General features: G+C 38.1%; 1 protein-coding gene and 1 pseudogene across 3 annotated transcripts; one reads left to right on the forward strand and one right to left on the reverse strand.

Annotated features, from left to right (window-relative positions):
• Positions 1-4,092: 4,092 nt before the first annotated feature.
• LOC122292713 (nuclear pore complex protein NUP214) lies at positions 4,093-50,164 on the reverse strand. 3 transcript variants are annotated; one of them, XM_043101194.1, is made up of 16 exons: positions 49,574-50,164; positions 48,815-48,983; positions 47,516-47,662; positions 36,457-36,581; positions 29,495-29,607; positions 28,229-28,368; positions 23,422-23,587; positions 21,287-22,367; positions 19,166-19,318; positions 17,655-17,712; positions 14,474-14,601; positions 14,269-14,393; positions 13,771-14,113; positions 6,489-6,678; positions 4,519-6,384; positions 4,093-4,436 (listed from the first exon to the last, which is right to left on the reverse strand). In XM_043101194.1, exons 1-16 carry the CDS (start codon positions 49,997-49,999, stop codon positions 4,321-4,323), a joined length of 5,346 nt encoding a protein of 1,781 aa, XP_042957128.1. In that variant the 5' UTR covers positions 50,000-50,164; the 3' UTR covers positions 4,093-4,320. The 3 variants fall into 3 exon arrangements, with proteins under 3 accessions (XP_042957128.1, XP_042957126.1, XP_042957127.1); XM_043101192.1 differs by having other exon boundaries at positions 14,474-14,607; positions 49,574-50,163; XM_043101193.1 differs by having other exon boundaries at positions 4,519-6,381; positions 14,474-14,607; positions 49,574-50,162.
• Positions 50,165-52,701: 2,537 nt separating this feature from the next.
• Positions 52,702-54,994, forward strand: LOC122291190 (annotated as a pseudogene).
• Positions 54,995-72,089: the final 17,095 nt, after the last annotated feature.

Here is a 72,089-nt window from a genome sequence, read left to right on the forward strand (position 1 = left end):
ACAGACTACAACTTTTCCTAGATCAGAATGAATTAGCAAACCTAGGGTACTTGGACCAAAACTCACTTGGACTAATAAAAGGCATGGCCTAGGCAATATCTGTGAGAGGTTAGACAGAGATGTTGCAAACTCTAAATGGACACTTGTATTCCTAATGCCAAAATCCATTATTTACCCATTCACTCATCTGGCCATGCTCTTGTCCTCTTGAACACTTCAGGCATTGGTAATTCTAGAAGTTCATTTAAATTCGAAGAATTTTGGGCTAGAGAGCCCACTAGCCTAAATGGTTCAAGTTGGTTATGTACAAACTCAAATAAGGAACTTGAACAACCATTTATCTCAACTTCAAACTCAAGATCCAACTGATAGTTCTTGCATTATGGAAGAAAAAAAATTATAATTTGCCTAGAGGAAAAACTTAGGAGAGAGGAGATCCTCTGGCGCCAAGAATCTAGATTGCAATGGCTCACCACAACTGACCTGAATCCTAAATTCTTCCACATGTCCTCTACCATGAGGAGAAGGAGAAATGACATATCTTGTCTAAAGGATCACCCTAATCAATGGATCAATGACCCTTCCAGAATTTAAAATATGTTTCTTGATCATCTTCAAAACATCTACCACTCCTCTAGACTTACATTCCCAGAAGACATGGATAATTTTTCACCCAATAAGCTTACTAATCTGGATAATGAGCTTCTCTGTAACATCCCCAGTGATGAAGAAATTCTTTCAACCATTCAATAAACCCCTTCTTCCAAATCCGCTAGTCTTGATGGCTTTACTAGTTTCTTCTATAAGTATTACTAGAAATTGTCAAGACAAATCTTATTGCTACCATCAAAAAAATTTTCATCCATGAACACCTCTTGGAGGAGTTAAATTATACTCACATTGTGCTAATTCCAAAAATAGAGCCTCCAAACACAGTTAATCAATACAAGCTCATCAATCTGTCCAATGTGTGCTATAAAATCATTGTAAAGATTTTGGTGAACAGGCTAAAAGTTGTCCTTCATAATTTCATTTTCCCCTATCAAATAACCTTTATTCTTGGTAAGGCCATCCAAGAAAACACTATTGTTGCCCAAGAAATTTTTCACCTTTTAAAAAATAAAAGAGGAAAAAAAGGATTGATGGCTATCAAAATCGATATGGAAAAAGCCTTTGATTTTAAAGAATGGAACTTCTTGCTTATTGTCTTAGCCTGCTTAAGCTTTCACCAAACTTGGATAGACTGGATAAGTGAGTGCATATGCACTCTTTCTTTCTCTGTAATAATCAACGGGAAGCCTTGTGGCCATTTTAACCCCTTAGGAGGCTTAAGCCAAGGAGATCCACTATCTCCTTTCTTGTTCATAATTGTCAATGAATTCCTTTCTAGATTAATCTCTATGGAAGAGCACCTTGGAAATATTAGATGCATTATCATAAGCAAAAATGGTCATTCCCTCACCCACCTCTTATTTGCTGATGACCTAACCCTTTTTGGACCAGCTTCTATTCAAAATGCACAATCCTTTATTGGTTGCCTTGATGAATATTCCTCCTGGTCAAGTCAAAAGATTAATGTGGGTAAATCCACCATCCAATTTAACAAGAACTCTTCCAATTCCATTATTAGAGATGTTAAAGAAATTTTACAATTCATAATCCTTACCACTAGGGTCAAGTATCTAGATCTTCCCCTTAGTTTTGATGCCCATATTAGCATCCTTTTAAGAAATAGTGGAAAAAATTCAAGCTAAATTATTGGGATGGAAGTCCAAACTCCTTTCTCAATCAGGTAGAACAACCCTCATTAGATTAGTAGCAAGTTCCATCACTTCTTACACAATGTCCAGCATTTGGAACCCTAAGAACATTTCTAGGAACATTGATAAAGTATTCATGAAATTCTCGCGGTGGTTTGATCCTAATAAGATACACAACTTCACCCCAAAATCTTGGAGCTCAATTTGCAAACCAAAATCCATGGGAGGTCTTGGGCTTAGGTCAACCTCTCTCTTTAATAGAGCTCTGTTAAGTAAATTGGGATGGCATCTCCTCAATGAGGGCACAAGTGTCTGGAAAAAGTATGCTATCTGATAAATACTTGAAAATTTTGCTTCGTTAGAAGTCTTTGTCAAATAATCTGACTCTAGAATTGGAAAGGACTGTTAAAACAAAGAAGCTTTATTGCCTCTAGCTTTTGTTCTTAGATCAACAACGACGTTGATACCAAAATATGGGTGGATCCCTAGATACCCACATTGACTTCCTCTATTCCAATACCTCTCTATTCATCTACCATCCAAGATCCCCAACTGAGAGTCTCTAAATTAACTCTTGAAAAACCGAGAAGATGAAACACACTTCTCATTCAAACTCTATTTTCTCATGTCACTGCTAATGAAATTGAAAAAAAATCCCTTTAGCACAAATTCAATTCCACAATATTAGGGATAGTAATAAACGGTCTCACCATTCATGGGAAATTTTTTGGTCAAGTATGCTTATACAACAATCTCAACATAGTGTAATGCACAAAGATTTGTTCATCCCTCTCCTATTTGGAAAAAAAACTTTGGTCATAAAAAATGCAGGAACGTCTTAAATTGTTTCTCTGGAAGTTATTCAACAATATTTTGCTCACTAGATCCCTTCTAAAAAGTTGTATTCCTCTTAATGAGGATCAAGTTCTCTGCCCCATCTGTCAAATGGAAGAGAAAACTACTTTACATCTTTTCTTAAAATGTCCTTACTCTCAAATCATGTGGAGACGATCACCCTGGCAATTGGATATATCTTTCTTAGCAGGTTAAGATATTACCAATTGGATTCTATTAATTCTCAACCCTACTAATAATCTGAACATCATGGCCAAGGATCTTCACCACTTCCAACTATTTACTACGATAGCAATGGATAATATCTGGTATAACAAAAACCAAATTATTCACGAGTCTCTCAATATCAACATTGATCAATATGTCTCTAAAGTCATCAAATCCTATAGAGATCAATGTAACACTTGGGAATGGAGAAATTTAAATAGCACCCCCACTTGGTCCCCCCCTCCCCCAGACTATCCATCAATCTCTTTTGATGTAGCAGTGAGAGCATTGGGTAATACTACAACAACAATTGGTCGAGTCCATGATGGTTCTATAGAGTTTGTGATAACAAAATTTATGAGTACCAGCAACCTGAATCAAGGGGAAGCTATGGCAGCATTTATAGGTGTACAGGAAGCTTCTCTAAAACAATTCAAGAATATTATCATTGAAGGAGATTCTCAAGTAGTCATTATAGCAATAGTGCAACCCCAACAAATTATAGATTGGACAATAGATGTAATAGTCAGAGATACAAGAATACTACTTCAAAGCTTTGAAAGATGGGAGGCAGTTAAAATACATCAATCCCATAATTGATGCGCACATTCCATTGCACAGTGGGCAGCTTCGAACAACCTGTTTGGAAACATCTCCTTAATTAAAGTCCCACAATGTATGCTTGATTTTTATAGCAGAAAAGATCCACTTGTAAATTAGACTTTTGTATATAATCAAGTCATTCTATTAATGAAGTTTATCACTTGCTGAGAAACAAAAAAGGCACACATAATTTAAAATAAGAAAAAAAATAAAAAAATTTGAATCAAGATGCATGCCAAATTAAGACCATTCTCTCAACTACGCCCTATCCCACCTGTCTCAAAATCTTCCCATTCCCTTTCTCCCAAATCATCCCCGACGGAAAAATGCAGACATTCTCTGAAAATCAAACGGAATTCTATTTAATTTTACCTTATCGTGGAGGATGCCATCAGTATGTAAAAAAATATTTGGAATTGATGAGATCATTTGGACCATCATCTCTGACTTCCATATTTTATTTATCCCATACCCCCAATATTAAAATATCGTTCGACGAATTTGATGCATTTTCTCCCATTCAGACGGGCTACGTAGGAGACTTCTTTTAACCATCCATTTGGTCGTTCATGGTTTATCAAATGTGAATCTCAAAGTCAGTCTAAACTGGAACCTACGCACTACCATGCAAAGAAAAAGGAGACAGAAAACCACCACGGTTGCACAGTTCAGACCAACGATACTAATTTGATTTCTTTTTGGATCATTGATACTAACTTGATTTGTCACTAAATAAATTTGGGAAATTGAACCTATTGGATATGAGAGAATAGCCTAATTTGCCCAAAAAGTCTCGTTAACCATTTTAGGTGGTTTCATACAATGGCCTTCATTAGAATCTAACTTTTGTGATCAAATTAAATTTCCTGTGAGCCTTTATCCATACACGATAAAACTATTTTCTCATCTGTGTGAAGAGCTCAGGAGGCTTCCCAGTTCCTCCAGTGCTAGTACTAAACGCAGAGAAACCACCACCACCTTGTTGGCTGTTGAAAGCCCCAAACACGCTACCTGAACATGTTTCCATAGCATAATCAAAGAAGATTTCATTAAGAACTTTAATTGACAACATTGAAATAAAGATAAGTGCTACCTGCCGCAGGGAATCCACCACTAGAAACAGCTCCAAAACCACCTACTGAGGCAGCACCAGCAAACCCACCACCAGCCGAAGCTACACCTGAAAATCCCCCCACCCCAGGAGCCACACCAGCAAACCCGCCACTACCTGAAGCCAAACCAGCAAATCCACCACCAGGATTTGCACTTGAAAACCCACCAGTCGAACTAGAGCTGCCACCAAAACCATTGGGAGTCGCAAAACCTACGCCTGGTAGACCAGTACCAAGCTGCCTTGACTGACCAAAAGCACCAAGAACTGATCCCAGTGCTTGCTGCCCTGATCCAATCTGTGTCGGCTGGCCAAACCCAGTTTGAGATTGAGCCTGAGCAGTCGTTCCAGCACTGAAGCCACCAGAGAATGCACTTGAATTTGTTGGTTGGGATGGTTGTGAAGACTGAGGAGATTGGAAGTTAAAGGATGCAGGGCGGAACAACTCTCCACTAGGAACCGTCATGTTAAATTCTGAGCTCAATGGACTTGATGCCGCATTACCGAATGGACCACCAAATGGATTTAACTTAGGAGCAGTTGGAATAGGGGTGGAGCCAATCTCAAATCCGCCAAGGCTTCCCAAACTAAGTTCAGCTGTGTTACTAGTGTCAGGAGCCTCCTCGTCCATCTCATCCTCTTCTGTTACAGCAACATCCAAGCTTTCATTCTTTTCACTAGTTCCACTACCAGAAGTGGGGGGAGGCGTTGGGAACAGAATACGTGCAGCAGATGGCTGTTCTGGTTGAGCATTCAGTGTCACATTGGGTGCACGACTTCCCATGTTGCTGAAACTGGGCTGGCTTCCAGACGATGGACCGGTTGAAATTTCAATTGTATGGCCAGCTGTTATTGAAGTTTCAAGCCTCAATTTGACATCGTCACTCGGAGGCGCAGGCTGCAGAGGTGGTGCTTGTTTTCTAGCATCCATATCTGTTGTCAAATTCAGTTTGCCCATAGGAGGTTGGAGCTCTATTCTAGGAGACTCAGAGGTTGCAGAAATACGTGAGGGCACTGGCATTTTGGAAGGTTGCAAGGAGAAGGAACCAGAGGAAGGGGCACTTAGAGAAGGGAAAGTCAGTGTTGAGACCTTTTGATTAGCATCTGTACTTGCATCAAAAGTGGTGAAAGATCTACTTGGGGGAATTGAAGATGACAAGGTTTGCACAGTAGTTGGAGTAGATGATGAAGAGAGAGGAGCTGTCGTTGGATTGATCATTGGAAATAATGGAGCTGAAAGTGGTACCGAAACAACAGAAGCTAACTCATTGTCACCAGGCTGGCTATTTCCCACTGGAATATCAAGATGATCTTTTCCAGTTAGGCTGGGAACTGCAGAAATATTAAATATGGAAGAGAAAGAAGAGTCCGGCATTTTCCTTGATTCTAGGGGTGAACTTTTTGTACTTGAAGGTTCATCCTCAATAGTTCCAGTTCTAGAACTTGAAACCATAGTTTCTTTACTATTAGAATTAGACATCTCATTGGATTTCTTCAGCAATGACAGTGTTTGTGTGGGTAACATAGTGGATATGGACGGCTTCTGATTTTGGTTAGTATTAGACTGCAGCGTTGGCTTAGCATCATTTATTGGAACTGAACCAGGCTGATAACCTATACCATTGAAGGAATTTTCTGTGGCCATGTCGAAACCTTCCCGTGTATGACCTTTTGCAAGTATAGGTGAAAATTGGAAGGATGACTGAGATGACGATGCTGTAGCATTGTCCCTTTGCAGTGTAGGAGGCTTTTGCCCAAAAGTTTGCGATGATCCCGGAAGTTTATTAGACCATGAAAAATGGATTGGGTTCTTTGAGGCGTTTTTGGTTGATGTATCCTGCATGCCTGCTAAGTACACATTTATGTGGAAGAGATAATCAGCCACTAGTTATTATTAAACTTCCAACTTTAGGTCAAAAGAAATATGTGGTTTGCACTTAGTTTAGCATCACCGTTGTTTTCAGATGGATAAAAGAAGGTTGAGAGGGCAGTGTGATGAGCAATTGCAGAACTTTCTGGAAGGCAAGGGCTAAACTGCTGCTTATCCATAGAATAGGATGACCTAGTCACACTTGTCTTCTGGGACTCATCCAAAAGGATCCTTTCAACAGTAGTTCTCGAAGGCTCAAAAGCAGTCCAACTCTGCATGAAGATCATCAGAAAAAAAATGTTGAGTTGGTGTTCGGTGAAGAAAAGATTTCCTTGCAAATAACTGCTTGAGAAACTCGCTAAATAAGACTCATTTTACAAACTTCATAAAGATTAGACAATCAAGGTCAAAATAGTCTTGAGTCAGCCAAGCTGAGCTCTGACTGAACACTAATTACAAATGGTAAAACATTCAATGCAGAAAGTGGCTTATGAAATAAGGTCAAAATGCAGCTTGCACCCTCAAATTATTGGGTGCTCTATCTACACTTTGCACTAGGGGTGTACTTAGTTAGGTTTGGTCCAATTTTGGACTTAATGGTGAACCAAACCGATTCAATTCGGTTTTGGAATTATCACAGTCGAAACCAACCAGTTCATCAAGGGAACCGGTACTTTCAGTTTTCAAGTTTTTTCCGGTTCAGTTTGATTTTACAGTGATGATTCGGTTTTGGGCTTTTTGTTGGGATGGTTGTTTTTTCAAACCCAAATGAATAATGTTTTTAGCCCAAATATGAAATTTTGAGCCCTAAACATTATTTTCAGCCCAAATTACCGTGCATATAACTAAAAAAAGGTTAAAAACAATTAGCCAAAATACACTAATTAGTCAAATTAAAACATGCATATAATAATACCTAAAAAAAAAAAATGCACATAACATTCCTAACGGTTAAAAGCCTAAAACATAAGTTATAACCAAATAAATGCTACAATAAGATTAAAATTTCATGCTATAATTATTCATTTTTATAATAAGTATAATATATAGCATATAATATATATAATATAAAGTTTTCTCTCCGTACACTCCCTTCGTGCCTGCATGCATGCAACCTACTCTCACTCCGGCGCCCCTCGCCGGAGCTGATTTCCCTCTTCCATCTCTATAATCCTCCTCCTCCCTTCCTCACCTTTTTCCTTATCTCTTTTTTCTCCCACCCTCTCTCTTTCTCCCCTGTTTTTTCTGCAAGGGAGAACATTAGACATTTTTCTGTGGAGTCCAAAACTTTTGTTTTCTCGAAGGTGGGTGCAAATTGTTTTCGTATTCTATAGAAAAACAGACGCATGGCTCTTTATTTGCTTATCAATGGGGCGGCAGCTTCATGGGTGGTGAAAATGGTGGTGGAAGCTGCCGAGACCAGGTGGCGTGAGAATTTCTTTAAAAAAATGAGGATCGGCAATGGGTTTCTCACCCTTCATCTACTCAGAAATGCTAGGGGCTGCTATCTTCACCTGGAGGAATTCGTCAATGGCACAAGAAGAGGCTCCCTAATCATCCCTGAAGGCACCAAGAGTTGTGGATGGGAGGGGTTTGCCTACAACCTCAGAAAGGTGGCTGAACGTGAGGCTCCAAGTCAGGTTGGGGAGTTTGGATTCAGGCCATTGGCCACACCGGCCTCTTATGTGGCGGCCTTATCCGGTGCAACGGGAGAGTGCAGCGCTGTACAGGAGTTGCAGGAAGATAAATCTGGTTTTTGCCCAGCGGTTGTGGAGGGGATTTCTGACAGTGGTACAACATTAGGTGAAATAGAAGGAGTATTCTGGGATGTTAAATCCAAACTTTCTGGTGTACTTCAAGAGATTGCTACTCTGGTGAATAAAGTAGACATGGGACTCGGCATGGTGATGGGACGGAGTAAGGTGCGCACGTCTGTCTCGCTCCAGCCAATCTCAGAAAATTGTTTTCCCATTATGGGAGGGGAGGCCTCTGCATGTGCAGAGATAACAAAAAGCTGTGGGGCTCTGATAAGCACTCGGCCTCTCGGGCCTTTGTTTGCCTCTGGGCCGAACGGGCCTCAAAGCCCGTAGAGGGCAAAAAAAGTTTTAAACCCCCAGCAGGCCGGTTCCCATATCCGGGCCTCAAGGCCAGTTCCCCCACTCGGTTCCCAGTAGGCCCCTTCTACACAGGCCTCGACCCCACTCACTCGGGCTTTAAGCCCGACCCCTCAGTCCGCTCCCCAGACGGGTTCCCCCTCTCGGGTCGAGCCCGTGACCCGGAAGGAACCTTCAACACATGGATCTCGGTCCCGTGACCCGCTTTCAGGCTCCCTCAACCAAACCCCGCCGGCAATCACGCCGGCCACCCCGCCAGCATTGCAGAAACTATCGAACAGGTCCGACGACCCTACCGGTGTAGTCGAAGCACTGGCTAAACCCTCTAAGGTGGCAAGTACGCCTCCGACACAGTTGCCCATGGAGGAAAACGACGTCACCGTCGATCCTCTCGCCTCCGTAGGCCCGAATCTGGCACAAAAACTTCTGATCTGTCCTTTGGAAGCTACTGGGTTCACTTCCGAGGGCCATTTCTCCACCGGGGATGAAGATCACTCCTCCTCAGCAGTTCGGTTTGCTCCTTCCTTGATGGATTCCTCTGAGTTTACCTCCACGGTTCTTTGTACGCTTGAGGAAGAGGTTGAACTTGGTTTGGAAGAGGGGGAAGAAGGGGAGGCAGATTTAGGGTCAAGCATTTTAGTACCTTTCACTGATATGGGGATTGAAGGGGATGTTGTGGGGAATGAAGGGGATGATCCCAGCCCACTTTGCTCGTTGCCCCTAGCATTGCCGTGGTTTGACCCAAAAACAGATTGGGTGCTGAAAAAGGTAGAGGACATTCGGCATTGCGCGGGGTTTTCTTGCGTCGGATTCGAAGACCAGTTGACAGCATTGTTCACAGCCATTGCAGCAGAGCAGTCTCACCACCTCCGATCCGCCAGCAAAAGAGAAAGGGAATTAAAGAGACTTTCATGTTCTGTAAATTATGATCGAGAAGGTAGCGCTAGCCGGGAAAGAATTACTGATAGGGTGACCTTAGGTGATCCATGAAGCCCAAAATCCTTTCATGGAATGTTCGGGGTTTAAACAACCCGAACAAACGCCTTAGGGTGAAGAACCTAATCCGGGATTGGAAGGTGAACATCATTTGTTTACAGGAGACCAAATTGAAGTACGTAGACAGGAATATTGTTAGAAGTTTATGGAATTTCGCTTATGCGGGATGGACTAGCTTGCCTTCCAAGGGCGCTTCAGGGGGCATTATTGTGATGTAGGATAAGAGAGTTGTTGATTTGGTGGAAGAATCCATTGGGGAGTTTGTGGTTGCATGTTCCTTTAAATCTTTGGAGGATGGGTTCGCGTGGGGCTTTGCAGGTGTTTATGGCCCGAATAATGATAATAGCAAGAAGCTTCTTTGGGACCAGATCGCTGGCTTGTGTAGTTGGTGGGAGGGTCCTTGGTGCATTGGGGGCGATTTCAACACCACTCGGTTCTCGAGTGAAAGGTCGGGGGACTCTAACTCGGGAGCAGCCATGGCTGATTTCTCAACTTTAATCTTCGAACTGGACTTGCTTGATCTTCCCCTGGGGGGGGGGGGGGTGACTATACTTGGTCAAACGGGAGGGCATGGTCTCGCCTGGACAGATTTATTGTCTCTTCGTCTTGGGAGACACATTTCCACACCCTTTGTCAGAAGCGCTTACCCAAGCTTTGCTCAGATCACTTTCCACTTATGTTGGATTGTGGAGGTATTCACGAGGGGCGGAGATACTTCAAATTTGAGAATATGTGGCTGAAGGTGGAGGGATTTATGGACAAAATCAGATCTTGGTGGTCCTCTTATCAGATTTCGGGCACCCCCAGTTTTGTTTTAGCCGGAAAACTTAAAATCTTGAAAAATGACCTAAGAACATGGAATTTGGAAACTTTCGGGGAATCTAAATAACCAAAGACACTTTTTTTCAGGAACTGCAGCACTTGGAGGACAAAGAAGCATCTGTGGCTCTCCCAGCTGAGGAGAAGGAAAGGAAAACGGTGGTGATAGCCGAACTGGAAAAAATCATGCTTTTGGAGGAGATATCCTGGAGACAAAAATCACGAGCCCTTTGGTTGAAAGAAGGGGACAAGTGCACTAAATTCTTTCATAGTGTCGCCAATTCTCATAGACGAACCAACGCCATTGAGGTTTTACATTCCGACGGGAGGATTATCTCCAACAGGGCAACCATCAAGGAACACATCGTGCACTTTTACGACCAGTTGCTTAAAGAGCAACATTCCTGGCGGCCCAAGGTAGATGGGTTAACTTTTGACTCTATTGATGCATCAAGTGCAGCGTGGTTAGAAAGGCAGTTTGAAGAAGAGGAAGTGCTTAAAGCTTTAAAAGGGATGGAAAAAGACAAGGCCCCAGGCCCCGACGGTTTCACCATGGCTTTCTTTCAAGCTAGCTGGGACATCGTCAAAGAGGACATTATGAAGGTTTTTTTCGAATTTCACTCTTTCCTGAAATTTGAGAAAAGTCTCAACGCCTCCTTTATCGCCCTTATTCCAAAAAAGGCAAGCTCGGTAGAGGTGCAGGACTTTCGCCCCATTAGCTTGGTGAGTGGGGTTTACAAAATTATTTCCAAAGTGCTAGCCCAGCGGATGAGCACCGTTATGGGAAAGATCATATCGAAGTCTCAAAATGCCTTTGTGAAAGGGAGGCAAATTCTTGACTCCGTCTTAATTGCCAATGAATGTTTAGAAAGTCGGGTCAAATCTGGTATCCCGGGTATCCTGTGCAAGCTGGATATGGAGAAAGCTTTTGATCATGTAAACTGGGATTTTTTTATACACATACTTGGCAGGTACGGTTATGGGGAAAGGTGGTGTCAATGGATGAAACATTGTATCTCAACTGTCAGATTCTCCGTTTTGGTGAACGGCACTCCCGAAGGCTTCTTCAATAGCTCCCGGGGCCTGCGGCAAGGAGACCCTTTATCACCTCTCCTTTTCATCTTAGTAATGGATGTTTTAAGCAAAATGTTACATAGAATGGTGGAGGGTGGTCACATCTCGGGTTTCTCAGTGGGCGGCGGTAATCGCTCTATTTCTCATCTTCTCTTTGCCGACGACATATTGATCTTTTGCGAGCCAGACCCTGATCAGATCTGCTCTCTTAGGGCTCTATTGCTCTGTTTCGAAGCCGTCTCCGGACTCAAGGTCAATCTTGCAAAATCTGAAATGGTTCAAGTCGGTGAGGTCAACAATCTCAGTGAGTTGGCTGTTTTTCTGGTCTGCAAGGTTTCATCCTTGCCTATGAAATATCTAGGTCTCCCTTTGGGGGCCTCCCACAAATCCAAATCTATGTGGGATGGGGTGGTCGAGAAAATTGAACGTAAACTTGCGGGATGGAAACGACTTTATCTATCCAAAGGTGGCAGAGTCACTCTTATTAAGAGCATTCTATCTAATCTTCCCACATATTTCCTCTCTTTTTTCCCCTTGCCTGCAGGCGTGGCACATAGATTGGAGAAGACCTTCCGCGATTTCCTATGGGGTAGTTTGGAAGATGTGAAAAAATTCCATTTGATTAAATGGGAAAAAGTATGCACACCCATGGCAAATGGCCGATTGGGGCTCCGAAACTTAAGAATTCTCAAGAAGGCACTACTTGGTAAATGGCTATTGAGATACCATAGGGAACGAGACACCCTTTGGAGAGAAATTATCGACAGCAAATATGGGAGCTTGAGAGGTGGTTGGTGTTCCAACGCAGTAAGAGGGGCTTATGGCGTAGGTGTGTGGAAATTCATACGCAATGGCTGGGAAGCTTTTTTTGCTAATTGCAGATTGGTGGTGGGAAGGGGCAATCAAATTAGTTTTTGGCATGACACTTGGTGTGGCGAGTTTGCTTTGAAGATCACTTTTCCTTCCCTGTACAGGATTGCGTCTAATAAGGAGGCCACAGTTGCTGATAACTACGACAACTCTTCTACCTTCACGCATTGGTCAGTAAGATTCACCCGAGCGGCACAAGATTGGGAATTGGGAGACATTGCTGATTTCTACTGCGTGTTACAAGCATTGAAGCTACATGCTGATAGAGAAGATCATCTCCTTTGGTCGCCCACGGGAAATGCGCGTTTCTCAGCACGTTCCTTTTACAAGGTACTCTCGGCACACCCCTCCACTGCATTCCCTTGGAAGAGCATTTGGAGGACTAAGGCACCTTTAAAAGTGACCTTCTTCGTATGGCTAGCATCCCACGGGAGTATACTGACTATCGATAAATTGAGAAGACGTGGCCTCTACCTAATGGATTGGTGCTTTATGTGCAAACACAACTGTGAGACAGCGGACCATTTACTTCTTCATTGTGAAGCTGTCACGGCATTATGGGATGACATCTTTACAAGACTAGGCTTGGCATGGGTAATGCCTAGAAAGGTGGTTGATCTTTTGGCTTGTTGGAGAGGAATCCGGGGCAAGGGGCAGATCGCAGATATTTGGAAAATGGTGCCACTTTGCCTAATGTGGTGCACATGGACCGAGAGGAATAGTCGCTGTTTCGAGGATAAGGAGCGATCTCCGGAAGGCTTTAGGGCTTTCTTTTACCACACCTTAGTTTTATGGACATCCTCTATTGTACTGAATGGCACTTCTTTTTCTGAACTTTACGCTGCTCTTTGCAGCTCTTAGCCTGTAGCAAGGCTCTTTGTATACCCCCTGTGTACTTGGGCCTTGCCTTTTCATTTCTAATATATTTCTTCTTACTTATCAAAAAAAATATATATATAATATAAAAAATTGAAAAATATATATATTTATAATTTCGTTCGGTTCAGTCCGAGTTGGTCTACAAAACATGAAAACCAGGACCAAACTGATTTACTGGAAAATTTGGTCCAGTAAACCGAAACCGACCAAGTCGGTCATGAAACTGGATTTTTGGTTTGGTTCAGTTCGGCTTTGATTGATCAGGTTTTTGGTTGGTTTAATCTTTCACCCCTACTTTGCACCCTGAAATATTTAAACTGACACATTATGCATTTCAACTACCAAAAACTGATAATTAGCACTCTCATCCAATTCTAAGCATTAAGATAGATGGACATAGGCAAAATCGGGGACATGGCATAATCTTGACCTTTGGATCTCAACAAATGGTGCGCATTGCAAGATTTTTCTTTTTAATTTGAGACTGCAATGTATCAGTTTTGATAGTTCAAGGTGCAAGTGTAGAACACCCCATAGTTCGAGACTGGATACTATATTGTCCTCATGAAATAATTAGAGAAATCAAAATACAGCAATTTGTGGAAGTATTACCTGATGTAATGGGTCTCTTCTCCTCGTTGCCGTTTCTGGTTCGGAACACTTCATGGAACTCAATTGGTTTCTTTTGGACTGATCTTTAGCAGCAGCAGAACCTAAAGAGAAGAGTTTCTCCCTTGAAGGGGTATCACTAACTTTGGTTGCACCTGGAGAGCTGAAAGAGGTATCATAAGGGATCCCTACTGTTTCAAACAACTCTTTTTTTATATTCTGTTGTTTTACTTGTGACTCAATACTCAGAACAGCCATTTGTTTTGAGAGAGATTCAGAAAGTTGTTCAGCAGCTGCTGATAGTGAACTCGTTGTGCTATGTAAACTATGCAAGGACTGAATACGCCTGCAACAAGAATGCACCACTTGGGTAAAATTAGAAATGAAGACTACTTTGGTTTGGAGCCAACCATGCTATAGTTAAAAGTAAAATGAAGAATTTACATGGAAGTAGGACCAACTCACTAGCATTTTCTACCCAAAAGCTAACAATTATTATACCTTGAAGGCCTAAATCTAGTCTGGAAAGCTGTCTGAGCCACATGAGCTCCAGCATTTGCACCAAATTTATTGAGTTCCAGGCCATTGAAATGCCTTTCCAATTCAATTAATTGATTGGTCAAATCCTGGGATAGGAAGAAAGATACCAAAATTTATTGTATCTCAGCTCCGACAAGTTGATGTCTGATGAAAGTAAATGATATACCTGATTCATTTGTTGTATATGCCGCCGCTTCAGCTCAAGTTCAGAACTCAACTTCTGGTGATTCCAGAGGTCCCAATATCGGCTATCAGAAGCTTGTTTAACAATGCCTTCCATGTATATTTTCCTTGCTGAAACTGGAAGTCAGTTAGAAAATTAGTTGTAACTTAAATAACAACATTGACCAATGCGAAACATTGTCAGACAAGATGAGCTGAAAAGATGTAGGTTCACCAGGTGGGAATTGGGATGTGGCCATGCAAGAAAAATTCATTTATTCATGTATGGAATCAAAGAAATAGTAAATACACAATAAAATACACATCACCAATGAAGGATTTTGGCAACTTAAAAGATGTCCATCCTATTTTTCACATGTTGTGACAATGCCTAGAAGCATATTAAGTACATCAATGCCTAGAAGCATGTTAAGCACATCAGTTATTGTCATTGTGCTTCCAATGCTGGTAAACTCAACTAGGCCTCCCATGTAATAGTTGCTAGTACATTCCCTTCCACTATCAGCTACCACACTCGCACGCATGTGCGAATACACGTGCGCGAATACACACACATTAAATAACACGCCCTTCTTAAGATTTTACATAAAGATGCATCCCTTTCCATTTTAGAAATGACTACCTCCCATGGATTAGGCAACTAACAACGTTAATAAAGGATGTTGTTTCACTTTTTGAATTCCCTTTAAACAAACATATGAGCGTCTCATTGGAATTTCTCTCTTCCTCTATTGGGGAATTGTTGCGCATGAATGAAAAACCCACAACCACATCATATAATTTTCACAATAAAAGCATTAATTCAGTTGCTTAAGTTTATAATGTGAGAATCGATAAGAAACGTGACAAGAAGATCTAGGATTATCGCCGTCTACTTAATATCGAGTTTTGTAGAAAAGCATCTCTCTTTGGAAGAAAGCAATTAAGGAGAGTAACTAGTATCAAACACCACCCAGAAACCATCAAGAACTTCTCTAATCTGGAAAAATCACATTTGAGAGACACTTTCTACAGGGATAAACTAACCCACCCCAACAATAGTGCGCAAGGATCTCAGTGAAAACTAAACCATGCCCAAGAGGATACCTTAAAGTTGGGGTTACAATTGCTAGGAACTTTTTTTTCTTATCAGCACTAGGTAACCCCAACTAAACTGGGAATTGAGTAAAAGGAGTGTAATGCCTGAATGGTGGCAAAGTTAATTGATCGGCTCAAACTACCATGTTCATTATGACTTAGGGTGAAGCATGTAGATAGATCAATTGGCTACAAGGATGACTCCTTTTTTCATGAATAATCGGAAATTTTATTGAAAAATGCAAAAAGCATAACTTTGTATTCTGCTATAGAATCTCCTAATTGTTCCAAAGCAACTAGAAAGAGATTCTCTAATTATAAAGCATTCAGTCCAAATTTACGATACTTCTCCTGAGGTTTTTGCAGCTCCATCATCAAAGATTTCACCTTTTCAAACTCTTATTGAAACTCACTATAGGCTTGAGAAACAAAGAGAAGATGTGTACAAACAATATATCCGGCAACAAGAATCCAAGCATACAAGGCATATATAAGAGAAACATCTAAATAGAAATAAAAATAGAGAAAGATGCAAAACAATCATGAAAACTCGGCCCTTTAAAATCTTTAGGGGCTGAAAAAGAAAACAGAATATTGTAGAGGAAAGCTTGAAGTTCTATTGTCCACCGGCGGTCCTCAAAGCTTCTATCATCATTTCCCTCCATATATATCACTAGACAGATGTAGCCACCTTCAACCCTGCCGCAATTTGTGGACTGCCATATAACCCTCTTCAGTTTACAAAGAAATCTACAATCCTTCAAGGCATAACCCAACCCAACCCAACTTTAGCAAAGTCCTATGTGGTGCAAAACTTTGCCTTACACCATCCATTGTGAGTATGACACGTCATCGTCCGATTGCTTTTCAAAATGAGCACGACAGACAATTTTTTTTATAAGTACTAGAGCACGACAGAGGATTACAGCCCATAAGTCAAACAAAACACAATTTTTTTCCTCTTCTTCATTGTGTCCGATCTGTGTTCTCAAGACAACAGTCGAAATCAATCGTCAAATCTACCACCTTATGGTGTAGTTAGGATAGTGAGATGAGATAGTTTTAGATGAAAGTTGAATAAAAAATTGTTAGAATATAATTTTTTAATTTTATTATTGTTTTGGGATTTGAAAAAGTTGAATTGTAATGATGAGATGAGATGAGATGAAACCATTTATGTATCCAAACTAAGCCTATATCACATTTGTCGACAGCTCTGCCTATCCCTCTAGTCTCTCCTGTTCTTTATTCTCTCTCAATCTTTCATTATTTTCTTCAAATTTCATCAACTTCATTTCTGATGTTTTGGCATTTGGGCGAAATAGACTAATTTTATTGATGGGTTTTGCAGCACAAAGCCTGTTCAAACAAGCATTTGGTTAGTGTGCTTTCATTGCTGGGCTTTGCAGCACTAGTCTCCCTACTTTCTCGAGAATGTTGCTATTTTATGATAAAGGAAGAAGTTCTCTAAGGGAATGAGTTTCATTCTTTGATGGGATTATTTCTGTGAAAGTAGTTTTTAAGTTTCCGATCTGTACGACTGTGGCTTTGCTAAGTTTAACAATTTTTTATTCTTAAATTCAAGGTTCTAGATTTTACACTCATGGATATTGTTGGCTGATAATTAAAGGAAAAATTATGGAAGGACGATTGCAGTGGAAATGAAATAGAGGTGATTATAGTAGCTGCTAGTGCATATTTAGCCAAGTATTTTTAAAATCTCCCAAGGGATGGGAGAGGAGAGAGGGTTTTCTGTTGCTCTTCAGATATCAGAAAATTCATTCGTCGGGCTCTGATCATCTGCATTGCATAAATTTTGGAAACCACAGGGAGGCTGATGTGACAGCCTTCCCACTGGATGGTGTCACCACATCCAGTCTGAAGGTTTTCTCACGATAATTGTCCACTTTAGCCTATTTTCCTAAAGCAAAATCCACCTTAATCCTTCTCAACTCAGATAAAATGGGAAACCTAATTCAATGTTTCAGAGAACCCACTTCAAATACCAATTCTTCCATAAGGGTGAGGCAAAATTTTTAAATAAAATACTGTAAAATCTAATGATGCATTTGCCAAAAGAACAATACCTTGAACAGTTTTATCAAGAAGATGCTGGACCTTTCCAAGTTGTTCCTTGACAATGCCCTACAAAGCTCAGAGCCAACCAAGATTTGAATATCAATGACAAAATCTCAGAATTTCAATACTCTGAAAATACACACTTACTGACAAAAATAAATACATACTACCAAAAGATAAGTACCTAAAATTCAAACAATGGTAAAGCTCTTCTAACGAATTAAATGCCTAAAATATATACTTTCTTAACTGAAAACTTTTAATCAACTAAAGAGTAAAAGTAGTACACAGGAACTCTGTATAAAGCTATCCTAAAGAGTTGAGAAAAAAAAAAAACAGAGAGAGAATCAACAAAATCTACAAAAGACATCATAGAAGTAGTGCCAAGTATAGGACACCACTCGCACAACAATCTCAAAAACAATTGTTTCAACAAAATAATGGACAGCACTACACCAGTACACTTATGATTATCTATTTCCCTCCAAATTGTCCATATTAAAGATAAGAAGGCACCATTCCAAATAGGGAAACTCTGGTCCTTTCCAAACCATCTTTTCTATCCAGAACGTCATTTACCTTCTTAAGCATTAGCCATAGAACTCCAAGAACAGAGAATAAATTACCATTGCTTGCTCACCAGTCACCATTGTACATGGAATCAACAAATAATCTGCAGATTCGCCACTACACTTGCAAATACATCTCCAATTCATTAAAACAATATGTTTCTCAGCAAGATTATCTTCAGTTAGAATTTTCCCTAAAGCTACTATCCACAGAAAAAGCAACTTCCTGCGAACCTTGCTGCACAGAACACCCTTCCGATGAAACCACATTAGATTCTCTTTAATAAATTTTACAACGAATGAAATCGAATCTCACACTACGGTTAAAACTCCATCTCATATGATCAGCTTGTTCACCTATTAGATTATTAGTATATATAGTATCAAACATAAAAGCAACAGACTACAACTCACAATATGGCAAGCTCATACAAACTTGAGATTCCATGAATGAATTCTCCAATCATCCATGAGCCCCAGGTTCAAAAATTATACAAAAGATTCAAAGACACTTCAGATGGATAAGACACTAGATATGCTTTAAGCATCAACTTTAAAAAGGGGAGAAAATAGATGGTTAGATGCATTCAAAAACAAGCTCACTGCATTATGTCTACGTTAGGTATAAAAATATATTGTGGGTGTGTATCCCAGTTTTTATCCTCCCCCGGTGAAGGTCTAGGTTGGGGCCTTTGACATTCACAACTTCTAGTTAAAATATATTCTTTAATGGTGAGAAAGATATTACCACATACAAGTACATTTTACTCCATCAAGTCCCAAGTCTGATGACTAAAGTTTGCAACTGGGCCTTATTGTTTTAACTAAATAAGATCCTTGTGGAAGTCTCCTGAACCAACAAGCCAACTTATAGATCATATAAAGAATTTAAAGCTACAGCTAAGTCTGTAGAAAAAGGCAAAGAAGTTGAGTGAATAAATAAGCATTACCTTCCATGTTCTACATTGGTCAGAAAGGGTACTCATTCCTTGCTCCAATGCTTCAACTGAACTGTTCTGATAAATGGTGCAGGCATCCCTGAAACCGCCCTCTACTTCTATAGATTCCAAAAGTGCATCCAGCTCTTTGGTCATCCCATTTATCTGAGAGGAGAAAAAAACACTAAGAAGTGAAGGAAAAAGCAGCCAATCTCTCCCCCAACCCCCACCAAAAAAAAAAAAAACAGAATGACCTAGGTCTTCCAACAGCTTAGGAATAATGTTAGGAAAGAACACCCTAGTCTTTCGAGCTTTGAGGACTCTTCTTTTATGCTTCAAGACCACTTCTAGCTTGAATGTGAACTTGGACAAATCAGAAATAGTTTTGGTCGGGGATGTTCCTGGCGTGGAGAGTATGGCTTCTATTTTGGGATGCAAGATATCTCACTTGCCTATGAAATATCTTGGCATCTCTTTGGGTACTCCCTTCAAATCGAAATCAATTTGAGATGGTGCTAGAAAAAATGGAGCAGAAACTAACAGTTGGAAAATGATGTATTTATCCAAAGTTGGTAGTCACTCTAATTAAAAGTACCTCTCCAACTTGCCGACATACTTCATATCACTATTTCTACTCCCCACCAAGGTGGCTCATTGCATGGAGAAGCTTTAACAGGATTTCTTATTGGGGGGATGAACGATGAGTTCAGACTTCACCTGGTAATATGGACTACAGTATGCTCTCCTATCTCAGGAGGAGGATTGGGTATCCAAAACTTGCAAAATTTAAACAAGGCTTTGTTGGGTAAATGGCCACGGAGGAACCACCTAGAACAGGGAGCCTTGTGGAGGATTGTCATAGAATTAAAGCATGGTGAAGCATGGGGGAATGGTGTTCGAATGAGGTGAGTGAGCCACATGGGGTGAGGCTTTGGAAGCACATAAGTGGATGGGATACATGTTTTAGAAATACACACTTTGAGGTGGGTGAAGGGTCAAAAATCAAATTTTGGCATGAAATATGGTGTGGCAACAGGGCACTCAAGGAAGCTTATCCATAATTCTATGATATGGCAAGAATGAAAGAAGCTTCGATTCCGGACCTCTTAGTTCTATCCAATGGAACCCCCCAATGGAATGGTACATTCTTTAAAGATGCCCAAGATTGGGAAGTTGATGACATTTCGGAGTTCTATAATCTAGTGTACTCTACTCGTATGAGGGCGGAGTTAAAGATAAGATTTCTTAGCAGCCTTATGAAGTTCACTGTCTGCTCTTTCTAGCAATTCATTAATAAGCATAATGCAAGTCCATTCCCATTGAAGAGTATTTGGAAGACAAAAGCACCCCTAAAAGGCAATCTTCTTTTTCTAGATAGCTTCCCTGGGGAAGATTCTCACACTAGACAACTTAAGGCAATGCCGAATCATTGTCATAAATTGGTGTTGTATGTGCAAAAAGGGTGGGGACTTCGTTGATCATCTACTACTTCACTGTGAGATTGCCATGACCTTGTGGTATGAATTCTTTGCTAAGGTGAGAATAGTTTGGGTGATGCTGAGAAGGGTGATCAACCTCCTAGCTTCTTGAAGAGGCCTTCAGGGCAATTATCATATCAATATAGAAGATGGTTCCGTTATGCCTATGGTGATGTATTTGGAGGGAGAGGAATGAAAGAAATCTCGAAGATCGAGAGTGGTCAATAGATGAGTTTGGAAACTCATTTTTCAATACTTTCTTCCATTGGTTGATTGTAATTGATTTCACTGCATGAACTTTCATGAATTTTTTGTATCACTAAACTAGCACAAATAGGTGATGCTCTTGTATATGTCCCATATGGTTGGGCTCTTGCCTAATTTTATGATCAATAAAATTTTTCTTACCAATTAAAACAAGGAAAGAAAGATGGACTTGAGAATAAAACTACGAACTCAATCCTCCAAAAAACACTAGCAAGCATAAGCTAATTCACAAGTGAATTTAGGAGTATAACGTAGCAAACCTACCTGAAGTCAATGTACGGATACTATTTGCATTAATCCTAATAGATGCTGCCCTCTAATGCTCACAATGAACTTATACCCACTAAATTTGTATGAAAAATTGAAAGGTATAAGACATGGACATTACATTTCCAAATTGCTTTGATAAGTTTGGTTCAGAGTTCAGCATGCCTGACAGGGGGGGAAATTTGTTATCTTCCTTGGAAGGTTGAAGCTTATGGTTGAGGGACTTTCCTGCAGCAAAGTTTTCCTGCACTGACATTTGTGAGCTACGGAAGGAAGGCAATGATTCAACATTTTGCGCCCCTGTTAAAGTTCTCTGTCCCCCACCCTGAGCTGGTCTGCCAGTAAAATTGACTGACGTTGATGTAACGCTGGAATCCTTTAAATGAAAAGGTTTTACGGCTAGGCCACCAGAAACTGCAGCACCAAAACTAATGCCAGAGTTTTCAGTTTGATTGCCTTGAATAGATCCTGCAAATGAAAACTCAGATCTTGCACTATTGTCTCTTGGATTTATGAATTTTCCATTTGTCCATGAATGAGATGAAGCATTCTGTAAGCTAGTTGATCCGATATTTCCCATGGATTCCTTAGCCATCCCAACACTATTTAATAAATTCTTACGATTTGACTGACCAAGGATATCAGCTGAACTTCTTCCTTCAACAGAAGTTCCAGATTCGAGATCTGCAATTTCCTGAGTTCCCATCTTGCTCAAGTCTTTACCCGTGTTAAAAGAAGCTTTAAAATGTGATTGGTAAAATTCGGGGCTTTGCTGCTTGAAAGGCTGTACTTGTTGACCATCTGTGTCCTGGTACCACTTGGTGTCTGGTATGGTGTGTTGCTTATCAGTTTCAAATGATTCTGAATTTGACTGGGAATCGCCTTTCCAGTTTTTGGAATTACTCTCTCTAAGTGATATGGGAGTAGCAACAACTGGAGACACTGAACTCTTTCTCAAATCAAAGGGCTTTAAATCACTTTTCTTATTAATCTTGCCATCTTCTTTGGTGTTAAGTTCCTTTTTGTTCACATCCTGGAATTGAATTCCCAAAGAGACCTGCTCGAATTCCTGTTTATCTAGTCCGAGTGAAGGTTTGGATAGATGACATTCTACAGGTATCACTGCATGAGTATCCTCTTCCTCCTCTTCCTCATCAGAAGGAGCATAAGTAACCACCGGTGGAACAGAAGTACCTCCAACACTGAAAAAAAATAAAAAAGAACACTCAACTGGCTGTCTAATAGAGACAAATACAACAGAAATTATAGTAATAGTTCTCAGGGAGCTCATCACCTGTACCAACCCAGAAAAAGTGCTAGACATATTTGCACCATAACCTCAAAAGGACTGGTTACTTTGAACCTTTCTTAAATGATTTATAAATTTTACCTATATATATATATAAATATATATTTATAAAGACAGATTCACCTAGTAAATAGCCAATATTTGGACTATAACAATTTACCAGATAGATGTGAATCATTCCTTTTCCCAAGGTAGGACGGGGGGTCCCAAACTCCCCGTTTTAAATTCCTAACATCCTCATCAGGATCATGTCATTCTATGCTCCAATATCACATAGAACAACCCAGGGAAAGCGCTAGCCACATTTGTAATATAACCCCAAAAGATCCAGTCAATTCAAATTTTCCTAGAGTCACTTAACTTATTGAAAAAAAAAAATTCCTAGAATCACTTATACACCTCAGTTTCACTTAGGCCTCATTTGGATAATGAGATGAGATAAGTTGATCTGTGAATAGTAGTGAAATGGTTTGAGTTAATATGTTTTATGGGGTTTTGGGAAAGGGGAGAAAAAGTTAAATAAAAATATTATTAGAATATAATTTTTTAATATTATTTTTGTTTTGGGATTTGAAAAAGTTGAATTGTTTTTTGTGTTTTGTTTGGAAGTTTGGGAAAGCTGTAATGATTAGATAATGATTAGATGAAAGTTGAAAATTTGAAATTGAATAGTGTTTGTGTTTGTGGTTTTTGGATATTGAGATAAGATGGAATGAGATGAGATGGGATGGGATGAGTTGGGAGGATTTTGTTATCCAAACCAGGCCTAGTAACTAGTCAATGTGGGACTTAGCACCATGATTACCTCTAAAATTACTCACTCTGAGAGTAATTCCTTGTCCCAACATAGTGACATGGATGTCATTATGAGACAAGCCCATGCAATATAAATGTCTCACATGATACGTAATGCAAATGGAGATGTGAAAGGCATCATTGAGAACTACCTGGCCACATGGAACATGGCAAGCTTTCCTTCCAGAGTAAGGCACAGAAGAATGCAATACGGTGAGAGCTCTCTATGTTCCTCAATTCCAAGTTGGATTTTGACTTTCTCAAAGGGTGAAGTTTTGTCAACACAAAGGCCCAGGATCAAATTATCATCATCATTTTCTGAAACAATGGGCGTATCAGAAACTAAAAGAAAACAAGGATAACAAGGTAGTCCTAAAATAAGCAAAAATAATCTCAATCCAGTAAATAGCCAACAACCTACGAACTCACTCTAAAATCCTTTTTTTGATAAGTGATGAACTCATTCTAAAATACACACACATACAAGGTTACAAACACACAAAACTATGTTTTATGTATTGACGGTCTATGTGTTCATGTATTCATGGGGTATGTTTTATATATGTTTGCTTGTTTGCGTGTGTGTGCATGTGTGTGTGTGTGTGTGTGTGTGTGAGAGAGAGAGAGAGAGAGAGAGAGATGACCCAATGGTAAAATTAGAGCCCATTTGAATCATTACAAAGAGTTACAACTTCTCCTTCCTATATAATGTAGCATCCCATTCATTACCTCTTATACTCAATCAATAGTAATACAATATAATTTTTCTTGGTAATGTGGGATAAGAGAGTTGTTGAGTTGGTGGAGGATTGTGTTGAAGTTTTCTCGGTAGCTTGTGTTTTAAAAAATATCGAAGACGGCTTTGGGCTTTGGCTAATGTTTATGGGCCAAATAGAGATTGGGATAGATTTATGTTGTGGGATGAATTGTCGGGCCTACATTACTTGTGGGATATGCCATGTTGTATTTGTGGGGGTTTTAATACTACTCGTTTTCCTAGTGAGAGGGAGGTAATTCTTTTTTGTCTTCTGCTATGGAGAATTTTTCTCAGATTATTTTTGACTTGGAATTGCGGGATTTGCCTTTGGTTGGGGGGGAATACACATGGTCTAATCATAGAGGTGGCTCAAGGCTGGACAGATTCCTTGTTTCTTCCTCTTGGGAGTCTCATTATCCGAGGGTAAGTCAAAAAAGAATGCCTAGGGTATGTTCTGATCATTTTCCCAGTCTTCTTAATTGTGGGGTAATTATTGAGGCTAGACGTTATTTTAAATTTGAGAATATGTGGCTTCAAGTTGAGGGTTTTGTAGACAAGGTGAGAAGCTGGTAGCATTCTTATTATTTTGAGGCGACTCCTAGTTTTGTGTTGGCAAGTAAACTTAGAGCTTTAAAGGCCGACTTGAAGATGTGGAATAAGGATGTCTTTGGGAATGTAGAGCAGCAGAAAAAATCTCTTTGGGAAGAGCTTTAAGCCTTAGAGTCAGAGAGGAATTGTGAGGAATCATTGTCAAGAAAAAACGAAGTGGTGTTAGAATTTGAGAGGGTGCTTTTGTTGGAAGAAATTTCTTGGAGGCAGAAATCAAGAGTCTTATGGCTTAAAGGCGGGGATAAATGCACTAGTTTCTTTCATAAAATGGCATATTCTCATAGATGTAACAATGCCATTGAGTTGCTCAAAGCTGATAATACTGTTCTGTTTTCCCCTGATGAGATTCATGAGCATGCTGTACAGTTTTATAGTTCTCTTTTAACTGAGACGGTGGATTGGAGACCTAAACTCGATGGGCTGTTTTTGAGTAATTGGATTCTGTTTCAGCAAACTGGATTGAGAGACCATTTGAAGAGGATGAGGTGTATCGGGTGGTTTGTAGGATGAGAAGAGACAGAGCTCCAGGCCCAGATGGTTATACTATGGCTTTTTTTCAAGCTTCTTGGGAGATAGTGAGGGCGGAGGTGATGCAGGTTTTCCATGAATTTTTTGATTATCAAAAGTTTGAGAGAAGTATTTGAATGCAACTTTTATTTCTCTTATCCCTAAGAGAGTAGGTGCTTCGGGGTTAAAAGATTTCAGACCTATTAGTTTGGTGAGTGGAATTTATAAGATAATTTTGAAGGTTTTGGCTAATTGTATGAGCACGGTGATGGAGAAGATTATTTCAAAATCTCAAAATGCTTTTGTTAGAGGTCGACAAATTATTGATTATGTGTTGATTGCAAATGAGTGTTTAGATAGTCGGCTTTGGGAAGGTGTTCCGGGGGTTCTTTGTAAGCTGGACATGGAGAAAGCTTTCGACCATGTTAGCTAGGATTTTCTGATTTACATGCTTAGAAGATGTGGTTTCAGTGTCAAATGGTGTGGTTGGGTTAGACAATGTATTTCGACTGCTATGTTTTCAGTTTTAGTTAATGGTCAGCCTTGTGGTTTTTTTAAGAGTTCAAAAGGCTTGAGACAAGGAGATCCGTTATCTCCTTTCTTATTTATTCTTGTTATGGAGGCTCTTAGTCGTATGGTGGAGGCTGCTGTAGGGGATGGATTTATTTCAGGTTTTTCAGTAGGTTCTTCTAATGGCTTTACTTCCGTATCGCACTTACTTTTTGCCGATGATACTTTAATTTTATGTGATGCTGTTGAGGATCACATTAAAGCATTGAGGGCTGTACTGTTGTGTTTTCAAGCCATTTCTGGGTTAAAAGTGAATTGGGTAAATCGGAGTTGGTCCCAGTAGGAGTTGTTCATTATATTAATGATTTAGCATCGTTTTTGGGTTGTAGAGTTTCTTCTCTGCTCATGAAATATCTCGGCCTCCCGTTGGGGGCATCGTTCAAGGCAAAGTATATTTGGGATGGGATGGTTGAGAAGATTGAGAAAAGGTTGGCGGCTTGGAAAATGATGTATTTATCTAAAGGGGGTAGAATCACCCTTATTAAGAGTACCCTTTTGAATATTCCAACGTATTTCCTTTCTTTATTCCCTTTACCAGTTGGTGTGGCTAATCGTATCAAAAAACTGTATAGAGCTTTTTTGTGGGGAGGTTTGGGGGAGGAGAAAAAAGTGCCTTTAGTTAATTGGAAAAAAGTATGCTGTCCTATTGATGTTGGTGGATTGGGTGTTCGTAACTTGTGTAGTTTCAATAAGGCGTTATTGGGGAAGTGGTTGTGGAGATTTAATAAGGAAGAGGGTGCAATGTGGAGAGGGTTGATTGTCTGGAACTATGGTAGTGATTTGGGGGGGGGGGGGGGGGGGGGGGGGGGGGGGGAGGTGGTGGTTGGTGTACTAAGGAGAGCAGGGGGACTTATGGGGTAAGCTTATGAAAATTCATTAGAAAAAGTTGGGATAATTTTGTGAAACAAAGTTATTTTGGGGTAGGTGATGGCTCAAGAATTTGTTTCTGGTTTGATGTTTGGTGCGGTTAGTCCGCTTTGTTTAGAGCTTTTCCGAATGTCTTTAGATTGGCTGTTAATCAGCAGGCTTCCATTTCTGAGATGATGAGTTTTTCTAATGAAGAGATGCATTGGAATGTCTGCTTTTTCAGATCTGTTCAGGACTGGGAAATTGAGGAGGTTACTGATTTTTTCAAGTTGCTGTATTCAGTGGCTATTAGAAGACATGAAAGGGATCATATTCTCTGGAAAAATACAGAGACCAATAAGTTTTCTGTTAGATCTTTTTATAAGATGATGAATGGTCAGCATAATTTTTCTTTTCCTTGGAAAAATATTTGGAAGGTTTGTGTTCAGTCAAAAGTTGCTTTCTTTGTTTGGACCGTGGAAATTGGAAACATTCAGACTATTGACAATTTGAGAAAGCATGGAATGATGGTTATGGAGTGGTGTTTCATGTGTAAGAAAGCTGGAGAATCAGTGGATCATCCCCTTATTCACTGTGATGCGGCAAAAGGGTTATGGGAAGGGATGGTTAGAAGCATTGGACTGTCCTGGGTTATGCCAAAATCAGTGACAGAAATACTTGCATGCTGGCCTAGAATTCATTCTTGCTCTCAAGTTGCAGCGGCGTGGAAGATGATTCCTTTGTGTATTATGTGGTGTATCTGGTTAGAAAGCAATGAGAGGTGTTTTAATGATAGGAAACGTTATGCAGATGATTTCTGGAAATTTTTTATGTTTTCCCTGTTTTCTTGGTTTTCAGCCATTGTTCTTAATGGTGGGGCAGTCCATGAGTTTTTGTTTTTGCTGTTTTAGTACTTGAATGTTCTTAGGTGTTTCTTTTGTATACTTCCTGTGTACATGGACTTCGCCTATTTCATTCGTTAAAATTTTTACTTATCAAAAAAAATATATATAATTTTTCTTCTTATAAGTACGGTGCTAAGAATCCAAGGGTGACAGCACAAAAACCAGAAACTCTGGTGATGCTACCAGCACACATTAACCCTTGTGTGCAAGGTTGCACATTGATCCCACGTCAAATGGCCAATGGGGTACTGCATTCATGTCTGATGTAAACATCCCGGGTGCAACACATTTTCTCAACGCCCTTCAGTGTAACTTACCCATCCACCCATAGCATAGCATTGGTACGAAAGATTATCATGTTGCCAAAATATACACATTCATAGCATGTGTACATTCATTATTCTTTTCATCTCAGAGTCCATTAGTGTAACTTACCCATCCACCCATAGCATAGCATTGGTAGGAAAGATCATCATATTGCCAAAATATAAACATGCCTAGCATGCGTTCATTCGCTATTCTTTTCATATGTAAGATCTTCAAGTTATCTAGCTGCTCCTTTTTTTTATCAGCAAAAAAGTTATCTAGCTTCCTGAAGATGTATGGAGATACATGGCTATTCAAATTTTGATCTAAAGTGAATTTCTGACGTAAGGTATACAAATGGAAACTGATGATAAATAGTCCTAATGGGAAAACAAATCATTCTAGATGAAAGAAAAACTTCATTTATTTGCTTTTAGTTTAGAATACAATAATAAGCACCTTGAAGCTCAATCCTTGGTAGCCACTTTTCTCGCTCAATATCGACAACTGCAACTTCATTTATCTCATCAGCTAGTGGCCAACCAAGCAACACAATATGCCTATCTGTATTATTCCTGTTGGCAGTAATTGCTAGCCCGCTGTCATAAAATAAAAAGTTAGCCATCACCATTCCATGCTAGAAGAAGTTGGTGAATGTTACATTTTATACAAGAAAATACTAATAATAAAGCAACACAATGTGCCTATCTGTATTATTCCTGTTAGCAGTAATTGCAAGCTCGCTCTCATAAAATAAAAATTAATTTAGCCATCACCATTACATGCTAGAATAACTTGGTCAATGTTACATATTAAACAAGAGAATACTAATAATAAAGTAACAGGATTACAGTGATTACTTGAGATGGTCAATTTTGATTACTAATAATCAATATGCCTACTGATTTGAGAATAAAGAATGAGAATCCGGTCAATTTTTATTATTTGAGATGCAAAAAGTTACATAGAATCAATTATAAACCGAAGAGAAGAAGTTTCAACCTAAACAACATAAAATATATTTCCAATTATACTGATTCCTTGCAGGAGATCCTGCCAAAAACAAGCTTAAACAAGTAAAAGCAAGCGCAGCTTTATGACAAGCAGTACCCCCAAAAAAAGAGATTCATGAGATCAATAACTGTTTTTATACAAATCCATGAGATCAATCACTAAAAAGGAAAATTATTAGAAAAACTTAAAAAAAAATGGTCAGTCTTAAACAAACTCTCTCCATGAGCAGAGAATGCAATTTGCATTAAACTTGCAATTATCTTCTTATTTAACATATATTGATGCCAATGTTATTTTTAGCTTATTTTTGGCATATTGGCTCGAATCCAATTTCATCCTCTTTAAGTCTTTGGAAGGAAATTTCCCACTCCATGTAATATGTTTTTCTTCATATGGAGATAAACAATTCTCTAGAAGTGAATGTTCTTCTAAATGCATGGAGAGATTTTCTCCCATATTCAGTGTTAGTTGTAATCAAAATATAATTCAACCTAGGATTTTTTTTTCGGGTGAAGTGTAGCAACAGTAATGGTTTCTCTACAACATATGAGCAAGACAAAAAATCCAAATGATTTGATCAGGTCCATAAAGTCTGAATACGTCAAAGTCAAGGCATGCTTCACTAATTAATGTACCAAGGCAAAGTTAACAGCAGCAGAAATGTCAAATAGTTAAAAAAAAAAGTTAAAGGTAGGAATTTTCAACACATACCATTGTTCTAAATAGCTCAAGAACAAAAGCGGTCCACTTCGAATGGGCAAAATGTCGTCAATAAAACCTAGAAATAAATCATAAAAGGATAGCACAACAGGCTTGACAGAGCCCTACAAGAGCAATTTCGCAATATTAATGGACAAAACTTTAACAGCAGATAGAATATACTGATTTTTTAGGCAATACAATGCATATGCAAAACAGATGTCATTCCGTAGCACCATGGTGAGCCAAAGTTTTGAAGTCCCTGTACAGCACAAAAGGTGCTAAACAGTGACATGCCAATAAAGCTGCTCTGTTGTTCCCCTGTATCTATTATTTATTATACAAAAATCATTTTTTGATCACTTAAAAAAAAAAAAAAAAGGAGAGATTTGAAAGCCTGATTTGTTCCCCTGTTACTATTATTATTTGCGAGTGCAAAAAAGCTTGACCAATGGGATTACGAGGACAGTGTAGAACTTAAGCTTTTTCTTTCCGTACATGTGCGAAAAAGCTAACGTAGAAAAACTCAGTTTTTTCTGTTTCTTGCTCGTTGCCGATGATGGGCGTTAGTTATTTTTAAGTTTGATAAAGGTTTCATGATATCTTTCACACGGGAGTTAGTGATTGAATCTAAACTTTTTTCTGTCGTGAGAGAAGGTGGCCTGGTTCGCATTACTGAGAGAGGTAGAAGGTGTAAATAGGAGTTATTTTTGGGTCTGGGTACTGCACGATGGTTAGGGAGGGTGTTGGAGGACTGTGCAAAGGGTGAAAGAAAGGATTATTATGCCTCCAGGAGAGAAAGTTCTCAGTGCTTCATAGCTCAGAGACGTCATAATAAGAGTGGAAAATTCTTGGAGGTGGTAGTCTTTGGTGATGGGGGACGTCAAAGTGCAGTTATTATCCTGAAAGAAGTGGGGGGGAAGAGGATGGTGGAGACCGAAGGAGATGGTCTTGAAAGCTTTTGAGGAGGTAAGAGAGGGGTCTGATGGAGTTGTACTGAGGCAGCCATGGAAGGAGACAGAGGGGGGAGGGAAGTCGTACAGAGAGGCTCCCATTCCGGAAGATAATCACGGTGTTCCGAGGTATGGGGCTGGTGAGGGGGTCCGTGATGGCAACGTGCATCGAACCCCTCGGGGTCTGTCACGAGAGAGGGACTATGGAAGATACGTTTACTGTATGGTGTATGGTGAGGGAGTTTGGAGTTGCAAGTGCAAATAGAGTATTTGCAGAGGGAGCTGGAAAAGGTGGCATGGAGAGTCGGGGTTAATAAGGAAGGGGATGAAATGGGGAGTTTTGGGGAAAACGGTGTGTTTAGGGGCTTCACAAACAGTGCGTTTAAGGAGGAGTCTTTTAAAAACTCATGTGGGAGGCAGGGGGCTTTCAGGTGGGAGAAGGGCCGGCCTTCAGGCCTGTGAGGCCCCAAGCTTCCACACTTGCTTTGGCAGGCCCACTCTCAAGCCCAGTAAGTTTATACCAGCCCGACAAATGTGGAAGGCCCGGGCTGGTCCTAAGAAGGCTGGGGCAAAGCCCTCTGGGCCGCGGTTGACGCCGGGACCCCACCAGAGGGCGGAAGATGCGTTGGAGTCATTGCATCAGCAACAGACGACGCCGACGACGGTGGAGGTAACGCCGGTGGCTCGAACGGACCAGTCGGAGAAGCTGAAATAGTCGACAGAGGCATTTTTAGCCCCTTTCTCAACACAAAAATTGCCACTGGTCTCGAGGGTGGGAGATGGTGGCTCGGCGAGTCCCATTGAGTTGAGTTGTGGTGATTCTGTTACGGGGGTCAGCAAGAACATGGTTTCAAAGGGTACGGCAAAGATGCTTCTAGCCCATTCTTCTACACCGATCGACGCTTCTCCCATGGGAACGGTACAGAAGCTGCCAATGGTGTGTGGGGGGGGGAGTTGGTGGCTCGGCGAGCTCCAATGTGTTGATAAGTGGGGCCCCAATGTTGGTGGTCAGCGAGAAAGGGGTAACAAGAGACACGGTTTCAAGGGACTCAGCCAGTGAAGATCTATTTCTCTCAGATGAGGAAAACCAAGTGGGTTTTCTGATTGGGGAAGAGTGCCTAGAGGAACAGCTAGAGTTCAATTTACAAAACCCCATCCCTCTAAATTTCTTGTTTCTATATCAGTCAAGTGTGTCGAATTGGGTGTTTGACACTGTGAGGGATATCTAGGATTTGGTGGGTTTGAAATGCAAAGGCTACGAGGAGCAATTCATGGCGTTACTCACCGCCATCAAAGTGGGACACCAACAACATAGGAAAGCAGATGCAAAGAAACAACGGGAACTCAAGATGTTAACTTGGTCGATGAACTCGGAAGGTGGGTCAAGTAGGGACAGGTCTAAGGGGAAGGGGTTGGTCTATCCAAAGTGAAACCAAAAATTGTCTCGTGGAATGTCCGCCAAATAAACGAGGTCAGTAAGCGTCTTCAAATAAGAAACTTACTGCGAGGGTGGAAGGCGGACATCATTTGTTTGCAAGAGATGAAGATGAAAGTTATAACGACAAAAATTGTACGAAGCATATGGAGTTGTGTACATGTGGATTGGGTTTATTTGGCTGCGGATGGGGCCTCAAGAGGCATTTTGGTGATTTGGGACCAACGGGTGGTGGAAAAACAGGAGGAGTTCATTGGGTCTTTTTCAATAGCATGTTCTTTCAGGAGTGTGGCCGATGGTTTTTTGTGGGCTTTTGCAAGTGTTTATGGGCCCAACTCAGACTCTGATCGCAGATTATTGTGAGATGAAATAGTCGGCCTACACAGCTAGTGGGATCTTCCATAGTGCATTGGTGGAGACTTTAACGTAACAAGATTTCCTAATGAGTGCTTTGGCAACAAAAGAATGCGACCAGCTATGTCAGAATTTTCGGAGTGCATCTTTGAGTTGAATTTGGTGGATTTACCATTGGCGGAGGCTAAGGTACTTGGGCGAATAATCAGACGTTGTCTCATCTAGATCGATTCTTAATTTCCCCAAAATGGAAAATTCAGTATCCGGAGGTTTGGCAAAAGAGACTTCCTGGACTATGTTCTGATCATTGGCCTATCATGCTGGATTGTAGAGGAATTAAAAAAAGACGCAGGTACTTTAAGTTCGAAAACATGTAGGTGAAATCGGAAGGTTTTGTGGATAGGGTTAGACAATGGTGGTCTTCGTATCAAATGGTACCCCTAGTTTCATGTTTGCGGGTAAACTGAAAGCTTTAAAACAAGATTTGAAGTTGTGGAATAGACAGTCATTTGGCGATATAGGGGTACAAAAGGACAATAAGACGAAATATCCAGGTGTTGGAAAGGTTACAAGAATCGCGGACATTAACACAGGAGGAACTAGCCCAAAAGCTAGTACTGGTTGCGGATCTTGAGAGGATCGTCCTTTTAGAAGAAATTTCTTGGCAAAAATCGAGAGTTTTATGGTTGAAGGAGACTGAAGTACCAAGTTTTTTCACAGGATAGCTAACTTGCACAGGAGAGCCAATAATATTGAGACGCTAAAGATTGATGGGGTTCTTTGTAGGGATGAGAACGTAATTAATTCTCATGTAGTTGGTTTTTTTGAGCAAGTACTGTCAGAGTAGGTGGGTTGGAGGCCTAAGCCTATGGGTCGGTCTTTGATTCTATTGGTTCATTGGAAGTTAACAGTTTGGAGAGACCATTTGAGGAGGTTGAGGTAATGGATGTGCTAAGAAAAATGGCTAAAGACAAGGCTCCCGGTCCATATGGGTTTTCTATGGGTGTCTTCCAAACTTGTTGGGATGTTTTGAAGGATTACTTTATGAAGGTCTTACAGGAGTTTCATTTAGAAGGAAAATTCGAAAAAAGCCTTAACGCCACTTTCCTGGCTTTGATTCCGAAGAAGGTTGGGGCTGAGGAGATTAAGGAGTTTCGAACCATTAGTCTAGTAAATGGGGTATACAAGATCCTTTCTAAGGTGCTTGCTAATCGCCTTAGTGAGGTTGTGGGAAAGATAATCTCAAAGCCCCAAAATGCCTTTGTAAAAGATAGATAGATTCTAGATGCAGTGCTTATTGTAAATGAATGTTTGGATAGTAGACTGTTATCTGGCAAGGAAGGGATACTCTGCAAGTTGGATATGGAGAAGGCGTACGACCATGTTAATTGAGACTTCTTACTCGATCTTCTTAGGATGGAGAGAAATGGCGATCTTGGATCCGTTGGTGTATTTTTACAGTGAAATACTTAGTTCTATTAAATGGAAGCCCAACAGGTTTCTTCGACAGCACAAGAGGCTTAAGACAAGGAGGCCCGTTGTCCCCTCTACTTTTTGTTATTGTGATGGAGGTGCTAAAAAGAATGATCTCAGCCTTGGTCCTCAACGGGAGGGTGTCAGGTTATTCGATCGGACCAACGGGAGGGGGTTCTATTAACATTTCTAACCTATTTTTTGCAAATGACACTCTTTTTCTGTGAGGCAAATCGTAACCAGGTTCGAGTATTGAAGGCCCTTTCACTTTGTTTTGAAGTATCTTCTGGGTTGAAAGTGAATCTAGACAAATCAGAGATGGTGCCTGTTGGGAGTATTCAGACTCTAAGACAGTTGGCTAATACCTTGGGGTGCAAGATGGCCTCACTTCCTATGACATACATTGGCCTCCCGTTGGGAGCTGCCTCGAGAGCGGCCTCCATTTTTAACACAGTGATTGAGAAAGTAGAGCGCCGCTTCGCAGGTTGGAAGAGAATGTACCTGTAGAAAGGTGGAAGGATTACTCTGATAAAGAGTACACTATCCAACCTACCGACGTATTTTTTGTCCTTATTTCCTATTCCAACAAGTGTGGCGCTTCGCATTGAAAAATTACAACGGGATTTTTTGTGGGGGGGGAATAGGCGAGGAATTTAAATTCCACCTCGTTAGGTGGGAAAAGGTATGTAGCCCCATTTTCTAATGGAGGTTTGGGCATAAAAAACCTGAGAATTTTTAATCGGGCATTACTTGGAAAATAGTTATGGAGATACCATAAAGAACCAGAAGCACTATGGAAGATAGTGATAGAGAGTAAATATGGTGGCTCATGGGGAGGATGTGCTCCAATGAAGTGAGAGGGGCATACGGAGTGGGTTTGTGGAAACACATAAGGAAAGGATGGGAGGTTTTCTCTCACCATTCAAGACTACGCCTAGGTGATGGAGCCAGAATTAAATTCTGGCAAGACGTTTGGTGCGGTAATGCAGCTTTAAAGGACTTATTTCCTGCTCTATTCAGGATCGCTAATGCCAAAGACATTTCAGTGGAGGAAGCGAAGGTAATAGCAGGGGGACAAATCCAGTGGAACATCAATTTCAGCCGAGCGGCAAATGATTGGGAAATGGACAGTATAGAAGCTCTTCTCAGTTTGTTGTATTCCCTCCAAAATAACAATCAGTAGGTTGACTTATTGTGGTGGTTACCAACAAGTATGGGTATGTTCTCAGTTTGCTCGTTCTATAAGTCTCCTTCACAAGAACATCCTCTTCAATTCCCCTGGAAAAAACTCTGGAGACATAAGGCGCCTCTCAAAGCTGCATTTTTTGTGTGGACTGCCTCTTTGGGTAAGATTCTCACAACAGATAATTTGAGGAAAAGAAAGGTGATCATCGCATATTGGTGTTGTACATGCAAGAATGGGGGAGAAACGGTGGACCACCTCTTATTACACTGTGATATATCTCGAGGGTTATGGAACGAGGTATTTAGTATATTAGATTTGGGTTCAATTATGCCTGAGAAAGTTGTGGAGGCACTGGCAAGCTGGACAGATTTAAGAGGCAATCAACAGATCAAGGCTGTTTGGAAGATGATTCATATTTGCATCATGTGGTGTTTATAGCAAGAGCGTAATGATTGGACTTTTGAGGACAAAGAGAAATCGATGGAAGAACTAAAAGCTTTCTTTCTTAGAAATCTTTGTACTTGGACCATTGCCATTAACTTTCATGGCCAAACCTTTCATGACTTCCTTGTATCTTTTGCCCCCACTTAAAGTAGGCTTTCTTTGTAACACTTGGCTATGCCTATTCTTTTATTAATACAATTTGATTTTACTTATCAAAAAAAAAATTATTATTTGCGAATCAAAAGTCTGATTGGCCCATTATAAATACAAAAATGTAAAAAACTGATAGCAATATCAGAATCTCTAAATCCACATTTTGCTGGACGGGACATCCATGCCATACTAGCAGACAAGGCAGATGCACCATTATATATAAATCAAAAGCATGAACCACACATGGACCATAAAAATGGCATTAAGGTCCCGTTTGGATGTTAAGATGGTCTCATACCATTTCTTCTCATCTTAGAATCCAAAAACCACTTTCAACTTCAAATTCTCAACTTTTCAACTTTTTTATCTAATTATTACCTAATCATTACAACTTTTTCAAAATTCCAAACAAAACACAAAAAAAAAAAAAAAAATCAACTTTTTCAAATCTTAAAACAAAAATAATATTAAAAAATTATATTCTAGCAATATTTTAACTTTATAATATTTTTATTTAACTTTTTCTCTTTTTTTCTAAAACCCAATAAAATATCTTAACTCAAACAACTTCACTACTATTCACAAATATTTCACTATTATTCATATATTTTTCATCTCATCTCATCTCAACATCCAAATGAGGCCTAAGTTAATGATCTCAATTGTCTTCCTATTTATTTATTTCTTTTTTCACCCAGGAAAATGCATGAATGGAGGTGGGACCCCTTCACAATGGCGGAAAAACAAATCTCGAAGAATGGTGCATCATGCTAAGCAAATAGAGCAGGAACTGTCCCACCACAACTTGTGGATGGTGGGATTGAACCCCATAATGATCTTAATTATCTAAACCAACTTAAAAGACAAACCTTTCGACTGCACTCTTCTTCTACAAAAAACAAATTTGGCTACTAAATTGGCTTTTAAAGCAACCCAATCATAATGAACAAATCAGTAGCCAGAGTTTGTTACTAACATCAGTAATTTTGCCGTCTTTGCTTCTGATAACTTGGACAAGGTAATTTTCCACTTTCCCATCTGTAGCAAGTTGAAAGCACCCTAGAATAATGCAATCGGGACGAATCCACTTGATAGAATCCACTGGTGCAATTATTTGAGAAATATTAGTTTCAGAGCCAAAAATTCAGAACTCTACAGAATTTTATAAAATGGTCAAATTTAACAGGAGGCATCAAAATTAAGCACGTGCCAATGAGCTTTAGCTTAAATAGAAAGTCCTCTCCCCATAAGAATGAGATGAAGGGTGAGGTCATAGCTCTTAAGACCCGCTAGGTGCGTGCAAATCATAAATAAAAAAATAAAAATGTGTTCATCAACAACTAAAGTTACACAGGAAAAAAGTCTTAATATAACAATTAGTTTGAGGAATGATTGAGGCCAATATGTATTGTATTACTTCAAAGTCTTGCATCAAAATTAAGCACATGCCATGAGCTTTAGCTTAAATAGAAACTCCTCTCCCCATAAGAATGAGATGAAGGGTGAGGTCATAGCTCTTAAGACCCGCTAGGTGCGTGAGAACCATCAATAAAAAAAAATCAAAATGTGTACATCAACAACTAAAGTTACACAGGAAAAAAGTCTTAATATAACAATTAGTTTGAAAAATGATTGAGGCCAACAAAAAAATCAAAATGTGTTCATCAGCAACTAAAGTTACACAGGAAAAAAAAGTCTTAATATAACATTTAGTTTGATAAATGATTGAGGCCAATATGTATTGTATTACTTCAGATTCTTGGACAAATATCTTATGAGGGGGCCACCCCCATCAAAACAAATATTGACTGCAAACAGAGCCTCAAGTCCAACATTGCTATAACAGATCTCTTCCCATCATTCAACCCAATAAACTTTCAGTTATAAACTCTAAAGCTTGGTTGATATCATACAAGACTCAATAAAAATCATGATCTCTGCAGCCAAATGGCAAACAGCCAGATGATAGTTGCTAATAAATGTGGGTGCTTGAAATGATATATCCTTGGAATTATAAGTGGCAGTTTGTTCGAAGGATTAAATGTATTAGACATCACAGTTGGTGAGAAGGAAAAGTGATACTGGGAAAACTTTTTAATTTTATAGCTTTGGACCTCCTTTTAAATCTTCATGCACAAAACAAACAAAACTGAAATATTTGAGGCAACAAGAAACCAAAGGAGAAAATGTTTCTTCTGAACACATGATATAAGGAATTCAACCTTTTCAAAAATCTGCCACGTCTGGTTTAGCAAGGTTTATTATACACCTAGAACATATCAGAACTACAGGATGGATTCCTCTACTTAAAATTTAAGTTAAAAATCAATCACATCAATCATAACTTCACATATAGATTGGTAGCTAAAGGATAGAAAGGCAAATGAAGTGAACCTCAAGTATTTGATATAGATTCATAGTGCCAACCCTGACTAGTTGGGTGTAAGCCATGGTTCAGTATTAAATGAATTTCCAAGTTCTTAATGGACAAAAAGCACTGCCACACAACACCACCAAAACCATATAATTTTATGATAAATTTTATGGCCGGCAGGTGTCAGTGTCAGAAAAATCTAACTGAACCCAAATTAGGGATTGATTCTTGGTCACACCAAGAGTTTAACTTAATTCTTGTGGGCAGATACCACAGATGTTAAATGTATGAAAGTCCAAAATATGACAATAATATTCATGGGACAAGACCACTGGTTCACATTATTTTTATTGCAACCACTGTGACTATGTCTCATTAACCATAAGCAATGTAGCCTAAATACCTACATAAGGACAATCACAGATCCATAAATCAGATTATTCCAATCATTTCTCCCATCAGGCGAAAGTAAAAATATTTATACTCAAAGCTATTGTTGCTCACTAAAAAAACTCCATTTTACTTCATAGCATATCAAAATGGAACTCATAACAAAGATAGAGAAAAAATGTAACCCGGATCAAATGATAATCATCAAGAGCATGTTGTCGAGCTTACTTCCTGTTTCTCTTTACCATGCCTCTTAATATTGTGAATAAATTTGAAAAATCACATAGAGTTCATGTGGGATGGCATGGGCGATGAATAGATTTCACTTGGAGGATTGGCAGTGGTTGTGCTTCCACTAGAAAGGGGGCTTCATTAGTTGAGCACTTGCAACAAAGCTTTGTCAAGTTATGGAAGCATGTTATTTGTGAGCAAGTATAGGGAGGCACGAGGAAAATGGAGTTCTGAAGCAGTTATGAGGGTCACATGAAGTGTTCTAAAACATTTTTTTTTATAAGTAAACGATATTATTAATAGAGATAGGCATAGCCCAAGTACACAAGATAGTATACAAGAGATAAGACCTATCTAGGTTGAAGTAGTGGAAACAAGAAAATCATGAAAGTTTAGGCCATTAAAATCTAAAGCTATGGCCCATAGAAATAAAGTACAAAAAAATAAAGATCGAAGTTCCTTTGGTGACCGCTCCTTGTTTTCGAAAGTCCGATCGTTATGCTTTTGCCATATGCACCACATAATGCAGATCGGAATCATCTTCCACACGGCCTTGATTTGTGGGACACCTCTCGGAAGTGTCCAGCCAGCCAGTAGCTCTACCACCGTCGTAGGCATTACGTAAGTTAACTCTACTCGGCTAAACACTTCAATCCACAAGGCTCTAGCTGCCTCACAATGTAACAAGAGATGCTCCACTGTCTCACCGGATTTCTTGCACATACAACACCAATCTAGAATAACGACCTTGCGCTTCCCCATATTATTGGTAGTCAAAATCTTCCCCAGGGCTGCTGTCCAAGTGAAGAACTGCTTTAGGAGGCGCCTCATTCCTCCAAATTTTCCTCCTAGGGAACTGAATATCTGGTAATTGTGTGAGGGACTAATAGAAGGATCGAACCGAGAAAGCACCCTTACCCACAGGTGTCCACCACAGCCTATTGACATGTTGTCCATTCGGCTCCACAAAATATGGTAGGCAGAAAAAAGCCTCAAAGCTGTCTACTTCCCAATCTTGCGCCACTCTCCTGAAAGTGACATTCCACTAAACTTGGTCCCCTGATTGAATCATAAGGTCCACTACTGAACCTTCTTGATCACATGCCACTCGAAAAGCAGATGAAAAAGAATCCTTTAGAGCCTCATTCTCGTACCATATGTCCCTCCAAAACTTAATCCGAGAACCCTCACCCAGCACTAGTTTAGAGTGGCAATTAAACACCCCCCCCCCCAACCCTCGCCTAATGTGCTTCCAAACCCCCACTCCATAAGCCCTATTTACCTCTCCAATACACCAACCACCCCACAAGCTTCTATATTTGCAATCAACCACCAATTTCCATAGGGCCTCTGGTTCCAAGTTATACCTCCTTAAGCCCCAATTAGAAGGCAAGTCTTGTTCCACGTATTTAGAGTATATCCCAACCAAAAGTGAATGACTTGAGCAGTGCCACCTATGATGGATGTAATGGCTTGACAAAAATGTCGAGAATTTATTTTTTTAATAAGTAAAAAGAAGTTTATTAATCCACATAATTAGGCATAGCCCAAGTACATGGGGTATACAAGAGAAAACACCTAATTACAAGGTAAGAACTAGAAAAAGCAACATAGAAATCATGAAAATAGGTCCCATCCAATACAATAGCCGATGCCCAAGTAGTAACGTATGGAAGAAAAAATCTCTAATCCCTCTCAAAGAACGTTCTCTATCTTCGAAACAATGCTCATTCCTCTCATTCCGAATACACCACATAAGACATAAGGGAACCATCTTCCAAACAGCTGAAATTTGGCAATTACCCTAAGTTCCTCTCCACCAAGCCAGTAGATCCACCACCCTCCTAGGCATCACTCAGGCAATACCAATCCTATTAAAAATCTCATCCAAAAGAACCTTTCATACTTCACAATGGAGAAGTAGATGATCCACAGATTCTCCATTCTTTTTGCACATAAAGCACCAATCCATAATAAATAGACCACGCTTTTTCAAATTAGCTATAGTCAGAATTTTCCCAACAAATGTCAGCCTACAAAAAAAAGCAATCTTGAGAGGCACTTTGCTTCTCCGAATGCACTTTAGGAAAATCATTAGCAGGTTGATCCGACATAACCTTGTACAATGATCTAACCGAGAATTTCTCGCTCTCGGGATGAATCCAAAGCAACCTATTCTCCCCACCACTCTCCATATTCAAGGCATACAACATGTTGTTAAAATCTAAGATGCCCCCCTCCTCCCAATCCAGTACAGCTCTAATAAACCTCACATGCCCCTATAAAGAACCACTGGAGTTGTCCATATAATCTGCCATAGAAGGACCCTGATTGAATGCAATCCTAAAAAGAGAAAGGAAAGCATTCTTTAGGGCTGTATCCCCAAACTGACTATCGTGCCAAAATCTAAGCCGAGATCCCCTACCCACCCCAAATCTTAAGTTGCTAATGAAATCACCCCATCTATTTCAGATAAATTTCCACACTCCCACACCATAAAGACCTTTTACTTCATTTGAACATCAACCTCACCAAATGCTCCCAAATTTGGCATAGAAAACATTCCTCCAAAGGGTATCCCCTTCTTGGTGATACCACCATAACCATTTCCCAAAGAGTGCCTTATTAAAAATTCTCGGCTTTCAAACCCCTAAACCTCCACAAGTGATTGGGGTACAAAATCTTATCCCACGTAAGTAAATAGAACTTATTCTCATCCCCCAACCCACCCCACAAGAAAGCACGAAAGATCTTTTCCATTCTATTAGAGGCCCCTGCATGCAAAGGAAATAAAGATAGAAAATACCTAGGGAGGTTAATTAAAGTGCTCTTTAGACAAATTATTCCTTTTCCATTGAGCCAATCTCCTCTCTATCTTTTCAATAACACCATCCCACATTGCCTTTGACTTATAAGGAGCCCCCATGGGGAAACCAAGATACTTCACGGGCAAAGACGACACCTTACAACCAAAATATTAGCCAAGTCCCCTATATTATGTACGAAACCAATAGGTACCATTTCAAACTTCAACAAATTCATCTTTAGGTCTGAAACAACTTCAAACAAAGCAAAAGGGCCTGCAACAAGCGAATCTGGTCCAGATTTGGCTCACAAAAAATTAATGTGTCATCAGCAAAGAGGATACGTGAGACATTTACACTGCCATTTGAAGATCCAGCACTGAAAACCAATAAGAAAACGCCCATCCACTATAGCCTCCAACATTCTGCTCAACACATCCATTACTAAGACAAAAAAGGAAAGGAGACAAAGGATCCCCTTGTCTCAAACCACAGGAACTGTTACATAACCCACAAGGGTGCCGTTTACCAAAACCAAAAATCTAGTAGTAGTAATACAATCTTCATCCACTTGCACCACCTATCCCCAAATCCATACCTTCCAAGAAGGTGCACCAAAAAATCCCAATTAACATGACCCGTAAGCCTTCTCCATATCCAATTTGCAAAGAATACCTAGAACTTTGGCTCTAATTCTACTTTCCAAGCATTCATTAGCAATGAGTACCAAATCGAGAATTTTTATCCCCTTGACAAAAGCATTTTGTGACTTTGAAATATCTTCTCGACCCACACGCATCCAATTGGCAAGAACCCTTGAAATGATCATGTACACTCCACTCAGTTGATGGGACGAAAATCATTCACCTCCACTAACCCAGCCCTCCTAGGGATGAGAGCTATAAATGTCACATTAAGGCTTTTTTCAAATTTCATAAACGAGTGAAATTCAAGAATAACCTTCATGACATCCTCCCTAACAATGTCCCAACATGCCTAAAAAAAGGCATAGAAAAACCATTTGTTCTCGGAGCTTTATCTTTGTCCATCCCTCTTATAATGTTGAGGACCTCATCCTCTTCAAAAATTATCTCCAACCAAACAGCGCTCGAATGATCAATTGTATCAAAAGCTAACCCAACAAGCTTAGGTCTCCAAGAGTAATGCTCCGATAAAAGCCTATCATATAAGTGAACAATATGATCCTTTATCTCAAAAATATTCAAAAGAACACTTCCCTCAAAATAAAGCACCTGTATGGCATTATTTCTTCAATGGAAATTAGCCACCCTATGAAAAAACCTGGTGCACTTGTCCCCTTCCTTCAACCAAAGGGCCTGAGATTTTTGTCTCCACAAAATCTCCTCCATGAGTGTGTTTTTTCAAGATCAACAGCAACACTAAGTTTTCTCATCTTCTCCTCAACCAAAAGAACCCCTGAAACCTCCTTATCTTCAAGACTTAGGATATGTTTGGAGAGTGAGATGAGACAAAAATTTTATGAATAGTAGTAAGATAGTTCGGAAATAGTAGTAAGATAGTTTGAGTTGAGTATTTTTTGGGTTTTGAGAAATGAGAGAGAAGGTTGAATAAAAAATATTATAAAGTTAAAATATTGTTAGAATATATTTTTATAAGATTATTTTTGTTTTGGAATTTGAAAAAGTTAAATTGTTTTTAATTTTTTGTTTGAAAGTTTGAAAAAATTATAATGATTAGTTTGAAAATGTTTGTATTTGACTTATGTTTGAAAATGTTTATATTTGAATTATGTTTGGGAAGGTGATGAGATGAGATTTTTTTCCAAACAAGCCCTTATAACCTCCTCAAAGAGAGACTTCCTCTGGTCGTCAACATACCCAAAGACTTCCTCATTCCATTTCTTCAAGCTGTTTTTCAGAGCTTTAAGTTTCCCAACCAAAACAAACTAGGGGTGCCTAACAATTGATATGAATACCACCACAATCTCACATTGTCCATGATGCCATTGAATTTTAACCACATGTTGTCAAATTTAAAGCATCTTCACCCCTCATGAAGACCCACACAATCCAACAAGATGGGGGAAATGCTCCAAACATAACCTAGGACGTCTCTTTTATCAATCAGGAAAATGAACCTCTCTAAAGGGAGATATAATAAATCCTTCAAACCTAGACCACGCTCTCCCATTCGGCCACATAAATTCACCCCTACCAAAAGTAAATCAACCAAATCCAAAAAAAAAATAAGGTCAGATAAATCTACCATGGTAGGACCAATATGAGAATCCCCCAACCTTTCACTCAAAAATAGAGTGATGTTAAAATCCCCTCCCAATACACTAGGGTCCATCTCACCAACCACACAATTGAGCAATCTTATCCCAAAGAGATCTTCTATTGCTGTCCACATTAGGCCCATACACCTACAAAAACTCACTCAAATCCATCCTCCACATTCTTAAAGGAACAAGTCACATAATATTTCCCAACATACTCCAAAATTCACTACTCTCTTATCCCACATCACAATGATACTACCTGATGCTCCCTTATAGGCCAGAGAAACCCATCTCACATAGGAACATCCCCACAAACTTCTAATAATAATTTTATCTATAATCTTCAACTTGGTTTCCTGAAAACAAACAACATCAACCTTGCATTTCCGAAGTAAATTCTTAACACAGAGGTGCTTGCACAGATCATTCAAGCCCCGGACATTCCATGAAAGAATCTTTGGTTTCATAAATCAAAATTTGTCACCCTGTACTTATACCTTCCCCTCCTTACACTTCTGTCCATTGCATCATAATTTATAGAACAAGATAATCTCTTTAGTTCCCTTTCCTTTTTGGAAAAAGGATCTTGCCAAAAGAGGTTGGCCCGCCCTGATAACAATTAGGAAGGCTCTAAATTGATCTTCAAAGCCTTCAAATGAAACCCCCACACAATCTCGAATTTCATCCACCTTTCCAAAACCCAATCCAAATGGAGATCTACCCAGTTTGGTACCAAAGGTAACAAACAAATAGGACTCAACTCATCCCCAAATGCCTCCAGCCCCTTCTTAGAATAGAAATAGCCATCCGTTGCCTAGCTAACCAACTGCAAATCAGACACCTCCACTAGCGTTCCATCCATAAGCTCTTGTGCATCATCCTTTGGAGTACAAAAAACCCTAAAAGTAATCTCAACAGAGGTCACCGGAATGAGCTCTTTCTCACCATCAGTTGGCAAACCTTCCTTGAAAGATTTCTCCTTAGCTTTATCAACATCACTTGGGGACATATGAGTGTCAACGGGAATGTCAAGGGGTGATTGTAATATCTCATATTGTCTATAAGGCAATGGTGAATGAGATCCCACATTGCTATGGAGGGAAAAGTTCAAACCTTTATAATCGATCCGAGGAGCTCCAACTATAACCTTAACTAGTCCTTTTGGAGTTTAGGCCCAGATATGGCTTGGGTGTTCCTTGAGTCATGACAGGAGTATCAAATGTTCGGGTGCTATTTGTGTGTTTTGTAATGTCCCAATGGAAGGCCCAAACCACATGGCCTATACTCCAAAAGGACTAGTCAATAATACAATTGGAGCCTCATTGGAACCTTCTAAAGAGCAAGAATTTCTCATTCCCAAGCAATGTGGGATCCCATACATCACATACTTTCAATCTTATCATATGGGGGTATCACAATCTAGCCCCCTTAAATTCCAACATCCTCGTTGAGCCTGTCTGTTGTAAGTGGCATGGCTCAAATTCCATATTTCTGGTTGAAACCTGGCTCTGATACTATTTGTAACGCCCCAATGAAAGGCCCAAACCGCATGACCTATACTTCAAAAGGACTAGTCAATTATACAATTCGAGCTCCATTAGAACCTTATAAAGAGTAAGAATTTCTCATTCCCAAGCAATGTAGGTCCCATACAACACATACCCTCAATCTTATCATATGGGGGTATCACATGTTTAGTTTGAAAAATTAGGAGAGAAAATAAAGTTTGGAAATTTGATGACTAGAATCCTCGAAACATAATTAACCGTTATGTTTGATATTTTTGCAATATTTACCTTTTGAACTGTTTGACCCTTATATTTTAGTTTTTTAACTTTTTAATCATTGAGCTTCAACTTTAAAAATTTTTGGGATTGTTTGGACACTTAGAATATCTTATAATTCTATGAATAGTAGTTAAATGATTTGTGAATAGCAATGAAATGGTTTGAGTTAAGATATTTTATTGGGTTTTGGGAAATAAGAAAGGAAGTTGAATAAAAATATTATAAAATTAAAAAATTATTTGAACATAATTTTTTAATATTATTTTTGTTTTGAAAGTTGAAAAAGTTGTATTCCTTTTTGTGTTTTGTTTGAAAGTTTGGAAAAATTGTATTGAGTTTTGTGTTTTAATGATGATTAGATAATAATTAGATAAAAAAAAATTGAACATTTGAAATTGAAAAGTGTTTTGTATTTGACTAATGTTTAGAAAGGAAATTATGAGAAGTTTTAAGAATATATGAGAATGTTTGAGTGTCCAAACCAGGCCTTACACTTTAGGATTAGTCGGGACTTTGTTCCGAACACCCGGTGCCATAAAAAAAAGTTTGATAATCTTATTCCTTTCTTTAGTAAATGTTAGTTTGTTAAAGACGTCACGTCAATACCAATCAGATGCGCCATATGTCTTTTCACATTTTTTTTTATTGGCATCAGGTGTCCAGGAACAATGTCCCAACTAATCCTTGGGATACACAACCATATGTCCTTTCACATGCCACATGTAAAAAATAAAAATAAAAAACAGTAAAAAAATCATTCATAAAACATTAATTAAGAGACAAAATCAATTTAAAAAAATAGAAGAAAAAAGGCTTGGGGCATTGCCTAGGTAATTCCAGGATGGTGCGGCTAGGGCATCACTTGGGTCATGCTTAAGCACTGCCTTGGTTGTCCCCAGGAACTTTGATAATTAATAAGAGAATTTTATTCCAAGTACATAGGCATAGCCCAAGTATACAGGAAGTATACAAGAAACGACTAGAGCAAGAAACGACTAAAGAAAATCATGAAAATTTCCATTCCCTACAATAGCCTTAGCCCAAAAACAAGTGCTAAAGAAAAACTCCCTAAGTTCTCCCATCGAGCATTCTCTTATCTTCAAAGCAACGCCCCCCCCCCCCCCCCCCCCCCCCCCCCCCCCCCCCCCCCCCCCAAAAAAAAAATCCCTCTCTAACCATAAGCACCATATCAAGCACAAAGGGATCATCTTCCACATAGCTACATGTCTCCCCATGCAAACTTGCCAACATGCAAAAGAGTCCACCACGTGCTTAGGCATACCCAAGCAATGCCTATCCTATCAAAGATCTCATTCCACAAAGTCTTAGCCACCTCACAATGAAGAAAAAGATGATCAACCGATTCACCATCTTTCTTACACAAGAAACATCAATCTACAACAAATAGTCCTCTTTTTCTCAAATTATCCGTGGTTAAAATTTTCCTAAGAGACACCAACCAGCAGAAAAATACAACCTTACTAGGCACCTTAGATCTCCAAATGCATTCCCAGGGGTAATCTTTAACACCATGACAAGTTGTCCCCAGGAATGGCATGGGTTGACCTAGGAGCACCCTAGGTCATGAGGCACAAACATCCTTTGGTTGTGTCTGGGTGCTAGCTAGACATACTCCTATTTTTAATTTATTCTATTGAGATTTATTTTTTGCCTCTTTTTTAAATTTTTTTTAAAGGATTTTTTTACTATTTTTTTTATTTTCTCAATGGACAAGTATTGAGAATAAGGGACTTATATGTCTTTTTTGTAGTCCACAAAATAGCCTCATCACTACACTACGGACTTATATGTCTTAAAGGCAAACCAAAGCGACTATTGTAATATTCAACCCTTACAGATCCTTATTCAACAGGGTTCATATCTCATCCCAAGCTCGCCCTTTCACAGCTTGTAATCAATTCTCCAAGAATAAGTCCACATGTTTTGCCACTTTTATCAAAGCCAATTATAAGCGTTGATGAGCCAAAAAAAAGGCACCAAGAAGACAGATTTATACACAAAGATTTCAGAAAAAGGCATAAACTACAGGAAAATTCTTGTCATTGAAGTACTCGAACAAGACAAAAGACTAATCCTCTCCTTGAATAACGAAAAAACAGTTATTGCATGCCATAAACAAAGGAAGGAATCTATAGATGGGAATTTTAATAAAATAAGGCACAAACCTTTTATGCTGCAGTTTACTTCAGAATCACCAAACCCTTTTTTCGATGATAGTGGCATGCACAACCGCTCCTTGAATCTTGAAGACAAAATGCAAAGGACTTTTTTTCTTGCCACAGCAACAAATTTGCCTTTTACACTCCATTCAACTATTATAAAGCAAAAACTTACAATAAGCAAGGGAAACAATTATAGAAGAGAGGGAAAATACACTACATGACACATTCTTTTTCCTTATTCTCCCTCTTTATTGGGGTTTGATGCCATATTCATAATATGAAGCATACAACCAAAGACAAAATCTAAAGAATAATCTTCTGTCAATTAACTTTCAAGAAAATCATCAAATTTCTGGGATGACTAAAACAATTTAAGGCTTCCAGAAAATAAGGTAAGGTCAACACACCCACACAAAACATATACACTGAAGCTACAAATAGATGCACCAAAACATAGAAATTTTATAGAGTGAAGCTTTTAAGAGTGAATATTGGAAAATTATTTGTAGCTTACTCATTTTGGTGACTGATGTATCAAGAAGTTTCTTGGAAGTTCAAAGGAACTGGAACATGGGAAAACTGCCATACTGGCTTATGTAGAACATGCAGGGAAGAAGAGAGGTAAGGTCTCACAAGGTGGAAACCATACCTATGACTCATGTCCAGTCTAGAATTATATTTCCCAGAAAATCAGTTATTCATCCCAAATGCATTCAAAATATTGTAAAATTAGCAATTAATAAGATGTCTATGAGCAACTTTACATACAAAATAAGGGCTCCCCTCTGGATACCTTTTAAAAGGAGCTAATGCAGTCCAATTGGAGATTTTAAAATCAAAAGAAATATTTCAAATTATGTCCTGAACCCAAACTTCCATATATGTAGGCCAGGTGTCTTGCTTAATATAAGCATGTAATTTTTTCACATGACATGCATCGCTATTGATATGACTATCATGTGTCATTTGCAGTTTTTGTTTTGAACCTTTTAATAGGCTGATTTTGTATTACCCGCTCTTAGACTTGTGTCCCCCATTTTAAAGTAAAAATATCAGAGAAACAATTTCAATCAAACAGCAAAGAGAAAACTTCTGTTCTTTAACATTGGTGCATTAAAGGAATATATTGATCAAATTCATAGCCACGTCACAGCATGCCAATGTGAGGATGTTAGGATAAACACATTTGCCAGAAATGCAAGGATGCGCCACATTAGCAAGTGTCAGGCAGAGCAATTACTGAAATTTAGACGTGCCTATGCTGCCTATCATATAATAGAAGAAATACAATACACAATATACCAGCATCAACATTGTCCATCAAATCCTTAAGTGACCCATCAACCGCTCCATGATATAGGTTGCCAGAATTTGAAAGAACTACAAAAGAATTTTCTGACTTTTTTCTCCATCGTAGGTCACTAACAAAGCTTGACTGGTCGAGTGAACAGGAGAAGGATGGTTTAGATTCCTGGACAATGGAGCAGTAGAAATAGAGAACGAAACACACAAGTTTCAGTTTCTGGTGACATGAAAAGCAACGCAAATGGCAACAAGACAAAATTTTGAATATAAATTGAACCAAAACATTTTGATTACTATTTTAGATGGATAGGCAAAGATGTTTCCCCCTGCAAATTAGCTTCTTTTTTTATGCGTGGGAATCTTAGAGGGCTTGAAATGGGTATGATGAAGTTCAAAACACGATATCTACCAAGCATCCTCAAAAGTACAAATAATCTTAATATCCAAAATGCCGGAATCATTGTTTGGGCCCATCTCCAAAACAACAAATATGGAACATGTAAAAAGAAAAAGAATTTTAAGTTCCTTCGCTTTTACAGCAACAATAACAGTAAGCAAATGAGTTTTCGTTTGGAGACAGGATGAAGTTAAAGTTATGATCAAGAAGATACAACAATGATGTCAGCACTAGAACTTTAGATAATGGGGAAGAGTAGAACAGTCAGCTCATGTGAACATACACATAACGACCCTAATTTAAAAAAAGAAATATGATTAAACATAGGATGAATGAGAAGAAAAGGTGGAATAACGCACCTTTTTGAGAAGGGAGTTCAGGGAAAAAAAATGGACATGTGAAGCAATAGCAGCAGCGAGGGTAGAATTGTTGGTGGAGATAGCCAAGATGTGAACCTTGCCGATGGGAACATCTACAACACTTAGCTCCTGAATAGAAGAACCACTTCCCTTCTCTTTTATATCCTTGGCCGAAGCAATGACGTCCTTCGTCCTAGCAACACAAAATCCACCGGAATGGGCGACGACGATAAGGCCGTGGATTTCGGAGACCGCGAGGGGCTGAGAGGGAGGGCTTCCCAAGTCGAAATTGGAGTCCTGCAGTTTGATCGGCACGGGCTCGCCGACCTTAACGAAGTAGTAGTCGGTGGTGTCCACATGTCCTCCCTCAATCTCGTCGTCTAATTCTACTACTTGCACTTTATTATTATTGCTACTGTTAGCCATTGTAAGATGAACCACTAGCTGTGCGCGCACACAGAGAGAGAGAGAGAGTCTCTAGGGTCTTGAAGGCTTTGGGCAGGTGAAATCAGTCCTGCCCTAAGTGGCTCGCAACTTGTTTTGACAATGAGTTGGCGTAGATTTATAATGCGGACGCCGGACGAGGTGTATTACGTCCCTCAATAAGTCTCGTCAACTTGTAGGGTGGGGGGTGATCCGCTCCGCTACCCGAGCCTGTGTTATTTTATGTGGCCTCTTGCAAGTTGTTAGATTTGAATATAGTTAACGGTAGGCCCGTGCAAAAACATATGTTGGTCCGATCCGTCAGAAATACCCGACCCACCCACCTGATAAAATCGGGTTGAAATGAGATGTGGGTTGGCCAATTGTAATCAGCATGTGAAACCGTAGACCCCGAAGGCCGAAACTCATATTTGAAAAAACCCTCTACCTCTCTCTCTCTCTCACCGCCGTCGGTCTCTCTCTCTCACAGACGGCAACAAGGATCTCTCTCTCTCACTCTTACTCTCTCTCTTCAGCCGCAACTCCAAGATCAACTTCGACGTGGGTCTCCAATCCAATCTCCCTTTTAACGTCAATTTCATCTTCCAAATTAGTCATATATCCCAAAACAAAAAAACATGTATGATTTTAGGGATGATGAGCTTTCAATAGATAGCTACAAAATTCCTTGGCTTATACGGAATATTCAACTCTTGATTTTGGTCATCCTCTTCTTTTTCCTTTATTGCTTGTCCCTACAAATCACTCCAACCAAACTACCAGTACTACTTCTTCTACATCTAGTAGTTAGCTTGTTTCCAACGAAATTGAGGGGCATAGGTCAATCCCTAAATAAAACACCACAACAAATGTTACAAATTCATGCTTAGAGACTATTACTCAGGTATGTATCATGATGATCTTCCTATGCATTCTATTTTGTGTCTATTTTCACATGATGTTTTTGTTTCTCCATGTCGTCGCCCCGCTAAAAAAAACCTAAAACCCACCTTCCTTTGATGTTATTATTCCCATCTTTGTATATAGTTGTTGGAAACAAGAAGATCTTTGTGGTCTTTCAACTTTATATTTTATCTATTTGTGTGAGAAAGGTAAGCAGGGGGAAAAGGGGGGGAAAATCAATATTTTTACCCAACCCATTCTTCGGGTCGATTTATTTTTTATGTCCATGGGTTAGGGACCAAGTCGGGTCTGGGGCAAAAAGGGCTTGGGAGGGCCAATGTGCAAGCCTAGTTAATGAGCTAGAGCCCATCGAATAGGTTTATTTCCTTTGGTCTATTATGTTGTTTTGTTTTGCCTGGTACTCAACCCTAGCCCTAGCCCAAGTGCAAGCCCAAGCCCAAGTTAGTTCTCTCTTCCAATTATGTGTACGAGCCTTCGTGCTCCAGAGAGATTGAACCAGAAACTAATAGAAAGTTTCTTCATCTTCATCCTCATCTCTCTCTTTTTTTTTTTTTTTTTTTTATAAGGTTATCACCCTTGAAGTGAGATTGTTCTTTCAACTTTTTGGGGTCTGTTATAATTTGGTATCAGAGATACACTAGTCTATGTACTATCAATCCATGGAAGAAATTCTTATATCCATCAACAAAATTAGGGAGCTCGTAGAACAAACACAACAAAATCACAATGTTTTCCAACAACATATAAATGATTTGAAACAGTTTTAAAGAAAAATTAACTAATTGTAGAACCAGGTTTGTGCAATGCAAGAAGATGAAAAACATGCAGCAGTGATCCACCCAAGCCAACACCCCCTCTAAACCCTCAGTTAAATCTGTAACCCCTTTTCCGCAGAACCTCCTTCTCCACCACTTGAACCCCGACATTTATTCTCAACCCCTCACACCCAGCCCCCAATCCCCAAAACCCACCACTGGCTCTCCCTCAAGGGATCTAAATGTTCATCCATAACTAATGAGGAGGCAGAGGAAATTGATATCCAAAGGACCAGATGGGAGTTTGAATTTGGTGGTGTCGATTTTAATTGTCTCTGCTCCTCATCCTCCTCTCACTTCCATGATTGCCAACCTTTCTACAACTTTTTGTTGTTATTTCCCAACAAAAGTGAAGAAAATAGTAAGAAACCTCAACCCTCACCATTTTTTCTCATTATTTCTTACTTGGGAGTGAATACGCTGGAAGTCATGGATTGTCTTGAAGCCACTAACGTAGTGCTCTCAAAGATAAAAGTGTTGGAGTTAGAGAATGCTTCTAAAATCATGGGGTACCTTTTCATATAGGACCTTGGGGAGAACGACTTGATACACTTGGCCCTTGGGTCTGAGACCTATCTCTAGGCTCTCATCCTCAAAGCCAAAACCTACATGGGTACTCTTCCCTCAAACCCTTCTTCCACACACTCTACACCTTTCTCTCCTTCACATCTAAACCCCATAGCCAGACCAGCCAACGCTAACCCATTTTTGTAATCCTCTCCCAGACTCCCGAACGAGATTTGACTTTCTTAAGAACACATCTTCTCATTCCTCATCCAGAACTTACATTTGGGCCAATCCCAAAAGTCATTGAAGTCGTGACTTGGTAGAGCAAGGTATGTTCAGAGTTGAGGGAGCAATTTTTGAGAATCCAATTTCCGTTTTGGCATTGTGAATTGTGGCCCATAAATGCGTTGGTGACACTTGATTGCTAGACCATCTACTGAAGCATCTAATGGTGTTACAATGGTCAGGCAACAAGATCTTGATTCATCGATGCATTCCATAGTAACATGTGACATTTACATGGAGGATATACCTAGTGGTGAGGCAACAAGAATGGACTATGGCCATAGTTTTTGCAATAACTGTTGGATAGAGCATTTTATGATGAAGATAAATGAGGGTTAGAGTAGGCGCATTAGGGGCATGAATTATGCTCCTCGATTGCTTGATGTGTTGCCATTTAAAGATGTTTTCGGTCCCTTTGATAGAGGAAGAGAAAGATATAAAATTGTTACGACCAATATTTTATTTTATGATAACAATGATATGGTGACTTTCATGACCGATGAAGATGCAGTAGTTGACAAAGTAGTATTTGGTGATGGTTCAACCAACCTTGATCGGGATCTTGAGATTAGCATTCTATCTGGAAAAAAAAAAAAAAAAAAAAAAAAAAACTCACTATCTATTGAACTTTTATTATGGGGAAACTGAAGATGCTAAGAAATCTTTGAAGGCAGCTTTGAAAATGACAAATAGGGTTGCGCTGCATGATGCAATATACCATTTGAAGCAACTACAAAAGAAAAATGTGAAGTTTAATAAAGGCGCCAATGAAAATGGGGAGGGGGCATTTGTAACTATGGAACCCTCAAAAGTTAAGACTTTGGAGGAGAGACCAAACTTGGCCAATGCTTTTCAAATTAGGGCTTTCCAAAGGATTACTAGGGGTCGTTGTCATATAGACCTTCTAATGAAGGAAATGCTTAATGGTGACATGCCGATGTCCGTTCTGGTAGTTGCATTCCTGAGAAATCCATTTGCAAGCCTAAATTGGAAGAAGTTCTTCACCATTTACTTAGTTTTCTAAAGCTAGATAGCTTCCAAGGAGTTGTCAAAGCCATATACAAGAGTAGACTCTCTATTCTAGATGAAGCAGGCTTAGGCAGGGTGGATTTGGGTATGATTTTGCATTCATTGCCCTAATTTGTGGTGACCCTCCAAATAAGTGTAAACGTGTTGCTTTTGATGCACTTTTGTGGCATCCTATGAATGAAGGCATTCCACATATTAAAAGGTTGATGATTCTAGATACATCCAATTGTTTAGGGCTTTTTATGTCCCTTCTCATGGGGTTAGTGAGATGCTGGAAGTCCATGGTGAAATTGATGCTTCAAACTCATTGGTGTCTTTCATTGAGTTTCTTGTAATGCTTGATGATCTTGACTAGGGTTTTGGTACCAGCCCACTCTATTGAAGCTTGAAACTGGGGATAGGAATTGACATGGCCAGCATGTTTGTTCAGCTTGCTGCTATTCAATTATTGGGTCCTGCTTCAAGGAGATGATCTTAATAAATTTTATCATTGGAGATCAACTTGAGTTTTATTTTCAACCATGTGTTTGGTTTGGAGCTCCTGACAACTTGGTTGAAATTATTATAAACTTTGTTGAAACCGGAGAAGCACTGGTGTTTTCTATTGACAAAGTAATATTTATTGGATCGCATGGCATGGATAAGATGATAATGAGAAATGCTACTAAGACACTTATCCCCATTACGCTTGAGCTTGGTGGAAAAGATGCATTTGTTGTGTGTGAAAATGTAGACATGAATCACGTTGCACACATTACTATTATAACTGCTCTTCAATCAAGTGAACTAAAAATGTGCTGGTGCTGAGAGATTTTATGTCCATAGGGAAATTTATTTTTCATTTGTTAGTGAAGTGACCAAAAGTGTTAAATTCATTTCTGCTTGCCCACCCTTTCTAGCAAGTATGATTTGGGAGGCATATGTTTGCAAGAGCACTCTGAAAATGCTTGAAAGCCTTGTTAATGATTCCTTAGAAAAATAAGCGGAAATTGTTGCTTGTGGAAGCTTTAGTAATAAAAGTGAAGGTGCAGTGGATCAGCTTTTTCCTCCCAATGTGAAAGTGAAAGTAAATCATATGATGAAATTGATACAAGAGGATGCCTTTGGACCAATCATGTCGATAATGAATTTAGCACAAATGAAGGAGATGTGAAGCTTGCAAATGACTCAAAATATAGACTTGGTTGTGTTGTTTTTTCTCTAGCAATCAATGACATGCCAGAGAGATAACTTCATAAATAAATTTGGAGTTGCTACAATTAATGACTTTTCATCAAATTACATGTGTCAGTCCCTTCCAATTGCTAGTGTGAAACACAGTGGATTTGGACACTTTGCTAGTGTTAAAGGGTTAAATAATTGTTGTCCTGTAAAATTAGTTGTTGAGGATAGTTGGTAGCTTTTTATTAAAACAAAGATTCCTAAGCCTGAAAGTTGATCATTTCCCTCCTTGATTATGATACATTCCTGCAGTGGGAGCCTTATGACCAGATCAAGGAAACTTACCCACACATTGTGGGCAAAGGTGTTTTGATGGGGGAGGACCATATCAATTCACATGGTCCTGGGCTCGTGGGCCTTATTATGTTATTTTGTTGTGTTATTTTCTTTAGCCTACTTGCAATTTGTTGGACCTAAATATAGTTAACCGGCTAGAGCCCATAGAATAGATTTACTTCCTTTGGTCTGTTTTGTTGTTAATAGTTATGTTGTTTTATTTTGCTTGGTAGTCAGCCCAAGCCCAAGTTAGTTCTCTATTCCAGCTATACATATGAGCCTTGGTGCTCTAGAGAAATTGAACTGGAAACTAATAGAAAGCTTTTTCATCTTCATCCTTATCTCACTCTCTTTTTCTTAGAGGTTCTCACCCTCGAAGTGGGATTGTTCTTTCAACCCTCAGAGGTGTGTTACAGAGCCACTGTTGAGCCATCCAAAGTCTCAATGGCAAGATCCCACTCCTATCAAATATTCCATGAGATGAGAATTTTCATTTTCTTTAGTGCTAATGTTATATTTTCACATCTATAAAAAAAGAAAAAGAAAAATCTTTAAGGCGGTCATCACTCTCTAAATTAGACACACTCTTTTACTGATATAAGAGCTGATAGTTGGTAGATTATCATAGAACACTCCTTAATAAGTGAAATGAAAACAATACAACGCAAGCTATATCTCTCTCAAAATGAATCAACGTTAAGGTTCAATGCTTATAAAAGAGAGATTGAAAGTTTTGAATGAATATTATAAAACTTGTAGTTGATATATATTGTGATGATTTTAAAGATCTCAAATGAGCTATTTATAGATATATAAGATTCAATTTCAAATTTAAAAAGATTCACATGTCAAGTAATAGATAAATATAATTCTAAGCTTATATAACAAGTTTAACAATTCAAATGATGTTAATTTAAAATAAAGTATTGGATAGAACATGTTAATATTTTATTCTAGAACTTCTCCCCATTTTGGCATCGTTAAAAAGAAATTGAAGTAAGCAATGGATTGATGAAAACAGTACATTAGTAGATACTATAGAGAGCTGAATAATTGGAGTTGTCTGGGTCCCAGCAAGTGTTACAAAGCCTTGAGGCCTAACTCTATCAACTTAGTGCAGAAGGAGATTTAAATCTACTTGATTTTGTTGACACACAGGATTTTGCAGAGATTTGAAAGTTCTGAGTTTCTATTTAAAAATGATCATTTTCACCTATCGGTAGGGGTGTAAGTAGTCTGATTCGGTTCAGTTTTGCATAATTTCTGGAACTGAACCAGTTATATTGGTTTTGCATTTTCAAAAACCGATTACGAACCAATTACCATTTTAAATCTGTACTTTTGGTTTTACCAGTTCTAGTCTGGTTTAAGTATAACTATATTATTATAAGTTATAGTGATTTAATATAATATTAGTATTACTATATAAAAGTGATTTAATATAGTACTAGTATTAATATTACTATATAAAAGTGATTTAATATTAATAAGTTATAGTGATTTAATATAATAATAGTATTAATATACATTAATATACTAATGTATACCAATTAATTAAAGTGAAATGTAATTACTATACTAATATATATTAGTATTATTATACTAATTACTATACTAATATAATGTATTATGTATTTATCAAAATGATTTAAAGGAATATGTTAAGAACTTATTAGGCCTAAAAATATAATTAATATATATATATATATATATATTTTATATTAATAACATATGGTCAAACAAATGTTCATGGTTAATATTATAATTTTATGTTATAAATTATAATATTTATAATTATATATTATATATAATATTTTATATATATCAATATTATATATATATATATATATATATAAATGAACTAGTCTGGTCCCAAAAACCCTAAACCTAGAATCGGACCGATTCTATCCAGTTTGTAGAATCATGGAACCCGTTTCGGACCGAACCAGTCCAAAACCAAACCAACTAGTCTAGGCCAGTTTTCCAGTTTAAACTTTTACCCTTACCCATCGGATACTTACAAAAAAAATATTCTCACATTGCTCCTTGACCTAGTTTCTATTTATATATAATGATAGTATGACCGAGCAACTTTCTTCCATTAATGTTTTAGATTTGAATCATGAATCCTTTATGCCTCAACCACCAATTTTCTCTCATGAGATCGTCAACACCTTGATAGGAGCATAGATGAATTTTTCTAGTAGGATTGATTCTGAGGTTGTTGCAGAATCAAGAATGCTTAGTACTCAATACACTACCTTTGTTACAACCATATCTTAAAGGTTACTAGTGAGGGTGAGTGAGGTTGATCGCCTTAACAATCAAATATTTGAGTTGTGTCAAATGCTTGTTACTAAAGATAGACAAAATAAAAAGTTAAAGTAAGAAAACAAGGAGTTGAAAAAAATTTACAGACTGGTATGCTCGTGACCTGCAACCACAAATAAAGGAGCTGGAATAGAGAGAGTTCAAATACAAAGTCAACATAAGTAGATAATAGTAGAGGTTTAGAGCTTACGAGAAAAATAGGGACAATCTGCAGTTTATCTTACTGGCTGAGCTAAATAAATTTTGACAATATGCATCCAACATACCTTGTAATCTTGACTAAGTAAGATTTGAAGAGATTATAGTTTGTCTTATTTTTATTTCTATATCTATAAAAGTAGTCTTCAGCTCATTTAATTCGTATCAAATCTTCTTCACATCTCTATAATTCATCTATATTCTCATTCTACAAATTTTCTTTTGCAATGTCTCATCAATCTTTTTTCAATAACCCTCGTAATCAATAAATGAGGTATTCTTTACCTCAGTCACAAGTTATTTCTACATCTACCATAGGTGCCATGATGTAGCATGAGAGTTATATGACTAACAAGTTAGATGATGATATCATTTATGAACTTATGAGTCTTGGTAATCGATACTAATCATCCATTGTTGTATTTTACTGGCGGTTGTAGTTCAAAACTCGTGAGGTTGAAAAGCTTAACAATAGAATTTATATACTTCAACGACTTATTCACGAGTCTAACAAAAAAAAATGAGACTTAAAATAGGAGAATAAGGATTTAAATCTTTGCTCGGTTCTTTATTTTGACTGCTTAATCTTTTAGATAAGGATAATATGCTAATATATGAAGAGCAAGAGCATTTGAAAAATGAGGCTAAAGAGCCTCAAGTTTTTGTAAGTCGTTTCAGATAATAAAGGTAAAAATATTTAACAGATATTCATAAAATGCATCATTCATATTTCTCTTCTAATCATGCATTGTCTGTCTTCTAATAGAGGTTTTGTGAAAATGTCTACCAACTAATCGTTTGTGCATGTGAACTCTAGTACAATATCACATTTCTACACATGATTTCATAGAAAATGATATCTAATATTAATACTTAGTTCTAGAATCTTGTATTGGGTTTTGAAAGATTTATAGCATTTATATTATTACATTTGATTGGAATGTGATTATACGTGAGTTTAAAATTCTCAAGTTGTTGCTTCATGTAAAGAACTTGAGCGCAACAACTATCCGCAACAATATTTTCTAACTCAACAGTAGATAATGCAATATAATTTTATTTTTTACTAAATCATAAAACAAGTGCATAGTGTAAGAAATGACATGTTTCACTAGTACTTTTTCGATCAATTTTGCAATAAGCATAATCTGTATCTGAGTAGCTGATTAGATCGAAAGAAGTGTGCTTAAGATACCATAACCCTAGGTCAATTGTACCAATAAGATATTTAAAAATGCGCTTAACTGCAGTCAAATGAGATTCTTTTGAAGATAATTGAAAACGTGCACATAAGTGTACATTGAACATAATCTCCAGTCTACTAGCTATCAAATATAATAGATTACCAATCATACCTCGATAAACCTTTTAGTCAACTAGTTTACCGGTTTCATATTTATTAAATTTGGTGGATGGGCTCATTGGTTTTCCAATTTCCTTTACACCTTCCATCCTAAACTTTTTGAGTAATTCTTGATATATTTTGACTGATTAATAAGTGTTCCACTATTTGCTTGTTTGATTTGCAATCCGAGAACGAAATTAAATTCTTCGTTCATGGTCATTTCAAATTCTTCTTGCATACTCTTAGAAAAAATTTGGCACATATTTTCATTTATTGCATTAAATATTATATCATCCACATAAATTTGAATAAAAAAATATCATTCTTTTTGTGTTTAATGAAAATTGTTAAGTCGATTTTTCCTCTTGAAAGACTTTTTACTATAAAAAAACTACTGAGTCTCTTGTACCAAGCTTTAGGAGTTTGTTTGAATCCATATAGTGGCTTCTGTGAGCTTGAAGACAGGATTTGGAGAATTGTGATTTTCAAAATTTGGAGGTTGCTTAATATATACCTCTTCATTTATAAAATCATTTAAGAAAGCACTTTTAACATTTATTTGAAAAAGTTTGAAATTTTTATAACAAGCATATGCAAGTAGCATTCGAATAGTTTTTAATCTTGCGACTAATGTATATGTCTCATCATAATCGATTCATTCTTCTTGATTGAACCATTGAGTTACAAGTCGAGTTTTGTTTCTAGTGATGACTTCAGACTCATATTTCTTGTTTCTAAAAAGCAATTTTGTTCCAATAATAGTATGATTTTTGGTTCAAGGAACAAGTGTCCAAATATCATTTCTTTAAATTTTTTTTTTACTCTTTTTGTATAGCTAGAATACAAGATTCCTCAAGAAGTGTTTCATCAATATTTTTGGGTTCAATCTGAAATAAAAATGTAGTATGATTGCAAACATTTTTAAGAGATGATCGAGTACTTACATCTCGAGATATGGTTCTCCTAGAATTTGTTCCGTGGCCTTTCACAAGTTTCTACTATTTGGTTACATCTTATATTAAGTTTTGATGATTTTTCCCAATGTCTCCATGTTGGATTTCCTTTATTGTGTTCTCTCTATTGAGGTTATCCATGTTATTCATAGCCTCTATTTCTTCATTAATGGATTTCTTGGAAAGTATAGGGTTAGATTCATCAAATACTATATGCATAGATTCTTATATAGTCAAAGTCTTATTATTGAAAACTCTATAAACTTTACTATTAGTATAATAGCCGAGAAAGATACATTCATCAGATTTTACATCAAACTTGCTTAAATTATCACTGTCATTCAAAATGAAACATTTGCATCCAAGTACATGAAAGTAACCAATGTTGAATTTTTTCCCATTACATTGCTCATTGGAGATTTTTTCTAACTTAGACCTTAACATAACTCTATTTATAACATAAAATATAATACTTATCACTTTGACCCAAAAATAACTAGGTAAGTTATTCTCATTGAGCATTACTCTTGATTCTTGCCATCTCTTGAATATGTCTATTTTTCCTCTCTATTACCTTATTTTGTTAAGTAGTTTGAGGAGCAAAGAAATTATGCATAAAATCATTTTCACTACAAAAAGTTTCGATATATTTATTAAGAAACTATTTCTTCCTATCACTTCAAATTCTTGAAATAATATAACTATTTTCATTTTGAATTCTCTTGCATATCTTGGTAAAAATATTATGTGCCTCATTTTTATAAGTAAGAAAGACAACCCAAGTATATCTAGAGAAATCATCAACAATAACAAATATATAATATTTTCCACCTACACTTGCAACTTTGTTTGATAAAAAAAGATCCATATGTATCAGTTGCAATGGTCTAGTAGTGAAAATATGTTTCTTGGTTTTTAAAAATATTTTTGTTTGTTTACCAAACTGACATGTATTACAAATTTTGTCTTATCATAAATTTACTTTCGGTAAATCTCTTACAAGATCAGTTTTTGAAAGTTTGAAAATAAGTTCCATATTGACATGACTTAGTCTTTTATGTCATAGCCAACTAGTTCCATTTTGAACTGAAAAATATTGCGCCGAAACTTTGACTTAAACTAGTGAATAAAAAATTTAGTAAAATTTTATCTGTAAGTATACATATGTTGTAGTACCTAACAGGGTCGAATCCACATAAATTAACTTATGTGATAAAAAAAATAACTCAAATAACTCAAATAAATTACTAAAATGAACATGCAATCAAATAGAAAAAAAAATTACTGAAATGAAGTTTTTTTAATGTAATAGAATAAAACTAAAATGATAAAATAAATTAATGTAGAGAACGACTAAGGTTTCGAGCATCCGTCTAATAATTTAGAATATTATTTCCGATTGATTCACTTCAATTAAACTAGAATAATGAATATTTTTAATTTGAAGATTTAACATTTAAGGTCAAGTAGTCACTAATGATTAAGTATGAACGATTGATTGTTAAAACATTCACAAACTCATTTGAATATCACAGAGATTTTTTCAAGCATTCAATTTATTCGAAAGTCACAATGAATCATTCAATCATTCAAACTCACAATATATAGATAATCAAGATATCTAATAATAAAATCATTCAATCGATCAAACTCACAATATAAATTCTAATGTTGATCCGAAAAGAATGTTTAAATCATTAGACTTCACATCTAACTTTAGTACAAAAGTTTAGCCAACCATACTCATGAAATGAGCCAGAAAATCAAATGAACATTTTCCTTAATAAAACTAAAATAAAAAATCCAAATCAACACCAGAACAAAAAAAAAAAAAAAACCTCAAAACAAAGATGAAGAGATAATAGATCTAAAAACTCCCTCCGTGTAGCATGTTCGTAAGTCCCCGAGCACCAGTCCAATGTCAAACGAACCAACCCCAGTCCAGCGTCCAGCTTCAAAAGTCTCAAGCTAACAAGATGAAAATAAAACGTCCAGCTCTGAAAGTCCAAAAAATACCCCTCGTTCGTTTTTCATCTGTCGTGCCTACAACTCCTTCCATTGTAGTGTTCTCCAGCTCCCATAACTAGATCAACCTCACTAGTCCTTTGGTCTCTAACTTCCTCTATTTTTCTGTAAACCACCTTTTTCTCAAAACTTTTTCCTCTGGTCAGTCCTCCAAATGAAAATATGAAAACTTCCCAGGTGCTCTATTTTTCTCTTAGGAACCAGCGTCTCTCTCTCCTGAAAATCAGCTCACCTTGCGTTTGTTCCAGCCAGAGAAAACCAGCTCACCTTGCGTTTGTTCCAGCCTTTTCGTTCCTCTTTCCTTCTCCTTTTTGTTTTTGTGTTTCTATTTCCCAAAACCAGAGCCTCACCAACCCTTTTTCGTTTCATCCTAGTCACTCAAAAGTAAGCCAACATCCCCCAGTCCTCCGTGACCCCAAACAAAAAAGAAGAAAAAAAATAAACTCCCCAGGTGCTCCTTTCGTTCGGTCCCAACTTCCAAAAAAAAAACCCCTCCTGGTTCAAAACGCCTAGCATGTGTCTCTCCAAGCTTTCAAAAGTCAAGGGAGCTTTACATCCCTTCAATCCATCTACTCACCAGAAAAAAAAGAACCCATTGCACTCAAAGCTCAGCTGCAAAGATCCTCTTGGAAAGAAATCCTACCAACATCCGTGCAAGTCCTCCGTTGAAGCTCTCTCTCTCTCTCTCTCTAGTCTATCTCTATGTAAAAACCCCTTGTCCAGTTGCTTTTGGCATCCCTTTTCTAAAAGCTAGCCCTCCCGAAAAGGAAAAAAAAAAAAAAAAAAAAACAAAGCTTCCCTTAACTCCTCTTCATCCAAAGTGCAGCCCTATTTTTCCCTCTGAAAACAGAGCCCGTAAACCAGCTCCACTCTGTTCAATAAGTCCCTCATTTAAGCTCACTCCCCAAAACTTCTTTCACATTACGTCCTCTCTATCCCTTGTTTCGATCTCAGTTGTCCTTTTTCTCGCAAAATAATTTCTGCCCCCTTTTTTCGTGAAGTCTAGCCCGTCCTTCCTTTGTTTCTCCATAAGACACTCCCCAAAATGCCGTCTCTCCCAGTCTATCCTTTGCTCTGCTGAAAAACTAAAAGAAGTCTCACCGTTTTTGCTCTGCTCAAAAGCCCCCTTGCATTTTTTCCGTTCTTGTGTATGAGTTCCCCCGAAAAACCAGGAATAAACCTCTCTTCTCTCCATTTTTTGTGAGTCCCTCTTCTTTCTTTTTTCTCTGCCCCATAAACCCAAAAGAGCAAAACTGCTCTTTGCCTTTCGTGCCTTTGCCTCTCCATTTCTTCAGTCAAGCTTTCAGTCCCTTGTTTATCTAAGTCTAATATTCCTTTCTTTTTTTCAAAATCCAAGGAGACCCAAAGTAAAAAGTGGTGTGCGTATATTTCATGGCTGAAAGGCTGAAAAGCCAACAAAAGGTACTGTATGTTTCACGGCTTCATGCTTTCTCTTGTTTTTGTCTTGATTACTGATTCTTTGATATTTACAACATATTTGTCCATCTGCATGGATTTTGGAGAAAAAACTTATCCAAAAATCATTCTAAAAACAAGAAAGTAAAGAACATACAAAATCGGAAACTCAAAAAATAAAGAATAGAATATCACAGTTGTATTGTGCAGATGAGAAAATATTGCCCAATTAAATTATAGGTTATAAAGTTAAGAATAAATCATGATATTAATTAATTTAAACTACAACTCAGATTTATGCTTATTAATCATTTTTCCATCTAAAACCAATAATAATATCAAGAACTAATTAAGAAATATTGGTTCCAAACGTATTAAATATGTAATATTTCAGTTTAATCACACCCTCTAATTAGCGTTTTGCTAATTCTTAAACAAAATAGTGAAAATTAATTGAAATGAATGTTGCATAAATCTCAAAATCCAAACAAAATCAATCAAACATAATTCTGAATTCTCACAAAAGTCGGTTCATGACTACTCAACACCAGAAGTTGTATTCACAAAAAAAGTCTCAACAATTGTTCACATAGAATTTGGGCAAATGTCTTAGAACTCGGATGTGTGTATAGTTGAACCTTTGCGTGTTCCTCATTAATAAGCATGATTTATCATAGAATTTTTCAACCTTAAGATTAATCATTATTGATTCTAACTGTCTCAAAACCTAAGAGACTAGCAGTTTTCACGCCAACTCTGTTTAAAGGTTGAACACTCAACTCCCAAAGTTTTGGGTAACTCTGTTTCTTTCTTTCTTCTTCTTCTTCTTCTTTTCATTTTTTTATTTATTCGTCTTTGTTCTTTTTTTTTTTGTATAAGACTCGGTAGTCCTGCAGTTTACATCTCATGTTTTAAATCAATGAACATTAATGAGGAACACCACAAGTGTAATCATGTGCAAGATGTTCTTTCAAAACTCGCCCTTTATTCTATATAAATAATACTAATTCTCATCTCAATAAATATCGCATCTTGGTGTTTCAAGTCACATCTCAACAAAATATGATGCATCATAAGTCATGCTCTATGCTTAGGATTGAAAATAAATCTTTACAAAATAATTTCGTTCAATTACTCAACCAAGGTGCTCAAATTTCACAAAAATGCCATGTGTGTTAATTATTTATGTTTCACTACACGTCACAATTTTTTTTTTTTTTTATAAACTAACACATTTTCAACAGAAAACCCTCCCCCCAACTACATGTAACATTGTCCTCAATATTCAACAAATGAATATTTGATGAGGTATGCTATACATGTATGAATTAAAGTAAGATAAACACTACAATACATGTATTGAAACGAAAATGATTAAAAAGAGAGGAAAGAAGTCACCTGAGACACTCGAGTGCACACAAGAAGTATATGTCAAAGTTAGAAGACACAAAAAACAAATGAAAGAAAAACAAAACAAATAAATACGGTATTTACAATGAGAAATCATGAATTAATTCTAATAAGTAGGATTCTGCAGACTAGTGGACTCAACTTTTGGAGTAAAATCACCAAAAAATGGTTTCTATATTTGTCCATTAACTTTAAAAATATTACCACTCTCTGGGTTTTCTATCTCAATGGCCCCAAAAGGATAAACAATTTTTACAACAAAAGGACCAATCCATTGAGATCTAAACTTGTCAGGAAACAAATGGAGCCTTGAATTATACAACAAAATTTTTTGAGAAGGCTCAAAAGACTTTCGAAAAATATTTTTATCATGAAAAACCTTCATTCTCTCATTAGAAACACGAGAGTTTTCGTAAGCTTCATCCTGATTTCCTCTAACTCAATAAGCTGAAACTTACGAAGAGAGCAAGCTTTATCTACATCAAAATTAAATTGCTTAATTGCCCAATAAGTTTTGTGTTCCAATTCCATAGGCAAGTGACATGCCTTTCCAAAAATGAGTCTATATGGGAATATACCAATCGGGATTTTAAAAGCAGTACAGTATAACCAAAGTGCATCGGTTAGTCGTAAAGACCAATCTTTGCGACTTAGGTTAAAAGTCTTTTCTAAAATTTTTTTGATCTCCCAATTGGATACCCAACTTGGCAACTTGCTTGTGGGTGATAAGGGGTAACAACCTTATGAGTAATACCATATTTTGCATTAAGGTTTCGAAAGGTTTATTACAAAAATGTTTACTCACATCACTAATAATGGCTCGAGGTGTTCCAAACATTAATAAAATATTTTATTTCAAAAATTTCAGTACAATTTTGTAATCATTTTTCTTGCATGGAACGGCCTTGATCCATTTAAACACATAATCAATAGCTACCAAGATGTAAAGATTGCCAAAAGAAATTGAGAAGGGTCCCATGAAATCGATGCCTCAACAATTAAATATTTCAACAACCAAAATTGGATTTAATGGCATCATATTTCGGCGAGTAATCACTCCCAATTTTTGACAACATTCACATGTTTTACAAAATTCATGGGTGTCATTGAAAAGGGCGGGCCAATAAAAACCACATTGTAAAATTTTAAAAGTTGTTTTCTTGCCAAAAAAATGGCTACTACATGCCCCAGAATGACATTACACCCAATCTTTACACTTTGAAATTCACTTTCAGGCAAACATCGCCTAATTATCTGATCCGGGTAATATTTAAACAAATGTGGATCATCCCAAAAGAATTTTTTTACCTCTACAAAAAATTTCCTCGTCTTGTTGAGTCCAAATGTGAGGAATTTCACTTGTAGCAAAAAAATTAGCAATGTCAACATATCAAGGCAATTGAGATATACCAAAAGGTTGCTTATCTAGAAATATGTCTCTAATAGGAACTGTCTTTACGAAATCTGAAAGAACAAGTCTAGACAAATGATCAGAAACAACATTCTCAATTCCTTTTTTTATCTTTAATTATCAAGTTAAATTTTTGCAGCAAAAGGATCCATCTAAGCAACCTAGACTTTGCATCTTTTTTAGCTAAAAGGTACTTCAAAACAGCATGATCAGTAAAAATGACAATTTGGGAACCAATCAAATAAGAAAGAAAGTTGTCAAGTGCAAAAATTACTACAAGTAACTCTTTTTTAGTTGTTGAATAATTCATTTGAGTACTATTCAAAGTTTTACTTGCATAGTAAATAACACAACATTTTTTGTCTTTACTTGGCCCAACACAGTTCCAACAACATAATCAATAACATCACATATAATTTTAAATGGTAAATTCCAATTAGGTGATTGCATAATTGGGGCTAAAATCAACATACATTTTAATTTTGTAAAAGCTAATTCACAATCCTCAGTCCACACGAAAGAATTTTCGTTTGACAATAAATTACATAAAGGTCTAGAAATTATACTGAAGTCTTTAATGTACGTACCTCCTGTAAAAACCTGCATGACCTAGAAAAGATATGATATCCCTGATGTTCTTTGTGATAAGCAAATTAGAAATTAATTTAATCTTGGGCTTGTCAACTTCAATACCTTGAGAGGAGACAATGTGGCCAAGAACAATCCCTTGAGTGACTATAAAATGACATTTTTTCCATTTTAAAATCAAATTCTTTTCTTTGCATCTAATCAGTACTTTTTCCAAATGAGTCAAAAATTCATCAAATGAATCATTAAAAATAGAAAAATTATCCTTGAATATCTCAACAAAACGCTCTACCATATCACTGAATATGCTCATCATGCATCTTTGAAATGTAACAAGAGCATTACAAAGTCTGAATGGCATCCTTTGATATGCAAAGTTACTAAATGAACATGTAAAAGTGATTTTTTCTTGATCCTCAAGTGTAATCTCAATTTGGTTATATCCAGAATAACCATCTAGGTAGCAATAAAATTTATGTCCCGCTACATGTTCAATTACTTGATCCATGAATGGTAGGAGAAAATGATCATTCCTAGTGACTGAATTTAATTTTTTGTAGTCAATGCACATACGCCAACCAGTAGTAACTCTAGTTGGAATCAATTCATTATCAGTATTCTTAAATACAATTACACCATATTTCTTAGGTACCACCTGTGTAGGACTAACTCATTTACTGTCAGAAATGGGATAAATGATCCCTACATCTAGAAATTTTAATACCTCCGCTCTAATAACCTCTTTCATGTTGGGGTTCAGTTTACATTGCATCTCTCTAGAGGCCTTAGCATTGTCCTCTAGATATATCATGTGGGTACAAATTATAGGAATAATACCTTTAATATCAGCTATGGTCCATCCTATTGCCTCTTTGTGTTCAATGAGAATACCAATTAATTTTCTCTCTTGAATTTCATTCATTGTAGAAGTTGTTTACAAATATTGAAAATATTCAACTTCAAAGTCATGTTGTCAAAACAAATTATCATCACACAACTCCTACAATTTATTAAAGCATTCAAGGTCGCAAGGGATGACCTATCCAAAATTAGAAGAATTTGAGTGCAAATATCAAAGACAGATTCTATGTCCAAAACAATAAAATTCATTGGGAAATAAAATTTGCCTACTTGTACTAACACATTCTCAACTATCCATTTCGGTATTTTTATTGAGCGTTCAGCAAGTTGAAATATTACCTTGGTGGGTTTAAATTCACCAAGACCCAATTGCTCATATATCGACTAAGGTAAGAAGTTAACACTAGCACCAAGGTCAAATAAGACTTTCTCAATTTTAAAATTCCCAATCACACAAGAAGTTGTTGGACAACTTGGATTTTTATACATTGGAGGAGAATTATTTTGAAGGATGGCGCTTACCTGTTCTGTGAGGAAAGCCTTCTTTTGTATTTTCATTGTACGCTTCACTGTACACAGGTCTTTCAAAAATTTAGTGTAAGATGAAATTTGTTTAATCGCATCCAACAAAGGAATGTTAATTTTCACTTTTTTGAAAATCTCAAGAATATCAATATTTTGAACCAATTTATGAGAACGTTGCAACCTTTGGGGAAAAGGAGCAGGTATTTGGGTTTTTACAGGCATATTTAACTCAACCTTGTCAATCTCACCATCCCTATGGAATTTGAAAAATTGTTGTTTCATCGAATTTCATTGAAATACTCTTATCAATTGCTTTTCCATTGCGTAGAGTGGTGATGGACGTGGCATATTCAAATTTTGAATCAGAAGCATTTGAATTTCTTACCTCGAATTTCCTTTTGGGATTCAACTGAGGTTGAGCAGGAAACTTACCCTTTTCATAAGTATGCAATGCAGAGGTCAAGTTGCTAATAAAACTTCTCATCTCATTAATGGTCTGCATTGTGTGAGTGTTAATATTGGCTTGCCCCTGTATAAAAGTTTGTAATGTCTCCTTAAAGGTCTTCTTATATGAAGGCACATAAGGAGTAGAAGAAGAAGGTCATTGAGGATTTTGATTCGAATTGGAATCGTTTTTCCAACTAAAGTTTGGGTGATTTCTCCATCCATGATTATAGGTTTCCAAATAAGGGGAAGAAAATGGTTTTCTATAAGAATTCATGGCATTTGCTTGTTCGTGCAACTCCTCTTTAAAAGCGGGGATTGTTGGACAATCCTGAGTTAGGTGTCCACTAATCTCACACATGTCACAATTCTCTTCTTCTTTTTCAATAGCCTTAGCCAAATTTACCTTCCTAAGTTCCATGATCTTGACTTTTCTTGTCAAACTTATTATCCTAGCATTCATATCATCATTTCCTTTAATGACATACATACCCTCTTGAGGCATGGCATTGGACTTGGACTTATTTGATTGATCAGAATGATCTATGTTATCCCAAGATTGAGCATTTTCAGCCAATTGGTCAAATCGTCCCAAGCATCATTAGAATTTTTATTTAAAAATTCATTATTACACATCATTTTTACAAACTAGCGCATTTGAGATGTTAAACCTTCATAGAAAAAACTAATGGTGCGCCAAGTCTCATAGTCATGATGTGGGCAAGTTAGCAATAATTTTCTAAAATGCTCCCAACGCTGAAAAATGTTTCATTTTCTTTTTGAGAAAAATTCATAATGTTTCTGCGAAGAGTGTTGGTCCTGTGAGTAGGAAAACAAAATTTCAAAAATTCTCTTTGCATTTCTTACCATGTGCCAGATTTTGATCTTAAGGAATTCAACCAATTTTTAGATTTTTCTTTCAAAGAGAATGTGAACAACTTTAATCTAACAACATTATCATTGACAATTTGGTTTTGTAAAATTACACAAACCTCTTCAAATTCTTTCAAATGCAAATAAGGACTTTCTAAGTCTAAACCATGAAACTTGGGAAGTAATTGAATTACTCCTCATTTTAAGTCAAAATTCCTCATATTCGTAGGAAAAATCATGCAAGATGGAGTATTTGTCATTGTTGGCTACAAATCTCATGCAGCGTGGCAGAGCTTTGTATCCCATTAAACCCAGTGATCAATAGGAGGGACCAGCTCTTCTAAGTGTCTAGTCCTTCCTAGCCTCAACGTGGTTGAGTCTATCTCTCGCCAAAGTTAATGCTCTATGCTTGCGCCCTGACGATCGTGGAAGGGAACACCTCTCCAAGTGTCCCAGCCCCTCCTCGCCACCTAATGCAGTTGAGTTTGCCACTTGCCTTAATCAAAGGATAACTTGATGCTTGTATCTGGATAACGACGTCGACATAACTTCTTCTCTAGCAAACGCTGGTTGTTTGCACTCAAGTCACAACTACTGCCAAGGGGTTTTCTCTGGGAATGGACCTCTGGGCTGCATAACAGCTTTGAGCAGGTTTCCTTCGAGAATGAGTTGACAGGATTGGCAACTTCCGAAGATAGACCTGGGGGGTCGATAGGCTTGCTGACTACTTAAGCGAGGGTCACAACAAACAATGTCTAATATTAAGTCCAAAATGGAAACATTAAAAGACAACTCATGCCAAGAGGCACAAATACACATTTTTTATTTTCAGGCAAACATTTGCACTCTAGCCCAGTTCTGCACTAGCATTGAGTGTAGTCAAGTCATGTCCCACCTAGCTTGAAAAGCTGAGCTCCATGTACGGGGATCATCATTGTTTCAGCAAGTGAAAGTGCTTGGACTAATTTTTGAATTTTATTTTTTTATCTACAGGTAGCTTTATTTAAAGATTCTCAAGGCCCTATCATTGAGCAAAATGAACTTAAGAAATGTGTGGTAGCTGAAAGGGGTAAAAATAACCTAGGCCCAATATTGCATCCCAGGCCTGGTCCAACACATGAGGCATTAGGGAACAAGTGGTAAAAAGGAGATGAGGGGACAAAGGCTAAAATAGGAATAGAAAGGTGTTAGAGGGAATTAATGTAAAGGAGAAAAAAAGAGGAAGAAGGGGGGTTAGGCATGCAAGGCATCGAAGTGACATAAAACAACCACTGCCAGGCACGCCAGCCATGGGAGGCTGATAGCAATAACTCTCCTTGCCACAACCAGTCACTCATAGAGAGAAAAACCATGGGCACAATGCATGGCTGATGCAAACAGCACCACTGGCCACCAATGCATACCTCAAGGGTGCACGTAAGTAGGCAGCCACCTCGCCACCCCACATAGCAAGCAATCTCCATGTTGTGGATGCTACTTCAAAGGGAGGCTTTCATTTAATCACAGCGTGCAAACTTTTAATTCAACTGTAACATTCAAATTTATGAGACATAAGGTCGTGAGGACCACAACAAGTTGCTTGGAGTAAAGCCATGGGCCATGCAACATGCACCACTAGCCACACAATCAGCACCCCTCCTAAGGACATGCACCAACCAGTCCTCCCCCTCAAAAGGACCAAACTAGAAAGAACAGTAGCAAGTTGCAAGGGCCAAGCTCAGTCACTCACCATTGTATGCAATGGATGCAAAGGATGCATGTTGCCATTTGTCTTGGAAGAATACTAGCGAATCTTCAATGAACTGGCGGTATCATGGTTGAGCTCTATCTCCTGTCATAGCAGTGTGGTTGAGCTCCATCTCCCACCCTACTAGATCAATGGAGCTCTGTCTCACCCTAGCAGATTGGTCAAGCTCGATCTCGTCGTAGCAGTGCAGTCGAGCTTGATCTCCCATTCGTAGCAATGTTCGAGAGCTCTATCTTGTATCATAGTAACGTGGTCAAGCTTCATCCCACATCCCACCAAATTGGTTGAGCTTCACCTCCCAGTAGAGCATCGCAGTCAAGCTCTGTGTCCCGTCGTAGTAGCTTGGTCAAGTTCTATCTCTCTAACCCAAAAGTTTAGTCTAGCTATGTCTTTTTTTGTTGCAGCACGGTTGAGCTTTATCTCTCATCATAGAAGCACGATCAAGCTCCGTCTCCTGCCCTTCCAAATTGGTCGAGTTTTGCGTCCCGAAGGAACAACACTGTCTAACTTTGTCACTCACCCCAGTAAAGCGGTTGAGCTCTGTCTCCAGCCCAACTAGATCTATCCCCCATCGTAGTAGTGTGGCAGAGCTCTATATCTCATCGCAGTTGTGTGGCCAAGCTCAACAGAAAGAGCCACCTCTCCCAAGTGTCCCAATCCATTCTAGCCTCAACACTGTCAAGTCCATCTCATGCCAAACTTAATGCTTCACACTAGCATCCAACAATTAATGGAGGGAACAACTCTCCCTGCTGTAAGCAGATGTTCTATGTTTGCACCTTAGCGATAATAGGAGGGAACACATTTTCCAAATGTCTTAGTCCCCCCTCATAACTAAGCGCGGTTGAGTCATCCTTCCATCTGTTTCATAGCCGATTCTCAGTGCTCGCACCCCTAAAATCATAGGAG

The sequence above is a fragment of the Carya illinoinensis genome, chromosome 13 (assembly GCF_018687715.1).
Source record: "Carya illinoinensis cultivar Pawnee chromosome 13, C.illinoinensisPawnee_v1, whole genome shotgun sequence".
Taxonomy (NCBI): domain Eukaryota; kingdom Viridiplantae; phylum Streptophyta; class Magnoliopsida; order Fagales; family Juglandaceae; genus Carya; species Carya illinoinensis.

What these genes read in the sequence shown, in the direction of transcription:
- LOC122292713 (XM_043101192.1), bottom strand. Translation starts at nt 49,999, where the DNA reads ATGGCTAACAGTAGCAATAATAATAAAGTGCAAGTAGTAGAATTAGAC. An exon ending in GATGGACAATGTTGATGCTG is followed by an intron (nt 47,663 to 48,814) that starts GTATATTGTGTA and finishes GCTTTATAATAG; the next exon opens with TTGAATGGAGTGTAAAAGGC. An exon ending in TGGTGGATTCCCTGCGGCAG is followed by an intron (nt 4,437 to 4,518) that starts GTAGCACTTATC and finishes AAACATGTTCAG; the next exon opens with GTAGCGTGTTTGGGGCTTTC.